The sequence below is a fragment of the Salmo trutta genome, chromosome 37, assembly GCF_901001165.1.
Source record: "Salmo trutta chromosome 37, fSalTru1.1, whole genome shotgun sequence".
Lineage (NCBI taxonomy): Eukaryota > Metazoa > Chordata > Actinopteri > Salmoniformes > Salmonidae > Salmo > Salmo trutta.
This window is the reverse complement of record NC_042993.1, coordinates 8845123-8917211: the sequence shown is the minus strand read 5'-3', so window position 1 is coordinate 8917211 and position 72089 is coordinate 8845123. Positions and strand designations below refer to the sequence as shown.

Below are 72089 nucleotides of genomic sequence, written 5' to 3'. Positions count from 1 at the left end.
GTGACCTTGGCCGTGGCCCCACTCCCCACGGGTGTTTCACGGGGAGTTGGGATATGAAGGAACACATTTCCATTACACACTTGTGTAAAAGGACATATGTAAGCACCCCCCCCCCCCCCAAATTATTATTATTCAGTTAAAAACGTTTTGTTCTCCTCGCCAGATAAGTTAACTCTTCTCTGCCAGACAGTGAATGGTCTTTGGTCTCTGTCGCCTCGGGGTTCATGGCTCTTGAATCACAGAAGTGAGGCATGACTCAGCCATGGATAAACCAGACACGACCTCGGAGATAATCCTCACATCACGCAAGGGGAGACAGGGGAAATAAGCCTAATAAATGTGAGAAAAATATACAATGTAAGCCCCCCCCACCAAAAATGCCCAACAAAAACAAAGCCCTGGCTCACCTAGGGGTGTTGTTGTGTCGTTGTAGGGTCCTCCTCTCGCCTCACATGAAGCCTTTTCAACCTCCATATGTGCACGCATGCAGGCGGACAGGCCTCAAGGACATAGAGAACTTTAGCGGGAGAGTTGCTGTTTTAAAGCAGTTCCACAGTCCCAAGACTCCCGCTGAGAGGCACGCGCTCCGTTTTATCACACTTTCTTTTATTTCTTATGCCCTGAAAGAACAGCTTATCACACCAGAGATAAGGCCAATTATCTGCTCAATAAATGCCAGAACCTGTTACCAGCACTGGCCCAAATGACCTCAGATTCGGATTCAGAAATCTTGAATGTCCTCAGAGAGGCAATTAATTTTGCAGCAGTCATAGAACATATCACATATAAAATGTTTAAATGAAAAGGAAAAAACAACCACAAATAGCAAAGGATATTTCCAAGCCAGTAGGCAGGGTAAGTGCAACTTCATAGTCAAAGTGCAAGTGCTAAGTGTAATTACTCCAACATTTTGATAAGTTGCATAATTGCATTCGGAATGAAAGAGTACTTATCCCTATTTATTTTTTTTCCCTTGGTGGCAGGTAGCCTAGTGGTTAAATGTGCTGGGCCAGTAACTGAAATGTTGCTGGTTCAAATCCCTGAGCCGACTAGGTGAAGAAAAGCAAGGCACGTAACCCTAGTTGCTCTGGATAATAGTGTCTGCTAAATGACTAAGATGTACAAATGTTATCTGTACCTGTGGCCAGAGGGAAGGAGGTGGACTGGGTGGGATGAGTCAACTGCTGTTTTATTGGCGTACTGGAGGCTCTGCCCAGGTAGAGAGATGACAGTTCTTGCTGTTGCTGCCCCATGATTTTTCTGCAAGTCCTGACTATTTTGTCCAATCTATTTTTCTGTGAACCTTTGATATTCCCAAACCAGCAAGTCAATTAGTAGGACAGAATGCTCTCAATTAATGATTTATAAAAGAGAACCATGATGGCTAGATCAACATTAAACAGGGGCAGTTTCTGGTGAGAATTATTATCTCTAGCCCACACAGCTAGATGAGAGGCCCACCTTAGCCTGATAGCCTGTTATAAACAAGAAACAAATGCATATTATGCCTAGTCTGCTGTTAGGCATTTAACACTAAAGTCTGGTCTTTTCAAAGTCAGGCTGAACTGAAAATATGAATCATATCCAATAGATACTGGCCAATGTTATCAGTGCCAATCATGTTATAGCCCTTTCCTGCAGTCAAATGACCAAATCGCCCTCTAGTGGCCTCATGGGTGGAATGTTATTAATATTTTTCATAATTTCATAATTCATCAACTTTACTTAAAAAAAACTGCTGGAAACCCAGTGTTTCTATGTCAAATGGTTTTGTCCAGTCTACTGTGATGTATATAAAGTGTAATATTGGGATGCAAACTCAAAATGTAATACATTTCAACTCTCTCTATATATATCTGACATGTTACAGGTGTCTTCTTTTTTTAAACCCATAACCATATGTGTGAGGTGCAAACTTTTGTTTCAAAGTAGATTTGTTTAAGACTACTAAGAAAAACTGTGTGTAACCCTGATTTAGCCCACTGACGTAAAAGTTTAGCAAGTTACAGCCTACCTAAGAGGGGATATTTAAAAAAAAATACAAATTGGCTATCACTGTCAGTCCATTCAGACATGTCTTCTAGTGCCTGAGGCAATCAGGTCTGTCTCCTGTTGGTGCATCCCGGTTAGTGTTGAACCCAACACAAGTCAACAGATTTTTATTTGATTTATTAACCTTCATTTAACCAGCGGAAACTCATTGAGACCAGGGTCTCGTTTCCAATGGTGCCCTGAGAACCACAGTTCAAGCAACGTGACCAACACATTTAAGAATGATCACTACAAAATGAGTTTCAACATTTCAAATAAGTTATGTTCCATTCAAAAGGGCAGTAGAAACAAATACATACAATCAATCAAAACAAGGGCAGTTTTCATTGGTCACATTTTTGATCAGAGCCCTAAATTCACCTTTTGGGACCAGATAAGGACGTTTTAGAATGAACTGTAGGTCATCCCAGGACGGAGGGTCATAGTAACTGAAAGCAGTCTTCCCTAACTCAGAGGAGACCCGCATAGACCTGTTGAACAGTTAAACTCAAAGGAGAGTGATAGATGGAAAAACACAGACAGGATACCTTAGAGTAATAACCCAGTTATTAGATGTTCTTCCTCAAAGGACGAACATGTTGCCAACGAGGTGTTCGCTACAAAAAAAGGAGTATAAGATTTATCTATTTTCTTCATGTTTAATACGCATCAATTGGCACCTTGTCAATCTCTTTGGTATGTTGGGATCTTTGGCTCCTACCTGGCTATAGGAGTGTACACACCAACACCTTTCAGCCACCATAGTGAGCCATGACACACATGCACACACACTAACACACACAGAGACATAAAGCGTCAGAGTTGTTCAACCCAAAGCAGTGTAGAGTAGCCTCTGGACAGGGAATACACTGGACAAACACAACACAACACAGAACAAAAAACATGTATTCACACTTGCACACTGACTCACAACACACACGGCCAAGAAAGATAAAAGCAGATACAAGATCCCACAGACACTAAACACATGGTCACATACATAGAGACAGTCTGTCAGACAGTCAGACATTCATTTCATTTAAATCACAACCTCCCACTGCCGTCAGGTCTTGGCATAACCAACTGGTTTTATGTCGTTTTTAGATGGTTCTGTGCTATCAGCTTAATACAGCATTAGAGAAAGAGCTCTGTCAATCATTCAGCACATCAACAGAATCTGTAGGCCAGTGACACAATCTACCCCCCCCCCCCCACACACACACACACACACGCACACACACCACATTTCATCTTAGTAAAGACCATCTGTTACACACGCTGCAGCTCAAATCTGTGGAGCGAGATAGAGCAGTTTCCTCCCCTGCTTTGACACACATAGACAGAGCCATCATGAATAACCACTCATACACATCAATCACTGCACATCACCCATCATCTTCTTTCAAATAGAACAGGAGCTTTCCAGTGCTTTTCAGATGAAATATAGGCAGAGGCCTCTCCAAGAGATGGAGACAGAATGCACAAAGGTGTAATGAGTGTACACTAAGTCACACACACATGTACACACCACACACACACACACGCACACACACACACGCACATGCACACACATGCACACACACACACACACGCACGCACACACACGCACACACACACACACAGGAGAGGTGGAGGAGGGGAGGAGAGATGGAGGAGGGGAGGAGGGGTGGAGGAGGATGAGGAGGGGAGGAGGGGTGGTGGAGGATGAGGAGGGGAGGAGGGGTGGAGGAGGATGAGAAGGGGAGGAGGTGGAGGAGGATGAGGAGGGGAGGAGGTGGAGGAGGATGAGGAGGGGAGGAGGGGTGGAGGAGGATGAGGAGGGGAGGAGGTGGAGGAGGATGAGGAGGGGAGGAGGGGTGGAGGAGGATGAGGAGGGGAGGAGGAGTATGAGGAGGGGAGGAGGATGAGGAGGGGAGGAGGGGTGGAGGAGGATGAGGAGGAGAGGAGGAGGAGAGGTAGTGGAGGGAAGAGGAGGGAAGGAGAAGGAGGGGAGGAGGGGTGGACGAGGACAAGGGGAGAAGAGATGGAGGTGGAGGATGAGGAGGAAGAGGAGGAGGGGAGGAGAGGTGGTGGAGGAGGAGGAGGTGTGCTGGTAGGGATTACTGTGGCTGTAGTGGAGCTGAATAGGGAGGGAGGCAGGGGGTCTTTAACTGTCACATTCATGACATCATGAGTGGGGGGTGGCAGGGTTCAGAGGGAGAGAAGGGTTATGCAACGTATTATTCATTTTGATTATGCCCCACATTTGTATTCTTTTGTTGTGAGAGCTTGACAGGCCCCATGGAGAACCTGGCTTTCCCATGCCAACTAAGTCCTGTCTGAGACACTATAACATGGAGACACACACACGCATGCACACACTCTCACACACACATACATACACACATACAGAGCCAAACTAACTCTCCATCACTCTTGAACAAACACAAGCGCACAACACACATACACATACACATATACATTCACACACAGAGCCACATCCATTGCACGCAAACACACACACTCACAAATGTACAAACACAGAAAAACACACAAAAAGCAAACTCCCCATCACTCACAATCACACTAATACAAACACGCACACCGTCTTATATAGGAATAGAGCAATAAAGTAGTTTCTTACCTTCCTCAGCTGAATTAGGCTGGAGAAACAGAGAGAGAGAAAGAAGGACACTCCACATCTCCACTACAGAATGACACTAACTCAGAGAGGGAGGAGGGGGGGAGCATGAAAGACAGAGAAAGAGAGAGAATGAGTGAGAGAGAGGGAGAGCGAGAGTGAGGGGGGGACTGGGAGGAGGAGTCTGTCTGCTCTATTTCAGAGAGAGTTTGTTAAACAAACTGGGGACTGAGAGGAGGAGTCTGTCTGCTCTATTTCAGAGAGAGAGAGAGCGATGGGGAGATGGATGGGGGAAGGAGAACAAATAATTTTCAGAGTGAAGGAAAAAACGACAGCAGCACCAATATTGTGCCAGGCATGAGGTAAACACTCCACGTTCATAACTGTGGAAACGAGAACGACAGAGTGTGGCGGAAAAATCCACAAACGAGTTTGGCTGGTTTGCAGATATCCTTCTCCTCTATGTTATCCTTCTGTGTAAACACACATTAATTCAGGCTGGCACTGGGGCTGGCATTAGACTATGGCATCACTAGCATATCTGAATTCTGTAACAACATGCATTTCTTGGAGCTGTGGTGGGGGAGAGTGCCAATGTTTTTTTTTTTGCATACTTTTCATGAAAATCATCATAATTTAGACACATGCTCTCTCTCTTTCTCTCTCGCTGTCTTTCTCTGTCTGGCTCTCTCTCTGACACACTACACACACACACACACACACAAACCCTCTCATAGGATTGCTTACCAAGACAGTATCTAAACACGCATCTCCCCAAAGACAAGGTGGAGATCATGCCAGCAGAAGCCCTTTGTCCACTAGTGATGCCTGCTGGTCATGACTGGTTACTGCAGCTTGTTGACGCCTGCTGGTCATGACTGGTTACTACAGCTTGTTGACTCCTGCTGGTCAGGACTGGTTACTGCAGCTTGTTGACGCCTGCTGGTCATGACTGGTTACTGCAGCTTGTTGACGCCTGCTGGTCAGGCCTGGTTAATGCAGCTTGTTGACGCCTGCTGGTCATGACTGGTTACTACAGCTTGTTGACGCCTGCTGGTCATGACTGGTTACTGCAGCTTGTTGACGCCTGCTGGTCAGGACTGGTTACTGCAGCTTGTTGACTCCTGCTGGTCAGGACTGGTTACTGCAGCTTGTTGACTCCTGCTGGTCAGGACTGGTTACTGCAGCTTGTTGACGCCTGCTGGTCATGACTGGTTACTGCAGCTTGTTGACGCCTGCTGGTCAGGACTGGTTACTACAGCTTGTTGACGCCTGCTGGTCAGGACTGGTTACTGCAGCTTCTTGACGCCTGCTGGTCATGACTGGTTACTGCAGCTTGTTGACGCCTGCTGGTCAGGACTGGTTACTACAGCTTGTTGACGCCTGCTGGTCAGGACTGGTTACTGCAGCTTGTTGACGCCTGCTGGTCAGGACTGGTTACTACAGCTTGTTGACGCCTGCTGGTCAGGACTGATTACTGCAGCTTGTTGACGCCTGCTGGTCAGGACTGGTTACTACAGCTTGTTGACGCCTGCTGGTCAGGACTGATTACTGCAGCTTGTTGACGCCTGCTGGTCAGGACTGGTTACTACAGCTTGTTGACGCCTGCTGGTCAGGACTGATTACTGCAGCTTGTTGACGCCTGCTGGTCAGGACTGGTTACTACAGCTTGTTGACGCCTGCTGGTCAGGACTGGTTACTACAGCTTGTTGACGCCTGCTGGTCAGGACTGATTACTGCAGCTTGTTGACGCCTGCTGGTCAGGACTGGTTACTACAGCTTGTTGACGCCTGCTGGTCAGGACTGGTTACTACAGCTTGTTGACGCCTGCTGGTCAGGACTGATTACTGCAGCTTGTTGACGCCTGCTGGTCAGGACTGATTACTGCAGCTTGTTGACGCCTGCTGGTCAGGACTGGTTACTACAGCTTGTTGACGCCTGCTGGTCAGGACTGATTACTGCAGCTTGTTGACGCCTGCTGGTCATGACTGGTTACTACAGCTTGTTGATGCCTGCTGGTCATGACTGGTTACTACAGCTTGTTGACGCCTGCTGGTCAGGACTGATTACTGCAGCTTGTTGACGCCTGCTGGTCAGGACTGGTTACTACAGCTTGTTGACGCCTGCTGGTCAGGACTGATTACTGCAGCTTGTTGACGCCTGCTGGTCATGACTGGTTACTACAGCTTGTTGACGCCTGCTGGTCAGGACTGGTTACTACAGCTTGTTGACGCCTGCTGGTCAGGACTGGTTACTGCAGCTTGTTGACGCCTGCTGGTCATGACTGGTTACTGCAGCTTGTTGACGCCTGCTGGTCATGACTGGTTACTACAGCTTGTTGACGCCTGCTGGTCAGGACTGGTTACTACAGCTTGTTGACGCCTGCTGGTCAGGACTGGTTACTGCAGCTTGTTGACGCCTGCTGGTCAGGACTGGTTACTACAGCCTGTTGATGCTCAAATCAAATCAATCAAACGTGATTAGCAGATGTTATTCCGGGTGTAGCTAAATGCTTGTGCTTCTAGCTCCGACAGTGTAGTAATATCTAACAAGTAATATCTAACAAATGACACAACATATACCCAATACACACAAATCTAAGTAGGAATGAATTAAGACTGCATACATATGGATGAGCGATGTCAGAGCGGGACGGAGTAAGATACCGTAGAATAGTATAGAATACAGTATATACACATGAGATGAGAAATGCCAGATGTAAACATTAAGTGACTAAGATACCGTAGAATAGTGTAGAATACAGTATATACATATGAGATGACTAATGCCAGATATGTAAACATTATTAAAGTGACTAGTGTTCCATTCCTTAAAGTGGTTAGTGATTCCAAGTCTATGCCTATAGGCAGCAGCCTCTAATGTGTTAGTGATGGCTGTTTAACAGTCTGATGGCCTTGAGATAGAAGCTGTTTTTCAGTCTCCAGCTTTGTTGCACCTATACTGACCTCGCCTTCTGGATGATAGTGGGGTGAACAGGCAGTAGCTCGGGTGGTTGATGTCCTTGATGATTTTTTTGGCCTTCCTGTGACATCGGGTGCTGTAGGTGTCTTGGAGGATGGGTAGTTTGCCCCCGGGAATGTGTTGGGCAGACCGCACCACCCTCTGGAGAGCCTTGCGGTTGTGGGCGGTGCAGTTGCCGTACCAGGCGGTGATACAGCCCGACAGGATGCTTTCAATTGTGCACCTGACTTTCATGCGACAATTCTCTGCAGTGACTAAACGTTCAGTAGAGTTTCCATTGAAAGGAAAGGGGGATACATAGTCAGATGTACAACTGAATGCATTCAACTGAAATGTGTCTTCCGCATTTAACCCCTCAGAGGGAGGAGAAGTATCTGCTGAACTGTGATCCTCATTAAGGGAGGCAGAGACAGGAAGAAATGTAATCCATCTAACCTAGCCTACAGTAACAGTAGACCTCTGACTAATGCAACGGCTTGGCACTGTTGTAAATGTGTGTACTAAACCAGAACATGCAGACACTGTATCAGGAGAATCAGGAGTATCAGGAGAAAATGACAAGTAATTGAATGAGGACTGGTGATGTGCACTGCACTTACCACATTTGCTGCACTAACTGGGAGTTGAGTGTTGGACTGTACAAGGAATCAGCACTCACCAGTTGGTATGGTCACTAGTGGCTTTATTTCCAGATCAAACGTCAAACATCATTAAGTTGTTACAGTGTTCAGTGAGTTCTACAAGGCAGAGGAGGTTTTGTGTTGTATCGTGGGAAATGTAGTTTCCACCAGGCAGCATTTGTTACCAAGATATAATGTTACATAAACACAGAAGAACCACAGAATAAACCACACAGAATACATACAGTGAGGTTGATATACACACAGATACAAGGAAAGTGCATTTATGTCTTTGAGGAGACACAGCAAAGCCGAATGTTGTTGTTTTATGACGAACATTACAAAGACAGAGCACAAAACGTTCTCGAAAAAAACCTACTGAGAATATCAGACTTCTGATTTTTCAATGGCACAAAAATTCACAGATTCCCTTTAAAATAAAAACATATTTATGGAGCTCAAAGCTTGAGTGACTGTTTATTAGAACATAATAGAACAATAATTATACAGTAGTCATTGACTCATTCATCTATATCTGTTTAGCTCTCTCGCGCTCAGTCGCCTTTGGGGGTTTTGTAGGGGTGTGGGGCGTCTGGTTTTTTATGTACAGTGGACGAGGAGGCTTGTCTTTAACTTTCTAGGTTGTTAAAATGAAAATAATGTTGTAATGATTAATTATTGGGCCAATAAAGGTAATTTTTAAAGAAATAAAATCCTCCTGTACAGTGGAACACTTACATACTAAAAAAATGTATTAATACACAAGAGCGCCCATTGAACCACTGCATTCATAAAATACACATTAACATCATGTTAGCACAATATATATGGCAGAGAATGGTAGAGTACATCACGATAGCTACATTCAGTAGTATGTGCAGAGTGCAAGCAGCAGTGCCAGAAACATTATGAAATGAGTTATGAAAGCTATGAGGAAAGCTATCATAACAGGAATGTATTTTGTAACAGACACATATTAACATACTGTATATGTACTCACCACATTCAAGAAAAGCCAGATTGCCAAAGTGATGATAGGTCAAATGTTGTTTTAGGCCAAAAGGTAGAAAAGTGCTCAGTTATCAATGAGTAACATCACATGAGTAATAATACAACAGAAATGTATTAGTAGATACTGTATGAGACACAGAGAAGATATTTGCCACCATTATGCAATACTAGCTACAATATAGTAGAAATAACTTTCAACCATGTATAACAACAACTAACCTGGTCAAAACCTACACAAGACTCCACAATCACAATACAGTATTACACCACTGAAGTTTCACGATTTTTAGACACTTTTAGCATGTTGTTGTCACAATAAATACTATTACTTTAGTATTAGTATATACTCTCATTTAATGGTAGACATCTTGTTGGAACAACTATTTTCAGGATGTTCCTAACAAATCATATATCGTCTTCTACTGTGATCATATACTTCACACTTGGTAGGTTGTTAAAATGACTAGAAATTCAGTCTTAGAAACGGTCTGATTAAAAAAATAAAGGTTAGATCTAGTCTATGATCAATTATATTCTATGATATATAGAATATATAGAAGTCTTCACACACAAAGCAATCACAGCTCATGTTACACGCGGTTGTCTTTAGTAGATTGTGAGATCTCATTCCAAAAACTGTGTAGCCACTATACATCATACTGAGGTCAATGTAGACTTTCCAAGTACTAGTAGTGGTTGAATGTCATTGTTCCATAGTGGTAGAATGTCATTGTTCCATAGTGGTAGAATGTCATTGTTCCATAGTGGTAGAATGTCATTGTTCCATAGTGGCTGAATGTCATTGTTCAATAGTGGTTGAATGTCATTGTTCCATAGTGGTAGAATGTCATTGTTCCATAGTGGTAGAATGTCATTGTTCCATAGTGGTAGAATGTCATTGTTCCATAGTGGCTGAATGTCATTGTTCCATAGTGCTTGAATGTCATTGTTCCATAGTGGTAGAATGTCATTGTTCCATAGTGGCTGAATGTCATTGTTCCATAGTGGTTGAATGTCATTGTTCCATAGTGGTAGAATGTCATTGTTCCATAGTGGTAGAATGTCATTGTTCCATAGTGCTTGAATGTCATTGTTCCACAGTGGCTGAATGTCATTGTTCCATAGTGCTTGAATGTCATTGTTCCATAGTGGTAGAATGTCATTGTTCCATAGTGGCTGAATGTCATTGTTCCATAGTGGTTGAATGTCATTGTTCCATAGTGGTAGAATGTCATTGTTCCATAGTGGTAGAATGTCATTGTTCCATAGTGGTAGAATGTCATTGTTCCATAGTGGTTGAATGTCATTGTTCCATAGTGGTAGAATGTCATTGTTCCAAAGTGGTTGAATGTCATTGTTCCATAGTGGCTGAATGTCATTGTTCCATAGTGGTTGAATGTCATTGTTCCATAGTGGTTGAATGTCATTGTTCCATAGTGGTTGAATGTCATTGTTCCATAGTGGTAGAATGTCATTGTTCCATAGTGGTTGAATGTCATTGTTCCATAGTGGTTGAATGTCATTGTTCCATAGTGGTTGAATGTCATTGTTCCATAGTGGTTGAATGTCATTGTTCCATAGTGGTTGAATGTCATTGTTCCATAGTGGTTGAATGTCATTGTTCCATAGTGGTTGAATGTCATTGTTCCATAGTGGTTGAATGTCATTGTTCCATAGTGGTTGAATGTCATTGTTCCATAGTGGTTGAATGTCATTGTTCCATAGTGGTTGAATGTCATTGTTCCATAGTGGTTGAATGTCATTGTTCCATAGTGGTAGAATGTCATTGTTCCATAGTGGTTGAATGTCATTGTTCCATAGTGGTAGAATGTCATTGTTCCATAGTGGTTGAATGTCATTGTTCCATAGTGGTTGAATGTCATTGTTCCATAGTGGCTGAATGTCATTGTTCCATAGTGGTTGAATGTCATTGTTCCATAGTGGCTGAATGTCATTGTTCCATAGTGGTTGAATGTCATTGTTCCATAGTGGTTGAATGTCATTGTTCCATAGTGGCTGAATGTCATTGTTCCATAGTGGTTGAATGTCATTGTTCCATAGTGGCTGAATGTCATTGTTCCATAGTGGTTGAATGTCATTGTTCCATAGTGGCTGAATGTCATTGTTCCATAGTGGTTGAATGTCATTGTTCCATAGTGGTTGAATGTCATTGTTCCATAGTGGTTGAATGTCATTGTTCCATAGTGGTAGAATGTCATTGTTCCATAGTGGTTGAATGTCATTGTTCCATAGTGGCTGAATGTCATTGTTCCATAGTGGTTGAATGTCATTGTTCCATAGTGGTTGAATGTCATTGTTCCATAGTGGTTGAATGTCATTGTTCCATAGTGGTTGAATGTCATTGTTCCATAGTGGCTGAATGTCATTGTTCCATAGTGGTAGAATGTCATTGTTCCATAGTGGTTGAATGTCATTGTCCCATAGTGGCTGAATGTCATTGTTCCATAGTGGTTGAATGTCATTGTTCCATAGTGGTTGAATGTCATTGTTCCATAGTGGTTGAATGGCTTTGCTCCATATATTGCCTCTACCCCTATCTGATACATGATTTGGAGTACATCTGAGATTCTTCAAAGTTCCTCCACACATTCTCTCAATCTAATTGTCTTGAAGAAACTGTTAACATGCTGTCTAAGAATTCTACTATCATACTGGCTGAACCCATAATCTATGTTTGATGTACTATTTGGAGACTTGAAGAAATGTTACTACTGAACTCCTCATTAGCATAGCTATGATAGGCCAGCCAGGCATTTGAAGCCTATACTGTATGACGTCTGATGAGGCACACAGAAGCCACAGATATGGGTGAGCCATTAGTGGGCCAGTGTTCTAGCTGACTCAGTGTTCAGGGAGAGACACGTCCGTACTGTTGAGTCTCTGTGACAGTTCAAGGTCAGACTCCAGAGACGTAAAGGCTAGGTTAGGCTAGGTTAGGATACACCAGGCAGAGAGACAGATAGGCTAGGTTAGGGTACACCAGGCAGAGAGACAGATAGGCTAGGTTAGGATACAACAGGCAGAGAGACAGATAGGCTAGGTTAGGATACACCAGGCAGAGAAACAGATAGGCTAGGTTAGGATAGGATACACCAGGCAGAGAGACAGATAGGCTAGGTTAGGATACACCAGGCAGAGAGACAGATAGGCTAGGTTAGGATACACCAGGCAGAGACAGATAGGCTAGGTTAGGATACACCAGGCAGAGAGACAGATAGGCTAGGTTAGGATACACCAGGCAGAGACAGATAGGCTAGGTTAGGATACACCAGGCAGAGAGACAGATAGACCAGGCAGAGAGACAGATAGGCTAGGTTAGGATACACCAGGCAGAGAGACAGATAGGCTAGGTTAGGATACACCAGGCAGAGAGACAGATAGACCAGGCAGAGAGACAGATAGGCTAGGTTAGGATACACCAGGCAGAGAGACAGATAGGCTAGGTTAGGATACACCAGGCAGAGAGACAGATAGGCTAGGTTAGGATACACCAGGCAGAGAGACAGATAGACCAGGCAGAGAGACAGATAGGCTAGGTTAGGATACACCAGGCAGAGAGACAGAGCTAGGTACCAGATAGGCTAGGTTAGGATACACCAGGCAGAGAGACAGATAGGCTAGGTTAGGATACACCAGGCAGAGAGACAGATAGGCTAGGTTAGGATACACCAGGCAGAGAGACAGATAGGCTAGGTTAGGATACACCAGGCAGAGAGACAGATAGGCTAGGTTAGGATACACCAGGCAGAGAGACAGATAGGCTAGGTTAGGATACACCAGGCAGAGAGACAGATAGGCTAGGTTAGGATACACCAGGCAGAGAGACAGATAGGCTAGGTTAGGATACACCAGGCAGAGAGACAGATAGGCTAGGTTAGGATACACCAGGCAGAGAGGACAGATAGGCTAGGTTAGGATACACCCGGGCAGAAGACAGATAGGCTAGGTTAGGATACACCAGGCAGAGAGACAGATGGCTAGGTTAGAATACACAGGCAGAGAGACAGATAGGCTAGGTTAGGATACACCAGGCAGAGAGACAGATAGGCTAGGTTAGAATACACCAGGCAGAGAGACAGATAGGCTAGGTTAGGATACACCAGGCAGAGAGACAGATAGGCTAGGTTAGAATACACCAGGCAGAGAGACAGATAGGCTAGGTTAGGATACACCAGGCAGAGAGACAGATAGGCTAGGTAGGATACACCAGGCAGAGAGACAGATAGGCTAGGTTAGGATACACCAGGCAGAGAGACAGATAGGCTAGGTTAGGGTACACCAGGCAGAGAGACAGATAGGCTAGGTTAGGATACACCAGGCAGAGAGACAGATAGGCTAGGTTAGGATACACCAGGCAGAGAGACAGATAGGCTAGGTTAGGATACACCAGGCAGAGAGACAGATAGGCTAGGTTAGGATACACCAGGCAGAGAGGATTTTTATGTTCCTGGACTGTCCTCCCAAACCCACTGACCTCAATACACATCAACCCAAATCCTATTCCCATTTTAACCCAAGTGAAGGACAATATGGGAAGTTTATTACTGAACATTGGTAAAAGCTAATTACAAATTATCATTAATAACTTACAGTAATAAATACTTTAGGCAGTTTAAATGAAAATGACTGAAGGCACACACACACACACGCGCACCCTCACACACAGTAAACATAAATCCTCTTTGACACGAACTCTCATGATGCCTGCATTATCATCCCCAACCCTATTCCCAACACACACTATACACACACTATACACACACCCCGACACTAAGCTGCTATTTCATATGGAAGCTCCTCTCCATACAGTGCATATCCCTAGTCCTGCACTTTAAAAGTCCAATTCAACCTAAAATGGACAAAAAGTTTTGTTTTGATCTTAAACTCCCTACATTACAGTATCTATGCACAAGGGGCATCTCTACCTGTTCCACTATCTACGGATTTGCTGACGATCACTTCTTTTACTTCTCTTCCGTCGGAAACTCAACCATTGGAACTTTCTCCGTCGTCGGGGAAACGGGCAGGGTGACCATACCCTCTGGGTGAGGAGATTGGGCTCCTGCAGTGCCGGCAAATCCTTTGGCAATGTCGTCAAAGGTCCGCCCCTTGGTCTCCGGGACTTTGAAGTAGGTGAAGACGAAGAAGAATATGAGGAAGATCATGAAGATGATGAAGACGTAAGGACCACACAGCTCCTGTAAAGGAGAGAGAGAGAGAGGAGGTTAGAGAGTAACACAATCTAAGCTGTAAAGTTTGTCTGATGTTTTGGTCTTATAACGGTGCCAATCGCATTCATTCAGCTTTGAGGCCTGCAGATTTATCTTGATACATATACATAGGTGTCTGTAGTGAGAGGGGTAGGATGAGGAAGAAGAACCTACCTCCAGTTTGGGGAAGCCCAGCCCGACCAGGAAGTTGGCGGTCCAGTTGGAGCAGCCTGCGACGGCCATAGCTGCAGGCCGAGGCCCCTGGGAGAACAACTCAGCAACTATGAACCATGGGATAGGACCTGGACCCATCTCAAAACTGGCCACGAAGGCAAACACCGCCACGATGGCCAGGTAGCTCAGAGACGAGTTGGTCTTCTACTCAGAGAGGAGGGAAGGAATGGAGGGATCAAACATGTTAAGCAGTGGAATAAAATCCAGTCAAGGATTTTTATGGTGTGACAAGAATAGTTATTGTCGGGTTCTTGACATTTGAAATGATGGACAGCCGAGATTGAAACTCACCACCAATGAGAGAGAGATGGTCATGAGCAGAGCACTGACAGCCATTCCAGCCAATCCGATGAGGTGCAGGGTCCTTCGTCCCGCCCTCTCCACCAGGAAGAGCTGTGAATCAAACAAGGAAGTGCTTAGAATGTGTCCAACGGTATCACATTTCATATTGTAGTCTGGTCTAAGGTAGTGCACTATCAAACTTTACTATTTCTGTATTATTATACGTGACCAGATATGTGTTAAAATACTTACAGACACCACTGTGAATAGCGTGTTGACCACCCCAGCTCCTATAGTGGCATAGATGGGCTGGGTCACCCCGGCAGTGTCAAATATACCTGTCGAATAGTAGAACACCTGAGGAGGAAGTAGGAGAGAGGGAGAGGTTGTTGATTACATTCATAACCAATATGAGGATATGCATCTAGTTAAATCTAGTTGTTGTTGGCCCATGTTTACTCCTACAGACAGAGAGAGGGCTGTTGTTTCAGTGTGTTCTGTGGCCATCTGGGTTTGAATGATGCTGTATTTATAATTGTTTTATGTAACTTTTATTTAAGAAGGGAGTCATTCTGAGACCACTGTCTATTTAGCAGATGAGCCCTGCATGAACACATCAATAAACAACAGTTTCACTATACATATCTATATACACATCAATAAACAACATTTTCACTATACATATCTATATACACATCAATAAACAACAGTTTCACTATACATATCTATATACACATCAATAAACAACAGTTTCACTATACATATCTATATACACATCAATAAACAACAGTTTCACTATACATATCTATATACACATCAATAAACAACAGTTTCACTATACATATCTATATACACATCAATAAACAACAGTTTCACTATACATATCTATATACACATCAATAAACAACCATTACACTATACATATCTATATACACATCAATAAACAACAGTTTCACTATACATATCTATATACACATCAATAAACAACCATTACACTATACATATCTATATACACATCAATAAACAACAGTTTCACTATACATATCTATATACACATCAATAAACAACAGTTTCACTATACATATCTATATACATATCAATAAACAACAGTTTTACTATACATATCTATATACACATCAATAAACAACAGTTTTACTATACATATCTATATACACATCAATAAACAACAGTTTACATATATATATCTATATACACATCACTAAACAACAGTTTTACTATACATATCTATATACACATCAATAAACAACAGTTTACCTATACATATCTATATACACATCAATAAACAACAGTTTTACTATACATATCTATATACACATCAATAAACAACAGTTTACCTATACATATCTATATACACATCACTAAACAACAGTTTTACTATACATATCTATATACACATCAATAAACAACAGTTTACCTATACATATCTATATACACATCAATAAACAACAGTTTCACTATACATATCTATATACACATCAATAAACAACCATTACACTATACATATCTATATACACATCAATAAACAACAGTTTCACTATACATATCTATATACACATCAATAAACAACATTTTCACTATACATATCTATATACACATCAATAAACAACAGTTTCACTATACATATCTATATACACATCAATAAACAACAGTTTCACTATACATATCTATATACACATCAATAAACAACAGTTTACCTATACATATCTATATACACATCAATAAACAACAGTTTCACTATACATATCTATATACACATCAATAAACAACAGTTTCACTATACATATCTATATACACATCAATAAACAACAGTTTCACTATACATATCTATATACACATCAATAAACAACCATTACACTATACATATCTATATACACATCAATAAAAAACAGTTTACCTATACATATCTATATACACATCAATAAACAACAGTTTCACTATACATATCTATATACACATCAATAAACAACAGTTTCACTATACATATCTATATACACATCAATAAACAACCATTACACTATACATATCTATATACACATCAATAAACAACAGTTTACCTATACATATCTATATACACATCAATAAACAACAGTTTACCTATACATATCTATATACACATCAATAAACAACAGTTTCACTATACATATCTATATACACATCAATAAACAACAGTTTCACTATACATATCTATATACACATCAATAAACAACAGTTTCACTATACATATCTATATACACATCAATAAACAACAGTTTCACTATACATATCTATATACGCATCAATAAACAACAGTTTCACTATACATATCTATATACACATCAATAAACAACAGTTTCACTATACATATCTATATACACATCAATAAACAACCATTACACTATACATTACTATATACACATCAATAAACAACAGTTTCACTATACATATCTATATACACATCAATAAACAACAGTTTCACTATACATATCTATATACACATCAATAAACAACAGTTTCACTATACATATCTATATACGCATCAATAAACAACAGTTTCACTATACATATCTATATACACATCAATAAACAACAGTTTCACTATACATATCTATATACACATCAATAAACAACCATTACACTATACATATCTATATACGCATCAATAAACAACAGTTTCACTATACATATCTATATACACATCAATAAACAACAGTTTCACTATACATATCTATATACACATCAATAAACAACAGTTTCACTATACATATCTATATACACATCAATAAACAACATTTTCACTATACATATCTATATACACATCATTAAACAACAGTTTCACTATACATATCTATATACACATCAATAAACAACAGTTTCACTATACATATCTATATACACATCAATAAACAACCATTACACTATACATATCTATATACACATCAATAAACAACAGTTTACCTATACATATCTATATACACATCAATAAACAACCATTACACTATACATATCTATATACACATCAATAAACAACAGTTTCACTATACATATCTATATACACATCAATAAACAACCATTACACTATACATATCTATATACACATCAATAAACAACAGTTTCACTATACATATCTATATACACATCAATAAACAACAGTTTCACTATACATATCTATATACACATCAATAAACAACAGTTTCACTATACATATCTATATACACATCAATAAACAACAGTTTCACTATACATATCTATATACGCATCAATAAACAACAGTTTCACTATACATATCTATACACATCAATAAACAACAGTTTCACTATACATATCTATATACACATCAATAAACAACCATTACACTATACATTACTATATACACATCAATAAACAACAGTTTCACTATACATATCTATATACACATCAATAAACAACAGTTTCACTATACATATCTATATACACATCAATAAACAACAGTTTCACTATACATATCTATATACGCATCAATAAACAACAGTTTCACTATACATATCTATATACACATCAATAAACAACAGTTTCACTATACATATCTATATACACATCAATAAACAACCATTACACTATACATATCTATATACGCATCAATAAACAACAGTTTCACTATACATATCTATATACACATCAATAAACAACCATTACACTATACATATCTATATACACATCAATAAACAACAGTTTCACTATACATATCTATATACACATCAATAAACAACAGTTTCACTATACATATCTATATACACATCAATAAACAACATTTTCACTATACATATCTATATACACATCATTAAACAACAGTTTCACTATACATATCTATATACACATCAATAAACAACAGTTTCACTATACATATCTATATACACATCAATAAACAACCATTACACTATACATATCTATATACACATCAATAAACAACAGTTTACCTATACATATCTATATACACATCAATAAACAACAGTTTCACTATACATATCTATATACACATCAATAAACAACAGTTTACCTATACATATCTATATACACATCAATAAACAACAGTTTCACTATACATATCTATATACACATCAATAAACAACAGTTTCACTATACATATCTATATACACATCAATAAACAACAGTTTCACTATACATATCTATATACACATCAATAAACAACCATTACACTATACATATCTATATACACATCAATAAACAACCATTACACTATACATATCTATATACACATCAATAAACAACAGTTTCACTATACATATCTATATACACATCAATAAACAACCATTACACTATACATATCTATATACACATCAATAAACAACAGTTTCACTATACATATCTATATACACATCAATAAACAACAGTTTCACTATACATATCTATATACACATCAATAAACAACAGTTTCACTATACATATCTATATACGCATCAATAAACAACCATTACACTATACATATCTATATACACATCAATAAACAACAGTTTCACTATACATATCTATATACACATCAATAAACAACAGTTTCACTATACATATCTATATACACATCAATAAACAACAGTTTCACTATACATATCTATATACACATCAATAAACAACCATTACACTATACATATCTATATACACATCAATAAACAACAGTTTCACTATACATATCTATATACACATCAATAAACAACAGTTTCACTATACATATCTATATACACATCAATAAACAACCATTACACTATACATATCTATATACACATCAATTACAAAATACATGAAAAGCAAACACAAAACACGAAATGCAAAACACAATCATATGAAACAAACACATTGTTCAGTAAAAGGGCCCTCTAACATCCATCTGAATTAGGCCCAGTCTAAAGGTCATTGCGCCATCTCCATTAGATCTTAGGGTGATCATCTCGCTAGCCAATCATGTTATTATGCTACATCCATTCCACTTAATCAAACGCTTCATTCCTCAGCCTCTGGGCTGAAGAGGAGGTGGTGCCTTGACAGTCTCTGTATGTTGGCATCTCTTCACTGAATCATTTAGTTTCAGTATTCTAACGTTGAACTGTGAGAGTTGCAACATTACACGTCCTACTACATATGCCTATACGCAATAACTTTATCTGGAAAGGCTCATTGTGAACTTATTCTTTTGAAATCTGTGGCTATGCTTCTCTTTCCTCATCTAATTTCCTTCATTACTAATTTATAAAAGGGCTGGATAGGTTTCCACCATATTGCTTCCACCTGTCATGTATTGTTAGATCAGGGGTCATGGATTAAGAGAAGGAAAAACTCTCTGTCCTACTTAAAGGCTTTTCCCTGATGTTTTACTTAGTTCGATTATGTAGTATGGAAGAACTCCTGGCCCTAATTATGTTGCATTGTGGGAGTTGTCGTCTACTCACTGCGTTGATGCCAGAGAGCTGCTGGGAGAGCTGCAGGATGATGGCGATGATGATTGGCTGACGGTAGGCTGGCGAGCGGAAGAGTTCTGGAATAGTGACCTTCTTCTCCATGGCCATCTTCATCCCTTCTTCCTTCATCTCCTGGATGTCATCACTTACGTCCTCACAGCCACGCAGACGCACCAGGGCTGGAGGGAGGGCGAGATATTTTTTAAATACTAGGTACTTTCTGATACTAATGAATCCCAAATAAACAACAGAGTAATTGTCATGTAATTACTTTTACACCAAATAGTTTCTAAGTAAACAGTCAAATAAAAAAGTCCCCAAAATGAGTGCTGTGCAATATGATCAGTAACATCTCCTAGGTTTAATATGATCAGTAACATCTCCTTTATTTAATATGATCAGTAACATCTCCTTTATTTAATATGATCAGTAACATCTCCTAGGTTTAATATGATCAGTAACATCTCCTAGGTTTAATATGATCAGTAACATCTCCTTTATTTAATATGATCAGTAACATCTCCTTTATTTAATATGATCAGTAACATCTCCTTTATTTAATATGATCAGTAACATATCCTAGGTTTAATATGGATCAGTAACATCTCCTAGGTTTAATATGATCAGTAACATCTCCTTTATTTAATATGATCAGTAACATCTCCTTTATTTAATATGATCAGTAACATCTCCTAGGTTTAATATGATCAGTAACATCTCCTAGGTTTAATATGGATCAGTAACATCTCCTAGGTTTAATATGATCAGTAACATCTCCTTTATTTAATATGATCAGTAACATCTCCTTTATTTAATATGATCAGTAACATCTCCTTTATTTAATATGATCAGTAACATCTCCTAGGTTTAATATGATCAGTAACATCTCCTAGGTTTAATATGATCAGTAACATCTCCTAGGTTTAATATGATCAGTAACATCTCCTAGGTTTAATATGATCAGTAACATCTCCTAGGTTTAATATGATCAGTAACATCTCCTAGGTTTAATATGATCAGTAACATCTCCTATGTTTAATATGATCAGTAACATCTCCTTTATTTAATATGATCAGTAACATCTCCTAGGTTTAATATGATCAGTAACATCTCCTAGGTTTAATATGATCAGTAACATCTCCTATGTTTATGTCACGCCCTGACCAGGTGAACTCTGCTATTTTGGTCAGGGTGTGGCATTTCTATGCTTTATTTTCTATGTTTTGGTTATAGCCTTTCTTTGTTTTATTTCTATGTTGGGCTCGGGGGTGATTTCCCAATCAGACAGCTGTCGCTTGTGAAGTCTGATTGGGAATCACATTTAAGTTCCTTTTCCCCCACGATGTTTGTGGGTTGTTGCCTCTGTTATTTGAGCACGTAACGTATTGGCAGTTTTTCCTTGATTTTGTGTACATGTTTAATTCTAGTGTGTTAAATAAACATGTATTCGCTCCCAGCTGCGTTTTGGTCCGCTTCCTCGTCTCCCGACGACAAACGTTACAGAACAACCCACCGAACCAGGACCAAGCAGCGGGAGGAAAAGGAGCGCGAGAGATGGGCTCGCGAGGGAAAGGAGTTCTGGACCTGGGAGGAGATCATGTCGGGGAAAGGACCCTGGCGGACGGACTCCCAGGTCGAGGAGGAAAAGCCAGCCGGTAGACGGAGTCGCAGGCGGCGGTCGAGGAGGCCCGGAAAACAGCCCCAAGAAAATTTTGGGGGGGGGCTAATGGGGTGGTCCGGAAGGGCAGAGGAAGAGCCCAGACCACTGCTCTCGTGGGGGATGACGGCGGAGGAAGAGAAGGAGATGAGGCGTTTGATTGAGGACCTGCAGAGGGAAGATCTGGAGGAGGAGCCATGGTATGCTGAGTTGCGCGCTGTGTCGCCAGTGCGCCCGCACAGCCCGGTGCGTCCGGTGGACATGCCCAGCACATGCCGTGCTAGGATGGGCATCCAGCCAGGACGAGTGGCTAAACCGGCTCCACGCTTCAGGTCACCAGTGCGTGTTCACAGTCCTGTCTGGCCCGTTCCTGTTCCCCGCACCAAGCCCACGGTGCGTGTCCCCAGTCCTGTCCGGCCCGTCCCTGCTTCCCGCACCAAGCCATGGTATGCAGAGTTGCGCGCTGTGTCGCCAGTGCGCCCGCACAGCCCAGTGCGTCCGGTGGACATGCCCAGCACATGCCGTGCTAGGATGGGCATCCAGCCAGGACGAGTGGCTAAACCGGCTCCACGCTTCAGGTCACCAGTACGTGTTCACAGTCCTGTCTGGCCCGTCCCTGCTCCCCGCACCAGGTTAGTGGTGCGTGTCCCCAGTCCTGTCCGGCCCGTCCCTGCTCCCCGCACCAGGTTAGTGGTGCGTGTCCCCAGTCCTGTCCGGCCCGTCCCTGCTCCCCGCACCAAGTCAGTGGTGCGTGTCCCCAGTCCGGTCCGGCCCGTCCCTGCTCCCCGCACCAAGTCAGTGGTGCGTGTCCCCAGTCCGGTCCGACCCGTCTCTGCTCCCCGCACCAGGTTAGTGGTGCGTGTCCCCAGTCCTGTCCGGCCCGTCCCTGCTCCCCGCACCAGGTTAGTGGTGCGTGTCCCCAGTCCGGCCCGGCCCGTCCCTGCTCCCCGCACCAGGTTAGTGGTGCGTGTCCCCAGTCCTGTCCGGCCCATCCCTGTTCCCCGCACCAAGCCCACGGTGCGTGTCCACAGTCCTGTCCGGCCCGTCCCTGTTCCCCGCACCAAGCCCACGGTGCGTGTCCACAGTCCTGTCCGGCCCGTCCCTGTTCCCCGCACCAAGCCCACGGTGCGTGTCCACAGTCCTGTCCGGCCCGTTCCTGTTCCCCGCACCAAGCCCACGGTGCGTGTCCACAGTCCGGCACGGCCCGTGTCTGGTCCACCGGTGCCCAATCCTGTTCCGGTCGACGGATGCCGCTCCACAGTGGTCCAGTCCGGGCCAGAGGGGTAGGGCTAGGGTGGAGGCAGGGGGAGAAACACGCCCGGGGCCAGAGCCTCCACCGAGGGTGAGGCGCCCACCCGGGTCCCCCCCCTAATAGACTTTAGTTTGGTGCGCCGGGAGTACGCACCGTTGGAGGGGGGGTACTGTCACGCCCTGACCAGGTGAACTCTGCTATTTTGGTCAGGGTGTGGCATTTCTATGCTTTATTTTCTATGTTTTGGTTATAGCCTTTCTTTGTTTTATTTCTATGTTGGGCTCGGGGGTGATTTCCCAATCAGACAGCTGTCGCTTGTGAAGTCTGATTGGGAATCACATTTAAGTTCCTTTTCCCCCACGATGTTTGTGGGTTGTTGCCTCTGTTATTTGAGCACGTAACGTATTGGCAGTTTTTCCTTGATTTTGTGTACATGTTTAATTCTAGTGTGTTAAATAAACATGTATTCGCTCCCAGCTGCGTTTTGGTCCGCTTCCTCGTCTCCCGACGACAAACGTTACAGTTTAATATGATCAGTAACGTCTCCTTTATTTAATATGATCAGTAACATCTCCTAGGTTTAATATGATCAGTAACATCTCCTAGGTTTAATATGATCAGTAACATCTCCTAGGTTTAATATGATCAGTAACATCTCCTAGGTTTAATATGGATCAGTAACATCTCCTAGGTTTAATATGATCAGTAACATCTCCTTTATTTAATATGATCAGTAACATCTCCTTTATTTAATATGATCAGTAACATCTCCTTTATTTAATATGATCAGTAACATCTCCTAGGTTTAATATGATCAGTAACATCTCCTAGGTTTAATATGGATCAGTAACATCTCCTAGGTTTAATATGATCAGTAACATCTCCTTTATTTAATATGATCAGTAACATCTCCTTTATTTAATATGATCAGTAACATCTCCTAGGTTTAATATGATCAGTAACATCTCCTAGGTTTAATATGATCAGTAACATCTCCTTTATTTAATATGATCAGTAACATCTCCTTTATTTAATATGATCAGTAACATCTCCTAGGTTTAATATGATCAGTAACATCTCCTAGGTTTAATATGATCAGTAACATCTCCTATGTTTAATATGATCAGTAACGTCTCCTTTATTTAATATGATCAGTAACATCTCCTAGGTTTAATATGATCAGTAACATCTCCTAGGTTTAATATGATCAGTAACATCTCCTAGGTTTAATATGATCAGTAACATCTCCTAGGTTTAATATGATCAGTAACATCTCCTAGGTTTAATATGATCAGTAACATATCCTAGGTTTAATATGATCTGTAACATCTCCTTTATTTAATATGATCAGTAACATCTCCTAGGTTTAATATGATCAGTAACATCTCCTAGGTTTAATATGGATCAGTAACATCTCCTAGGTTTAATATGATCAGTAACATCTCCTAGGTTTAATATGATCAGTAACATCTCCTAGGTTTAATATGATCAGTAACATCTCCTATGTTTAATATGATCAGTAACATCTCCTTTATTTAATATGATCAGTAACATCTCCTAGGTTTAATATGAACAGTAACATCTCCTAGGTTTAATATGATCAGTAACATCTCCTATGTTTAATATGATCAGTAACGTCTCCTTTATTTAATATGATCAGTAACATCTCCTAGGTTTAATATGATCAGTAACATCTCCTAGGTTTAATATGATCAGTAACATCTCCTAGGTTTAATATGATCAGTAACATCTCCTAGGTTTAATATGATCAGTAACATCTCCTTTATTTAATATGATCAGTAACATCTCCTAGGTTTAATATGATCAGTAACATCTCCTAGGTTTAATATGATCAGTAACATCTCCTAGGTTTAATATGATCAGTAACATCTCCTAGGTTTAATATGATCAGTAACATCTCCTATGTTTAATATGATCAGTAACATCTCCTAGGTTTAATATGATCAGTAACATCTCCTAGGTTTAATATGATCAGTAACATCGCCTATGTGTAATATGATCAGTAACATCTCCTATGTGTAATATGATCAGTAACATCTCCTATGTGTAACATGATCAGTAGCATCTCCTGTGTGTAATGTGATCAGTAACATGTCTCCTCGCCCTGACCTTTGCGAGCCTCCTCCTCCTGGTTGAGGCTGATGAGGAGGTAGCGGGGGCTCTCTGGGCAGAAGGGCAACATGATGCTCTGCACCACAGCAGGGATGGCCGTCAGGGACAGCAGGAGGGGCCACAGGGAGTCTGACCCCAGCAGAAACTCCAGACCAAAGACCTACAGAGCAGAGAGGGACAACAGGATGTCCAGGGTTAAAGCCTAAGGTAGTAGAAAAGTAATGCTCAAACTAAAACAGATTTAACTGACTTGATTGTACAGAAAAAGGAGATCGGTCAATTACTGTCAGTGAAATGAACAGCATTTAAATCAGTTGACCTCAATAACATTAAGTTCAATTAATTAAAATAAACTCAGTAGAGTTTGAACTAAAATAACCTAAATGAAAGTGAACCAGTGCCTGGTCCTCTCTGTGGTACCTGTGCCACCAGGATGCCAATGACCACTCCCAGCTGGTGGAGGGTGCCGAAGGCCCCCCTGAGGTGCGTGGGGGCCAGCTCTCCCACGTACATGGGCGTCAGTCCCGTACACAGGCCACAGAACACGCCAATGACCAGCCTGCCAATGATGACCATCTCAAAGGACTTACACAGGCTGGACAGACCCATCAGAGTTCCACCCAGAAGGGCCAGCACGTTGGCCAGGAGCATGGACTTACGCCTGGGGAGAGGGAGACAGAGAGAGAGGAGGATAGGAAAGGGGAAAGAAAAGAAAGACAGTAGGAGGAAAAATGTGTGGTGGTTAGAAAGATGGAGGGAAGCCATTTAGTCCAGTGCCCTGCCAGAGACCATGAATAGCCTGCTAAATAAACAGTGATGAAGTGAGGTGAGATGAGGACAGGTTAGGAGGTAAGACCTCAATTAAAATTACAGCCTCAATTAACATTACAGCACCGAATCGACTAAGGGCCCTTGGCTCATCTTTGAGAGCAAATATTTACATGCCCCACACCTCTCATTGTGGTGCTGGGAATAAAATTAAATAAAACACTACAAAGTCATTACAGATACAAAACCACTTCCACACACACATTTACTGTACATCTGCATTTCTTTGTATCATTAGTCCTTAACTCACCTCCCAAACTTGTCCACCATGACCCCCACAGACAAGGACCCAACCATACCCCCCACACTGAAGATGGCCACAGCGAAGCTCCAAACCATGGTGTTAGTCCCAGGGGAGAAGGGGTCTCCATAACGATCCATAGACACATTCTGGAAGAACCGTCGCAGTTTCTGAGAGTGGAGATGACAGACTTAGAACCTTCAGAGGTTAAAGGTTGGGAATATCACTGAGGATTTAGACAAGTGGTCTAAAATCCTAGTCCTGGAGATGTACAGAGGGTGCAGGCATTTGTTCCAGCCCTGTTCCAGCCCTGACTGTTTTAGTCAATACATATGAGTACTGCCACTGACTGCCCACAAGGGGGAGACAAAGTTGAAAACAACAGCACATCCATCCAACTCAGTGTGTGTATGTGTGTGTGTGTGTGTGTGTGTGTGTGTGTGTGTGTGCGTGTGTGTGTGTGTGACACAGCACTAAGTTGATTATAAAAGGAGGTATCAATCCTTTTTGAATAAATAATACATTAATAATGATGACCATTATGACCACTCCCGTATTGCACGCACGCACACACACACACACACACACACACACACACACACACACACACACACACACACACACACACACCTGCTCAGGGGCATTGATGACTCCAGTGTTGTATCCGAACTGCAGGGAGCCGATGACGGCTGTAGTGATGCAGTAGAGGAGGTAACAGGTCACTCCCTTCTTCTTCTGGTGATGGAGGAGATAGAGGGAGGAAGAGAGAGAGGGAGAGGGAAAACAGGGAGAGAAAAGCGGGTGATGGAGGGAGAGGGGTGTAAAAATAATAGAAAGAGAGAGAGAAACAGATAAGAACAAGAAAGTGACAGAGAAAAGGATAGCGCACGCGCGAGAGCGAGCGAGAGAGAGAGAGAGAGAGAGAGAGAGAGAGAGAGAAACAGGAAATTAGATATCCACTGGTCTAATGCATATGGATGGAGATGTAGTGTACAATAATTCTGTCATTGTCATCATAGCCAGTGTCTTGGCCTACAAAGCTCTTGTTGTTCCCAGTGACAGTAGAAAATACACAATGAACCATTCTGTTTGAGATTGTTCTCCCTCTCTTCTGCTTTCTCTCTGAGCATTCACAAGCTGTCACTGTCTACACTGCCACGCTAGCCTAGGTGTTACAAAACAGTGGAAATTGAAGCATCTTTCGCAATCCTGATCGACCCAGAGTCTTGAGGATGAACTGTGAGAAGAATAGAGACTCTATGCTACTATGGATTTATGCTACTTAATTCTACTGTTGAGGCCTATTGTATTGGGTTCGGCTGTTATACCAGTCCAATATGCGTTAATATGCTAATACTAACTACTACTTAAATAAATACCAAGTGAATACATCTGGGATGAAGATTTATTTCTTTTTAGCTGTGGCTTTTTGGTGAATGATAATCAGTTGTCCTTCCAGACATTAAGCATCTCCAATCCAAAATGACATCTAGAATCGGCTTCCTATTTCGCAACAAAGCCTCCTTCACTCATGCTGCCAAACATACCCTTGTAAAACTGACTATCCTACCGATCCTTGACTTCTGCGATGTCATTTATAAAATAGCCTCCAACACTCTACTCAGCAAACTGGATGTAGTCTATCACAGTGCCATCTATTTTGTCACCAAAGCCCCATATACTACCCACCACTGCGACCTGTATGCTCTCATTGGCTGGCCCTCACTACATAATCGTCGCCAAACCCACTGGCTCCAGGTCATCTATACGTTTTTGCTAGGTAAAGCCCTGCCTTATCTCAGCTCACTGGTCACCATAGCAACACCCACCCATAGCACACGCTCCAGCAGGTATATTTCACTGGTCATCCCCAAAGCCAATACTTCCTTTGGCTGCCTTTCCTTCCAGTTCTCTGCTCCCAATGACTGGAACGAATTGCAAAAATCACTTATATCTCCCTCTCTAACTTTAAGCATCAGCTGTCAGAGCAGCTTACCAATCACTGTACCTGTACACAGCCAATCTGTAAATAGCACACCCAACTACCTCATCCCCATATTGTTATTTATCCTCTTGCTCTTTTGCACCCCAGTATCTCTACATGCACATCATCATCTGCACATCTATCACTCCAGTGTTAATGCTAAATTGAAATTATTTCGACTCTATGGCCTATTTATTGCCTTACCTCCCTACTCTTCTACATTTGCACACACTGTACATAGATTTTTCTATTGTGTTATTGACTGTACGTTTGTTTATGTGTAACTCTGTGTTGTTGTTTTTGTCACACTGCTTTGCTTTATCTTGGCCAGGTCGCAGTTGTAAATGAGAACTTGTTCTCAACTGGCCTACCTGGTTAAATAAAGGTGAAATATTATTATTTACTTTTTTAATTTAAAGCTGGGCAACATAGCAGCACCAAGCTGATTGGTTATAATGAACGTCTGCTATGCAGACCAGGGAAAGAAACCCTGTTTGATGTGGTCTCTTTTAAAGGACCAAAACCTACTCATCTGAAATACCACATCTCTTTACAGAGAATGTAGGCTATAGGAAAGTGACATGACAGTATATCAGTTATTATTACACAAAGGTAGGCTACTCTTTATGACACACACTATTACACATTGATGGGCCAAAGACGAGACATTTAAATTTGGTGTCCCAAGGCCATTTATTTAACATAAAAAGATAAAAATGTATAAATATAATATTAAATCACTCAACTCTTACCTTTCTTTTGACCCATAAATATTTGTGCTGAAAACTATTCAATTAAGGGAGTTGTGTCAAAACGTCCTTCAGTGTAACTTTCGGGTTAAAATTCTAATGACAATAGTGTTTTTAAAATTTAGAAATTCATCCTAAAAATATAAATGAACACCCATGGCATAATTGTGTTAGTGTTGCAACAATATATAGGATAATGGGCAACATACTGTATCTAAAAAATATTTAAAAACTTGAATAACTTTTGTCTGGACTTTTGCGATCATTCAATGTCATTCAGTATCACAAAGGTAAAAAGCCATTTTAAAGCATATCACATGATGGTAATCATGTGACAGTGTGTGACATCACAAAGAAGACCTATTGAAGACCCTCTATCAATGTGATGAGGTGAGTAAATCTCTCTGAAATATTTGATGATTTCACCTTTTCACCCTCTAGTAACCTTTGTACCAAAAACGCATGTCCATCAGTACAACACAGAAAACATACTTTTAATGTTACTATTTTATAAAAAGCTATATTAAATATGAAAAGTAAGGATAATGTCATGTCCTGACCAGTAAAAGGAGTTATTTGTTATTGTAGTTTGGTCAGGACGTGGCAGGGGGTCTTTGTTTTATGTGTTTCGGGGTTTGTGGTTAATGTTCTATGTTAGTATATTTCTATGTTTGTTCTAGTTTTTCTATTTCTATGTTTAGTTTATTAGGTTGACCTTCAATTGGAGGCAGCTGCTCCTCGTTGCCTCTAATTGAAGGTCCTATTTAGTAGGGGTGTTTTTTATAGGTTTTTGTGGGTAGTTGTTCCTTGTTGAGTGTTTGTGCACCTGACAGGACTGTTTCGTTTTGTTCTTTTTTTGTATACGTATTTATTTGTTTCTCCTTCTTCAAAATAAAAAGAAGATGAGTATACATATTCCCGCTGCATTTTGGTCAAATCCTTACGACAATCCTGACAGAACTACCCACCAACAAAGGACCAAGCAGCGGGGCAAATCTCTAACAATACGTTCAAAATATTTACTTACCTTTGCTGATCTTCGGCGGAATGCATTCGGATGGGCACCCACTTCCACAAGAAATGTTCATTTGTTCTGCAAAGTCCATCATTTATGTCCAAATACGTCCGTTTTGTTGACCCATCCAGAACACTTTACAATGCCATGTGGCGTGGACGCAAATCCATAGACGAAATGTTCAAAGTTCCATTACCGTTTGTAGAAACACGTCAAACGATGTTTACAATCAATCCTTTAGGGTATTTTTTACGTAAAATTGCGATAATTTTACAACCGGGCAATAGCTATTCATCCCAGAAGAAAAATATAAAAACGATGACGTCACGTGTACGCGCATCATAAGACACCTCTCCTCAGACTGGCCAATGATTGACTGAGCCAAAATGATCTGCCGGGTAACAGATGACGGTGGAAACCTGTTCATAAAGATTGTTGACAGCCAATGGAAGAGTTAGGAGGTGTAACGTAAATCCTATGTCACTGTAGTTTTCCAAGAGATTCTAAACAAAAACTACATTTCTAAATTCTCCCACTTCCTGATTCAATTTTTCTCAGGTTTTTTGCCTGCCATATGAGTTCTGTTATACTCACAGACACCATTCAAACAGTTTTAGAAACTTCAGAGTGATTTCTATTCAAATCTACTAATAATATGCATATTCCATTTTCTGGGCCAGAGTAGTAACCTGTTTAAATTGGGTACGTTTTTCATCCGGCCGTGAAAATACTGCCCCCTAGCCCCTAGAGGTTAAGGGAGCCTGTTTTGGTTTTCTTCGTAAATAAAGAAGATGAGTATTCACATTCCTGCTGTGTTTTGGTCCCATCAGTACGACAAACGTGACAGAACTACCCACCACCAACGGACCAAGCAGCGGAAGAAGGAGCAGCAGAGGGATTTGGAGTCATGGACATGGGAGGAAATTCTGGACGGGGCAGGACCTTGGCACCAGGCTGGGGAGTACCGGCGACCTAAGGAGGAGCTGGAGGCAGCCAAGGCGGAGCGGCATCATTACGAGGCATTATACGCGCAGATTGGCAAGTGTGAGAGGCAGCCCCAATAATTTTTTTTTGGGGGGGGGGCACACGGGAAGAGTGGCTAGGTCAGGTAATAGACCTAAGCCAACTCCCCGTGCTTATTATGGGGAGCAGCGGATCATGAGAGCGCCGGTCTATGCGGAAGTGCGCACGATCTCGCCCATGCGCACGCACAGTCCGGTGCGAGCGATCCCAGCCCCTCGCAAGTGACGTGCTAGAGTGGGCATCCAGCCAGGTAGGAGTATGCCTGCGCAGCACATTTGGCCACCAGTGCGTCTCCTAGGACCAGGCTACCCTGTGCCTGCTCTACGCACGGCAGCCATCAGGCCTCTGCACAGCCCAGTTTGCCCTGTGCCAGCACTCCGCTCGTGCAGGGCTACTGTTACCACCCAGCCAGGACGGGTTGTGCAGGCTGTGCGCTCCAGACCTCCAGTGCTTGTTCATGGCCCGGTGTATTCAGTTCCTGCTGCTCGCACTGGCCTCCAGTGCGTCAGCCCAGTCCAGTACGTCCTGTTCCCGCTCCTCGCACTAGTCTTGGGATGCGTGTCTCCAGTCTGGTACCTCCAGTACCAGCTCCACGCACCAGGCCTCCAGTGCGTCAGCCCAGTCCAGTACGTCCTGCTCCTGCTCCTCGCACTAGCCCTGTGGTGCGTGTAAATAGTCTGGCGCCTCCAAAGCCAGCCCCACGCATCAGGCCTTCAGTGCGCAGTCCCCATCCAGAGCTTCCAACGACAGTACCCCATCTAGAGCTTCCGATGACAGTTCTCTGTCCAGAGCTTCCGACGACAGTTCCCCGTCCAGAGCTTCCGGCGACAGTTCCCCGTCCAGAGCTTCCGGCGATAGTGCCCCGTCTAGAGCTTCCGGCGACAGTTTCCCATCCAGAGCTTCCGGCGACAGTGTCCCGTCTAGAGTTTCCGGAGACAGTTCCCCGTCCAGTGCTTCCGGCGACGTCCTACAGTCCGGAGCCTGCAAAGACGGCCCACAGTCCAGCACCGACAGAGAGGGCCCACAGTCCGGAACCAACAGAGACGGCCCACAGTCCGGAACCTACAGAGACGGCCCACAGTTCGAAACCGGCAGAGACGGCCCACAGTCCGGAACCGGCAGAGACGGCCCACAGTCCGGAGCCTGCAGAGACGGCCCACAGTCCCCACAGTCCGGAGCCTGCAGAGACGGCCCACAGTCCGGAGCCTGCAGAGACGGCCCACAGTCCGGAGCCTGCAGAGACGGCCCACAGTCCGGAGACGGCCCACAATCCGGAGCCTGCAGAGACGGCCCACAGTCCAGAACCGGCGCAGCCAGAGTCGCCCTACAGTCCGGAACCGGCGTAGCCAGAATCGCCCTACAGTCCGGAACCGGCGCAGCCAGAGTCGCCCTCCAGTCCGGAGCTCCCAGAGTCGCCCTCCAGTCCGGAGCTCCCAGAGTCGCCCTCCAGTCCGGAGCTCCCAGAGTCCGGAGCTCCCAGAGTCGCCCTCCAGTCCAAGGTCTCCAGCGACGTGCATCAGCCCGAGGTCTCCAGCGACGCGCCTCAGCCCGAGGTCTCCAGCGACGCGCCTTAGCCCTGAGCTTTCAGCGGGGGTGGACAGGTTAGGGTGGGGACTAAGGCCGGAGCCTGAGCCACCGCCATAGTAGGAGGATTGGGGAGGGGGGGGTGTAGCACAAGAACCGTCGGTGACGGTGGCCACCCTCCCTTCCCTCCCTTTAGTTTGGGATTATTTTTATTTTGTGTTTATTTTGTGTTTTTTGTTTGAGGTGCATCCGGGGTCTGCACCTTTGGGGGGGGGGGGGGGGGGGGGGGGGGGGGTACTGTCACGTCCTGACCAGTAAAAAAGGGTTATTTGTTATTGTAGTTTGGTCAGGACGTGGCAGGGGGTGTTTGTTTTATGTGTTTCAGGGTTTTTTGGTTAATGTTCTATGTTATTATATTTCAATGTTTGTTCTAGTTTTTCTATTTCTATGTTTAGTTTATTGGGTTGACCTTCAATTGGAGACAGCTGTTCCTCGTTGAATCTAATTGAAGGTCCTATTTAGTAGGGGTGTTTTTTCATGGGTTTTTGTGGGTAGTTGTTCCAAGTGTAGCTGTGTGCCTCACAGGACTGTTTTTCGTCGTTGTTTTTGATTAAGTGTTTGTTTTGGTTTTCTTCGTAAATAAAGAAGATGAGCATACACATTCCCGCTGCGCCTTGGTCCCATCATTACGACGAACATGACAGATAATCTTTATAGGTCAAGGTCATTACTTTATATACAGTTGAAGTCGGAAGTTTACATACACCTTAGCCAAATACATTTAAACTCAGTTTTTCACAATTCCTGACATTTAATCCTAGTAAAAATTCCCTGTCTTAGGTCAGTTAGGATCACCACTTTATTTTAAGAATGTGAAATGTCAGAATAATAGTAGAGAGAATGATTTATTTCAGCTCTATTTCTTTCATCACATTCCCAATGGGTCAGAAGTTTACATACACTCAATTAGTATTTCGTAGCATTGCCTTTAAATTGTTTAACTTGGGTCAAAGGTTTTGGGTAGCCTTCCACAAGCTTCCCACAATAAGTTGGTTGAATTTTGGCCCATTCCTCCTGACAGAGCTGGGGTAAATGAGTCAGGTTTGTAGGACTCCTTGCTCACACACGCTTTCTCAGTTCTGCCCACACATTTTCTATAGGATTGAGGTCAGGGCTTTGTGATGGCCACTCCACTACCTTTGTTGTCCTTAAGCCATTTTGCCACAACTTTGGAAGTATGCTTGGGGTCATTGTCCACTTGGAAGACCCATTTGCAACCAAGCTTTAACTTCCTGACTGATGTCTTGAGATGTTGCTTCAATATATTCACATAATTTTCTATCCACATAATTTTCCTACCTCATGATGCCATCTATTTTGTGAAGTGCACCAGCCCCTCCTGCAGCAAAGCACCCCATAACATGATACTGCCACCCCCGTGCTTCACGGTTGGGATGGTGTTCTTTGGCTTGCAAGCCTCCCCCTTTTTCCTCCAAACATAACGATGGTCATTATGGCCAAACAGTTCTATTTTTGTTTCATCAGACCAGAGGACATTTCTCCAAAGTACAATATTTGTCCCCATGTGCAGTTGCAAACTGTAGTCTGGCTTATTTATTGCGGTTTTGGAGCAGTGGCTTCTTCCTTGCTGAGCAACTTTTCAGGTGATGTCGATTTAGGACTCGTTTTACTGTGGATATAGATACTTTTGTACCTGTTTCCTCCACCATCTTTACAAGGTCCTTTGCTGTTGTTCTGGGATTGATTTTTACTTTTCGCACCAAAGTACCTTCATCTCTAGGAGACAGAACGCGTCTCCTTCCTGAGCGGTATGATGACTGCGTGGTCCAATTGTGTTTATACTTCTGTACTATTGTTTGTACAGATGAATGATGTCAATTAGCCTATCAGAAGCTTCTAAAGCCATGACATCATTTTCTGGAATTTTCCAAGCTGTTTAAAGGCACAGTCAACTTAGCGTATGCAAACTTCTGACCCACTGGAATTGTGATACAGTGAATTATAAGTGAAATAATCTGTCTGTCAACAATTGTTGGAAAAATTACTTGTGTCATGCACAAAGTAGATGTCCTAACCGACTTGCCAAAACTATGGTTTGTTAACAAGAAATTTGTGGAGTGGTTGAAAAATGAGTTTTAATGACTCCAACCTAAGTGCATGTAAACTTCTGACTTCAACTGTAGGTGGCCAAGGAACTGCTTGTTAAATATGTTAAAGTATGAAATCCATCCTTCAGTATCACACTTTTGTCCTTCAGCACAACAAAAGTTTCATGTTATACCACAATGTCACCTGTTATTCTGAATGACAGTAGCTTTGTTACCCCATGTTTTCACTAGTTTACAACATTGAATCATTTAATTTAATTCATATATAATTCATATTTACTAGTTGTATTAATACTGAATATTATCATTTTAAACTATTTTACGGCATTTTAAGTTTTTTTCAAGGCACATTATCTTTATACTGTAGATGCCGTTGTCTAATAAGGAGAGGGCTGCACGACACAGACAAAAGATTAACGCAGATCCAGTTGCTAGGGAGAAAAGACTAGCCAGAAGAAAAGCAAGGTATTGTTTTCATGGTTTCATGCTTCTGGCAGCAACAGAATGGGATATGATAGGATATAAAGCTGGGTGGATAACACTTAACATTAAGTTGCACCATTACACTGTAGTTAATGTTTTATTGCACTGCAGTTAAGGGAATACTGATGGATTATATTAGTTAATATAATATTACACACACACACACAATTATGGATTAAGAATGGATTATGAATTTAGTTAATAGCTGCTTCATATTTGGGTCACTTTATGAAAAATGAAGACTGTACAAGTTTGAATTGAAGTAGTTTGATGGGCATTTTATGTTGCTATTTTGTGTAGGCATCTTGAAATTGCATTTGTGTACCTCCATTGAATAGAAATTTACCAGTTACAGTGTAACAATGCATAAATACAACATTAACTATCATGTAATAATCGTGTAATAACGCAACTTAATGCAATGTAAAGCGTTGCCGCGGGCTCAAATTATAGTAAAGTGATTATTATTAACATTAGCAAGGAACTAGTAACAAAACATGTTTGAGAGAGAAAGGGAGAGGGAGTTAATATAACTTTTAAACTTTGATTAAGTGTTATCACTGTATAGCCTACTATTAATAGACTACTAATAACATTTAATGGGTGCGAATCCTATTCTGTTCCAGTGTATTCAGGGTAACAAAATCTTGTCATACCGTATAACACCAGTATTTCATATTAAAATATAATAACTTTGTTTTGTTGACTCAGAGAGACAACAACTAATCTCAAAGGTAAAGATATTTTCATAGATTTTAGAATTTGATTTTAGAATTTGTCCAATGAACATAAAAAAGCCTTTTAGGGAATTTGTAATTGCTGTTTTATTTTTTTGCTACTTTGAAAACATTATACGTCTTTGAACCAGATACTAATATATCAATTTCCAACATAAACACAGCATAAGGCAGTGATGTCAAATATCCAGCGCTTCCACATAACAGACTTTCATTATAACCAATCAATGGGTGTTGTTAAGTCCAGTGATTCTCAACTGGTGGGTCCTGACTGTCACGATTTCGTAAGGATTTGACCAAAATGCAGTGGGAATATGTATACTCATATTCTTTTTATTTTGAAGAAGGAGAAAAATAAATACATATACAAAAAAAGAACAAAACAAAACAGTCCTGTCAGGTGCACAAACACTAAACAAAGAACAACTACCCACAAAAAAAACATAGAAAACACACCCCTCTTAAAAAGGACCTTCAATTAGAAGCAACGAGGAGCAGCTGCTTCCAATTGAAGATCAACCCCATTAACTAAAAATAGAAATAGAAAGACTAGAACGAACATAGAAATATACTAACATAGAACATTAACCACAAACCCCGAAACACATAAAACAAACACCCCTCTTACATAAGAACATAGCCCAACAAACCCCGAAACACTCTAAACAAACACTCCCTGCCACGTCCTGACCAAACTACAATAACAAATAACCCCTTTACTGGTCAGGACGTGACACTGACCCAAATTTGTGTCACGGGAGATTGGGTTGTGGGTGTCTGAGTGGGTTGCGGGTGGTTTTTTTAAATGAAGAAATTCTCCAGTCTGAACTTAAACAACTTAAACCAGATAGAAAGGCTGTAGAAATTATAATGAACTTACATTTGTAAATAATTTAATCTTCTAACCTAACTTTTCTTCAATCACAGTATTATCAATATATAGACTAGCAGCACTATTTTAGTTGATTTTATGGTCTCAAGCCAGTGAGTTTATTAACATTCTTCATCAAGAATTTGTGCAAAATGTAATTAATGACAATGAAAGAGGTGGGAATATTGTTCTCTTGTCATATAATTGCTACATTTACCTTTAATATAGCATAAAAAAAAGTTCTAGATTATATATTGCTGATTCTTTTTCGCGATGCAAATAATGGGTCGCAACTGAGACAACCTGGTTCAATTTGGGTTCCGAGGCAAAATCAGTTGAGAACCCCTGGTTAAGTCTGTATGTCTGCTACAGGAGACACAGTGAGCTTCCTCTCAGGAGAGCAGTATTACATCATATGGTCTCTGTCCACCGCGTCACCAGACTTAATATCTACATATTTCACCAAAATGACACAATAACACGGCATGGCAGTATCAATAACATTATCATACACAGGCTCTGTGAACCTGCACAGGACATTGATAGATTGATATGAGGGAACAGTGAGCATACTGGTAACTGCCAAAATAAAGGAAACACTTGAGTAAATGAGGGTTCTGGGCTGGTGGCTCTGTTTTGCTGTGGTGGTGCATTTTACTGGCATGGTTTAGGTCCACTCAATCCTATAGAGGGCAAGGTAAACACCAATAAATACCCAGCCTTTCTGAGTGATCACCTTCAACCTACGGTGAATCATTTCTATCCTGATGGGAGTGGTCTCTTCCAGGATCACAGTACCCATTTCCATTTGAACACTTACGGGAGGTTCTGGAGAGGTGCCTGAGTTTTTCTCCACCATCAGCAAAACACCAAATTATGGAATTTTTCATGGAAGAATGGTGTCACCTCCAGACACTTGTAGAATCTATGCCAAGGTTCATTGAAACTGTTCTGGCTTGAGGTGACCCAATGCCTTGTTAAGACACTTTATGTTGGTGTTTCCTTTATTTTGGCAGTTCCCTTTATATCACAGTGTGAAAGCAGTGTCACCAAGACAGAGTGCTTTGTGTTGTATTGTCCTGGACTGAACAGTCTGTTCTTGTACTGATATATGTAACTCTGGTTCTTTGACTGGCCAGACTGTTTCTGTCAGGCACTAGAATTGTCATAGTTTAACACAATGGGTACAAATAAAACAATTTGTTTTGAAGATGGAAAACAGTCTTGTTATCAACTCAATTCAAATCAAATTGTATTTGTCACGTGTCGAATACAACCTTACAGTGAAATGCTTACTTACAAGCCCTTAACCAACAATAAAGTGTTAAGAAAGTATTTACTCAAATAAACTGAAGTAAAAAATGTAGAAATAAAACAATAAAAAAATAATAATAATTTAATTAACAAAAAAATAATAATTAAAGAGCAACAATAAAATAACAGTAGAGCGGCTTTATACAGAGGGTACCGGTACAGAGTCAATACGTGAGGGCACAGGTTACTTGAAATAATTGAGGTAGTATGTACATGTAGGTAGAGGTTAATACAAATAGTCCGGATAGCCATTTGATTAGCTGTTCAGCAGTCTTATGGCTTGGGGGTAGAAGCTGTTAAGAAGCCTTTTGGACTTAGACTTGGCGCTCTGGTACCACTTGCCTTGCTGTAGCAGAGAGAACAGTCTATGACTAGGGTGGCTGGAGTCTTAGGCCATTTTTAGGTCCTTCCTCTGATACTGCCTGGCATTGAGGTTCTGGATGGAAGGAAGCTTGGCCCCAGTGATGTACTGGGCCGTACGCACTATCCACTGTAATGCCTTGCGGTCTGAGGCTGAGAAGTTGCCATACCAGGCGGTGATGCAACCAGTCAGAATGCTGTTGATGGTGCAGCTGTAGAACTTCTTGAGGATCTGAGGACCCATGCCAAATCTTTTCAGTCTCCTGAGGGAGAAAAAGCGTTATTGTGCCCTCTTCACGACTGTCTTGGTGTGTTTGGACCATGATAGTTCGTTGGTGATGTGGACACCAAGGAACTTGAAGCTCTCAACATGCTCCACTACAGCCCTGTCGATGAGAATGCTCAGCCCTCCTTTTCCTGTAGTCCACGATCATCTCCTTTGTCTTAATGTTATGAGATATAGGCTATGTGTGTACAGGAATGTAAAATCATAACGGTCCTAATATACAGTACCAGTCAAAAGTTTGGATAAAAGTTTGCATTTTTGCTATTTTCTACATTGTAGAATAATAGTGAATACATCAAAACTATGAAATAACACATATGGAATCAAGTAGTAACCAAAAAAATAAAAAATAATCTATTTTAGATTTTAGATTCTTCAAAATAGCCATCCTTTGCCTTGATGACAGCTTTGCACACTCTTGACATTTTCTCAACCAGCTTCACCTGGAATGCTTTTCCAACAGTCTTAAAGGAGTTTGCCGAGCACGGTCCTACTCATCCCAAACCATCTCAACTGGGTTGAGGTCGGGTGATTGTGGAGGCCAGGTCATCTGATGCAGCACTCCATCACTCTCCTTCTTGGTCAAGTAGCCCTTACACAGCCTGGTGGTGTGTTGGGTCATTGTCCCACTAAGCGCAAACCAGATGCGAATGCGTATCGCTGCAGAAATCTGTGGTAGCCATGCTAGTTAAGTCTGCCTTGAATTCTAAATAAATCACTGACAGTGTCACCTCCATACTTCACGGTTGGAACCACACATGCGGAGATCATTCGTTCACCTACTCTGCGTCTCACAAAGACACAGCGGTTGGAATCAAAAATAAAACATTTGGAGTCATCAGACCCAAGGACAGATTTCCACCGGTCTAATGTCTATTGCTCGTGTTTCTTGGCCCAAGCAAGTCTCTTCTTCTTATTGGTGTCCTTTAGTAGTGGTTTCTTTGCAGCAATTCGACCATGAAGGCCTGATTCACACAGTCTATTTTGAATAGTTGATGTTCAGATGTGTCTGTTACTTGAACTCTGTGAAGCATTTATTTGGGCTGCAATCTGAGGTGCAGTTAACTCTAATGAACTGCAGCAGAGGTAACTCTGGGTCTTCCTTTCCTGTGGCGGTCCTCATGAGAGCCAGTTTCATCATAGCGCTTGATGGTTTTTGTGACTGCACTTGAAGAAACTTTAAAAGTTCTTGAAATTTTTTCCAGATTGACTAACCTTCATATCTTAAAGTAATGATGGACTGTTGTTTCTCTTTGCTTATTTGAGCTGTTCTTACCATAATATGGACTTTTACCAAACAGGGCTATCCTCTGTATACCACCCCTACCTTGTCACAACACAACTGATTGGCTCAAACGCATTAAGAAGGAAAGAAATTCCACAAATTAACTTCGACCAAGGCACAGCTGTTAATTGAAATTCATTCCAGGTGACTGATTATGATTATAGTACAAATAGTACAAATAAAATAGTACAAAATAATACAAATAAATAAAAAAAACTGAATGAGTAGGTGTGTCCAAACTTTTGACTGGTACTGTATGTGTAGGAGGCATAATTAAGAGGCCTAGTTCTGGAACATAATTCAAATCAAAGACCAACTGACACAGAATGACTACATATGGAGGTAACCTGGGCGAACACTAAAAACGCAGATGCCAGTGCCATAAGAATAAAATGCTCTAAGGGTTTCATTACCCAAGTTACACTGATATAAGTGTTATGTTCTGTTCTGTGATAGTACTAATCAGGCATATTGTATTTCTCTAGGAAGGACACTCTGGCCTTGTGACATTACAATACCCAGTCATCTAAAACAATCTGAAAACTGAATGAATAGGCCTACTACAAGTGAAGTAAGATATGTAAAGACGGTAAAACAGGGTCCCCTTCAAAATAATAATCCCCATGAGATTATGTAAATCTTTATAGATTTGTGTAAAACAGATGTTGTGTAAGTCACCAAGTTTAGACTGTCTCCAAAGGTACGGACTGGAGGACAGGCTGGTGAGTGTGTTTGGACTGTCTCCAAAGGTACGGACTGGAGGACAGGCTGGTGAGTGTGTTTGGACTGTCTCCAAAGGTACGGACTGGAGGACAGGCTGGTGAGTGTGTTTGGACTGTCTCCAAAGGTACGGACTGGAGGACAGGCTGGTGAGTGTGTTTGGACTGTCTCCAGAGGTACGGACTGGAGGACAGGCTGGTGAGTGTGTTTGGACTGTCTCCAGAGGTACGGACTGGAGGACAGGCTGGTGAGTGTGTTTGGACTGTCTCCAAAGGTACGGACTGGAGGACAGGCTGGTGAGTGTGTTTGGACTGTCTCCAAAGGTACGGACTGGAGGACAGGCTGGTGAGTGTGTTTGGACTGTCTCCAAAGGTACGGACTGGAGGACAGGCTGGTGAGTGTGTTTGGACTGTCTCCAAAGGTACGGACTGGAGGACAGGCTGGTGAGTGTGTTTGGACTGTCTCCAGAGGTACGGACTGGAGGACAGGCTGGTGAGTGTGTTTGGACTGTCTCGAGAGGTACGGACTGGAGGACAGGCTGGTGAGTGTGTTTGGACTGTCTCCAAAGGTACGGGCTGGAGGACAGGCTGGTGAGTGTGTTTTGACTGTTGCCAGAGGTACAGGTTGGAGGACAGGCTGGTGAGTGTGTTTTGACTGTCTCCTGAGGTACGGACTGGAGGACAGGCTGTTGAGTGTGTTTTGACTGTCTCCAGAGGTACGGACTGGAGGACAGGCTGGTGAGAGTGTTTTGACTATTGATAGAGGTACGGGCTGCAGGACAGGCTGGGGGGTGTTTGACTCTTGTGCTGCTACCATGTTGTGCTGCTGCCATGTTGTGTTGCTACCTTGTGGTTGACATGTTGTGTTTCTACCATGCTGTGTTGTCATGTGTTGCTGCCATGCTGTGTTGTTGTGTTAGGTCTCTCTTTATGTAGTGTTGTGGTGTCTCTCTTGTCGTGATATATGTTTTGTCCTACATTTTTATTTTTAATCCCAGCCCCCGTACCCTGCAGGAGGCCTTATGCCTTTTGGTAGGCCGTCATCATAAATAAGAATTTGTTCTTAACTGACTTTCTAGTTAAATAAAGGTTCAATGAATAAAAATAAATATAAAGGGCCCAACGTGGTAAAAAAATGTAAGTACCTAATCTGCTGTTCTATCGCTGCAATGATGTCTGAGGAAAAAAATACAGTGTTCGTTGTTTCCAGTAACTTCTAAGGTTGTTGTAATAGCCCAAACTGACATGGCAGTTTGACCATTAAGGATTCCAGCTTTAATGTTGAGTGTCACACCCTGATCTGTTTCACCTGTCCTTGTGATTGTCTCCACCCCCTCCAGGTGTCGCTGATTTTCCCCAGTGTATTTATCCCTGTGTTTCCTGTCTCTCGGTGCCAGTTTGTGTTTTATGTTTTTCCAAGTCAACCAGCGGTTTTCCCGTTCTCCTGCTTTTTGCTATTCTCATTTTTCTGGTCCTCCTGGTTTTGACCCTTGCCTGTTTATCGACTTTCTACCTGCCTGCCTGACCATTCTGCCTGCCTTGACCATGAGCCTGTTTGACACTCTGTACCTCCTGGACTCTGATCTGGTTTTGACCTTTTTGCCTGTCCACGACCATTATTTTGCCTACCCCTTTGGATTATTAAACATTGTAAGACTCCAACCATCTGCCTCCTGTGTCTGCATCTGGGTCTCGCCTTGTGTCATGATAGTTGAGTAAGATAGCAAGAAAGAGTGTGTGAGCACATCATTTACTGTACTGAATACCGTCACAGTTCCTAACATGACTAAATAAGGGAGTCGCTGAGTGAGTAAGGAGCACAGTGTGTGACAGTGCAGAATACTACAGTATGTGTGTGTCTAATCAAATGCATTTGTCACATGCGCTGAATACAACAGGAGTAGACCTTATTATGAAATGCTTACTTACAAGCCCTTAACCAACAATGTAGTTTTAAGAAGAAAAAAAAGAGTTAAGAAAATATTTACTAAATAAACTAAATAAAATAAAAGAGCAACAATAAAATAACAATAACAAGGCTATATACAGGGGGTACCGGTACCGAGTCAATGTGGAGGCTATATACAGGGGGTACCGGTACCGAGTCAATGTGGAGGCTATATACAGGGGGTACCGGTACCGAGTCAATGTGGAGGCTATATACAGGGGGTACCGGTACAGAGTCAATGTGGAGGCTATATACAGGGGGTACCGGTACCGAGTCAATGTGGAGGCTATATACAGGGGGTACCGGTACAGAGTCAATGTGGAGGCTATATACAGGGGGTACCGGTACCGAGTCAATGTGGAGGCTATATACAGGGGGTACCGGTACCGAGTCAATGTGGAGGCTATATACAGGGGGTACCGGTACAGAGTCAATGTGGAGGCTATATACAGGGGGTACCGGTACCGAGTCAATGTGGAGGCTATATACAGGGAGTACCGGTACAGAGTCAATGTGGAGGCTATATACAGGGGGTACCGGTACCGAGTCAATGTGGAGGCTATATACAGGGGGTACCGGTACCGAGTCAATGTGGAGGCTATATACAGGGGGTACCGGTACCGAGTCAATGTGGAGGCTATATACAGGGGGTACCGGTACCGAGTCAATGTGGAGGCTATATACAGGGGGTACCGGTACCGAGTCAATGTGGAGGCTATATACAGGGGGTACCGGTACCGAGTCAATGTGGAGGCTATATACAGGGGTACCGGTACCAAGTCAATGTGGAGGCTATATACAGGGGGTACCGGTACCGAGTCAATGTGGAGGCTATATACAGGGGGTACCGGTACCGAGTCAATGTGGAGGCTATATACAGGGGGTACCGGTACCGAGTAAATGTGCGGGGGTATAGGTTAGTCGAGGTAATTTGTACATGTAGGTTGGGGTAAAGTGACTCATCGATAATAAACAGTGAGTAGCATGGTTGAGTGTGTGTATACCATAGATACTGTACTATACTAAAAAGCCTGTAAAGCTTGTTGACAAGCACATGTCTTACACAAACCATATATCAACATGTGCATTTATGTCAATGTGTGCCTGCCTGCTGTGTGTGTGTGCGTGTGTGTTTGTCACATGACCGGAAAAATGATTTCTGATGTATAATGGAGTCCTTCTGTTTCTCATCCTATTATCTGTCCATCTGATTTTCTGTCTCTCTATTCCTCATTTCATCTTTCTGCAAGTGCTGGATTTTCACCCACAGTGGCCAATCCACCATTCATTCTGATCTTAACTCCAACCCTCCAATGTCCACAGACTAACACTTCTTTCCCAGTATAATACCGTTTCGCTATTTCCTTTTGCAATACATCCCTCCATTTTACTGTGATGCCTTACGAGGGTCTTGAACCTCCCTATTTGTTACATTTCTCATTTCCCATCAGTGCTGTTAGTCAATATACACTACATATACAAAGTATGTGGACACCCCTTCAAATTAGTATATTTGGCTATTTTAGCCACACTCGTTGCTGACAGATGTATAAAATCGAGCACACCGCCATGAAATCTCCATAGACAAACATTGGCAGTAGAATGACCTTACTGAAGAGCTCAGTGACATTCAACGTGGCACCGTCATAAGATGCCACCTTTCCAAAAGTCAGTTTGTCAAATTTCTGCCCTACTAGAGCTATCAACTGTAAGTGCTGTTATTGTGAAGTGGAAACGTCTAGGAGCAACAAGGGCTCAGCCGTGAAGTAGTAAGCCACACAAGCTTACAGAACGGGACCGCTGAGTGCTGAAGCTCCTAGCGTGTACAAATTGTCTGTCCTCGGTTGCAACACTCACTACCAAGTTCCAAACTGCCTCTGGAAGCAACGTCAGCACAATAACTGATCGTTGGGAGCTTCATGAAATGGGTTTCCATGGCGGAGCAGCCGCACACGCTTAAGATCACCATGCGCAATGCCAAGTGTCGGCTGGAGTGGTGTAAAGCTCGCAGCCATTGGACTCTGGAGCAGTGGAAACACGTTCTCTGGAGAGATGAATCATGCTTCACCATCTGCCAGTCCAACGGATTAATCTGGGTTTGGCGCATGCCAGGAGAATGCTACCTGCCCGAATGCATAATGCCAAATGTAAAATTTGGTGGAGGAGGAATAATGGTCTGGGGCTGTTTTTCATGGTTCAGGCCCCTTAGTTCCAGAGAAGGGAAATCTTAACGCTACAGCATACAATGACATTCTAGACGATTCTGTGTTTCCAACTTTGTGGCAACAGTTTGGGGAAGGCCCTTTCCTGTTTCAGCATTTCACATCAACGGTTGGTACGAAAGTCTCATTGCCTAACAGCCACAAAGAAGAGAAAGACAACCAACAGTGTGCAACCTGTTTCAAAAGACAAGCCATGTTGTAGATAGACAACCATATGAAGAAGCAACTGGTAACAATAAGCATCCAATACATCTGTAATTTTAGAGTGGTTTAAGAGCGTAATCATGACTAGGTTAGCAGTGTTGTTAGGGGCACTTTATGTAAGTGATAGAGAATAAGGAAAGCCTTGTGTTGCTTAGTCAATGTATGGAGATCTGAGGTCACAGGGTTCATCATGGGGGGTCTGATGGCCAATCTAGGTGTAACAGTGTAGGTTCCGTCCCTCTCTTCGCCCCAACCCGGGCTCGAACCAGGGACCCTTGCACACATCAACGACTGACACCCCACGAAGCATCGTTACCCATCGCACCACAAAAGCCGCGGCCCTTGCAACGCAAGGGGAAACCCTACTTCAGGTCTCAGAGCGAGTGACGTCACCGATTGAAACACTATTAGCGCGAATCACCGCTAACTAACTAGCCATTTCACATCGGTTACATAGGCCTAATGGATAATCACCACATAGCTACTGTTTACAAGGGCTTATAACTCTATCCCTCTGTCACACTATTACTATTGCTATTGCTATTCCCTCTATCATATGGCTCTTTCTACTCCTTTCTCTCACCTCACACATCATTTGCTTTACCCACCTCCCTTATTACATATCACTCTCTCTTCCCTCATTCTGTCTGTCTCTCCTAGTCCTACATGCAGGTACAGGCCAGAGAATAAAACAGACCCGCTCAAGTTCAGACATGCCACCTGTATCTGTAGCATCCGCCAATCCCCTTTCTCCTTCTCTATCCCCCTCTCTCTCTCTTTCCTCTCTTTCCTCTCTCCTCTCCCACTTCCCTTCCACCCCAGCCCCTGTTCTTCTACATGCCAGAGAGGAAAAGTAGTGTTCACCCATCTCCTTCTCATAAATACCATTCTCTGACTGACTCATTAAAGGTAGGGAGACTAAGACAGGGAGGGAAAAGCACAATGCTCTACTCTTCCTCAGGAAACAGTGCTGGTGGATGAGGATTGTTTATGAAATAGTCACCAGAGATAAATTCATGTATAATGTACAAAGAGGTGGTGGAGAAGAGTAGTAGCAGAAATACTGTTGCACAACTGGTGTTATGGTAGAGTAACTAATGTGGTTCAAATGGTGATGTAATTCAATTGCATTGTTATGTTGTGGAAGGAAACATGACAAACTTTAATTGCAACAACAACAAAAAGAAGCAACATGAATAAATGAAAAAAGTCATATGTTGTGGTCAGTAACTCTGTGAGAAGACCAGTACTCGACTTGGGCAGTAGCTCACCAGAGCTGAGTACCAGCACCTCAAAATTAATACTGCTTGAGTTCCTGCACCTTTTATAGAATATTAGCTCAAAAGTATTGTGGAGTTCCTGCACCTAAATATAAATAGTATCAGCACCCAAAATGAGTACCAGCACCTATTTCAGTCCAAGTCAAGCACTGGAGAATAGTAGATGTGAGAAGATGTGAGAAAAGAGAAGATGACAGACCTAATGTGTTGCTTACCTTCCCATCTTCCATATTCTCCATCTTGAATTATGTTTCACTGTCTGACTTCCTCAGGAAAGATCAAATAACTCCAAGTTAAATACTTTGTTTGAGTTTCTCCTTCCAAAACTAGGCTCTCATTTGCAAGGTAAACAATGTAGGCAGTCCAAACAGCAGTTTGCAGAGGAACCACCTGTAGAGAAAAATAAAAACAGAAGCATTTTAATACATTAGAAGTGACGAACTAAAACAGCTGAAACACCTCAAGCCTAGCAGCTGCATAGACAGCAGAGTATATTTTACCTGAGATGCACAAATTCAACCTCTACTGTACAGTAGACTATCTGGTTTGAGCAGCAAAAGACATGATGATAAAACCCTCCCTCTTCTTCTTCCTTCCTCCCTCATCTCACTATCAGTTTAAACTCTAATTTTCAAATGAGAAAAAAATCAACGTTTCCCTAGATTGATATTGACATTATGATGTATTTTAGAAAGTGGTGATGATACAGGTTTCATTTTCATGCATACATCACGTTTCATCCTATTCTATTCTATACCCCACTAATCCTGACAGAGCATCCTCCTGTTAACTACTATTTACTAAAGTCTATAAATAAATCTATGTCTATAAACACATCCCTTCTCATTCTAAATGAACAAATACAAATGTTGGCTAACTTCACAATTGTAAAATGATACAGGCTATTTTACCGTAATTCCTGTTTGGTGCCAAATAGGTTATCGTATCCCCCTTTAGTCCGAACTGAACTGTATGCTTAGAAGAATGTTCAGCACTTGCTCCCCTCCCTCTCTCGTCGCCGATTTATATACGATAGTGGCACAAGTCTGTCCGCACGTTCCCTAGCTTTGCCGACATCCTACGTGCCTGGTCATCTCTGGTCATGCTTGCTCCTACACGTTAAAGCGCATGTAGTTTTTTACCAAATTATTGCGCTCGTGGGGCATTTAAGCCCCGAACAGCACCTGGCAGGCAGTCTGATCCTGTCTGAGAGAACATTCGAGGAGAGTGTAGGCTGGTTGGGAGTTGTAACACTGCTCATTCTCTCAAAATGTCGGCGCCTGTAGAAGACACGTTTTCGAGTTGAGCAGGATGATTATGAGATGGAGTCACATCGGGATGCCACCAGGCCGCTAGCAAAGCCAGGAGGAGAAGAATATTAGGACAGGGACACGGAAAGGTGGGATTTCGAAGGAGGAATGGAGGAGGAAAATGAGGAAGAAGAGGTCGAAGAGAATGAGGAAAGCAGAGGCTGAATTGGAATTTGATAAAGATGAAGATGGTTTCTTCCTAGGTTCTGGCCTTTCTAGGGAGTTTTTCCTAGCCACCGTGCTTCTACACCTGTATTGCTTGCTGTTTGGGGTTTTAGGCTGGGTTTCTGTACAGCACTTTGTGACATTAGCTGATGTAAGAAGGGCTTTATAAATACATTTGATTTGATTTGAAATGGAAGTGAATGAGGGAGATTTAAGTGAGGTGGGAGGTATGGTGAGGATCTCGGAACCTGAGCCTTGCATTGATGGACATGGTTATGATATAGATGAGTTTTGCCCAGTTTTTCTCGCGCTGGTGCTGCAGATGGATATATACTCCAATACAGGACTATTAAAGGCCCAGTGCACAAATTTTGTGGACCAAAAAAAAGTTACATGCCTGTGAGTAGTAGATCTGTGCCAGCACAGAGGAATAGGCCAAGGAGTGATCTATGCTTCAGTAAGGTGGGCTTCTTAGCGTTCATAGCAATGGTTATGAACTGTACCTCAGAAATGGAATGTCAATCACAGAAAATACATGTTGTGTTGGCAGCTGCAGTACTTGTGTGTATGAGATTTGACTTCTGAAGAGTTAGAAAGTGTGTTGAGAGGTGGTGTCCTGTCCTCCCAGACCGTTGGCATGGGGCAGGAGCAGATAGGGTCAAAGTAGTGGAATTGGGATTGGGTAGTCAGAAGGGTGTATTATTATAAAAATGTTGGTATATATCTTTGGGGTATCACAAAGTATAATGGATTTCTACTATAGTCAAGTTGGGGGCATTAATGCAACATGTTAGATGCCTACCGCCGTTAAACCCCACCGAAGAAGATGAAGAAGAAGACATGCAGCACTGTCTCACAGGCTGCATGCCGCCCCCAAGACCAGAACCAATCGCATGCAGGGAACAATGAGTCATCAAAGCCACATTCAAACAGAGCCCGAAAGCTGAATCCTAGAGGAAAAAAGGTAATATATCTAGCATCTTTCAAAATGAAGGCAACTTTATACTGATATATCACTGATATATCAGACTGGTTTGTTGTAGATTAGCAATCTTTTTGTGTTTATTAGCTAGCTTGCTAGTAGGGCTGCTTAGCAAGCTCACTTAGCTAGGTAGTCTTGTTAGCTAGCTAGCAAGCTAGCTAGTTATCTATGCTGATTGTTAGTTTGTATAACTGAAATGTGTATAATTATAAGGGACACATCGTGTTTTGTGGATAATATAAAAATGCACAGTGCGCCCTTCCTGACAGGCTGATCAGATTAGCTTTCTGCCTCAGAGCTTGATCAGATTCAATAGCATCCTCAGAGGCTGATAAGTCAGGAAGCTGTCTTGTAGGCTGTTTCATGAGCAATTCTCCTTGCAGGCATATTAGTGGTCAAGGTGCCTTATAGGCTGATCCATATTATCCAGTGGGTGAGCTCTACTCCTACCAGGCTGATCAGATTCAATAGCAACCTCAGAGACTCAGTCAGGATGTTGCCTTTAAATTGGTTTCATGAGCACATTTTTTGTCTACGGTATCAATATGAATCGGGTCAAGAATGTTACCTGACCTTAATTGTAGTCATTCTTCAATCAATGATTGGGTGCACTACTTTGTTTCACAACATTTTTTGTCTTATGTGATGTTTGACAGTGACATGAAAGGAATAAAGACAAATCAGTTGTCCCACAGTCTGCAGTGTTACTTTGCTGGTTCCATGTGCTACAAGTAAGTTTAATGAAAGTATCTGACAGCCTCCTTTCAAAATTCAGTGCCTCAATGATTAATTGACATATTTACATATGAACATGCTTGCCAGGCTAATTGGTTTACATAGGACTACAGTGATTGCAAGTTGGAAGCAATTGGAACAGTCATTTAGTCCAAAGAAAGGTAGGAATAACAAGAAAAAGTAAGAAGGGTCTAAAATAACAGAAAAGTTATTTTCTCTCTCAGGCAGTACATCATTGGCTAATAAGACAAGATGGAGGAAATCTAGTGATTCATCAGCAAGTAACGCTGTGATAAGAGGAATGGTGTCTCTGAAGCATTGCAGTACAGTAAGTTACGCATCTGATATTGTGTAACATAATATTGTTTCAACTTAATGGTGCACTCCTTAGTCCTAATGGAAACATAAAAGGTAGCCCTGCCACATAATGCTGAAGAATGACGTAGGAAAAATGTTTACTCTCTCAAATTCATAGTCATAGTACCCTCTCATGACCATGCTGAACTCACGAGCTTCCACTCTGGTTCACTTGTGGATTCAAACTGTAGGCAGAACAGTGGAAGCTCTGGAGATTTCAGGATGGTCTCAAGATGCTATAGTCCCCCCCCCCCATATTTCAGTTTTAAAGCAAGTTTGCTGCACATCTACAGATTTTGCCATGGGGCAAAGAGAAAGGTTTTGCAATTTTATAACTCATTTCCTGCAATTCTACTCATTTTGCTATGGGACAGAGAGGAACATTTGCGGTTTTACAGCTAATTTCCTGCAATTCTATACAAAATTCCATAGGATGAAGAGAAATGTCTTGCAGTTTTTTATTTGATATCTGAGTGAGACTAACAAAATCAATGGAGGCCCCCCGGGTGGTAATTCAACCTTGTTAACAAGTTTAGATAGGTGGCCACTAAACTACAGTCGAGGCCAAAAGTTTTGAGAATGACACAAATATGAATTTTCACAAAGTCTGCTGCCTCAGTTTCTATGATGGTAATTTGCATATACTCCAGAATGTTATGAAGAGGAATCAGATGAATTTCAATTCATTGCAAAGTCCCTCTTTGCCATGCAAATGAACTGAATCCCCCCAAAACATTTCCACTGCATTTCAGCCCTGCCACAAAAGGACTAGCTGACATCATGTCAGTGATTCTCTCGTTAACACAGGTGTGAGTGTTGATGAGGACAAGGCTGGAGATCACTCTGTCATGCTGATTGAGTTCAAATAACAGACTGGAAGTTTCAAAAGGAGGGTGGTGCTTGGAATCATTGTTCTTCCTCTGTCAACCATGATTACCTGTGAAACACGTGCCATCATCATTGCTTTGCACAAAAAGGGCTTCACAGGATATTGTTGCCAGTAAGATTGCACCTAAATCAACCATTTATTGGATCATCAAGAACTTCAAGGAGAGCGGTTCAATTGTTGTGAAGAAGGCTTCAGGGTGCCCAAGAAAGTCCAGCAAGCGCCAGGACCATCTCCTAAAGTTGATTCAGCTGCGGGATCGTGGCACCACCAGTACAGAGCTTGCTCAGGAATGGCAGCAGGCAGGTGTGAGTGCATCTGCATGCACAGTGAGGCAAAGACTTTTGGAGGATGGCCTGGTGTCAAGAAGGCCAGCAAAGAAGCCACTTCTCTCCAGGAAAAACATCAGGGACAGACTGATATTCTGCAAAAGGTACAGGGATTGGACTGGTGAGGACTGGGGTAAAGTCATTTTCTCTGATGAACCCCTTTCCAATTGTTTGGGGCATCTGGAAAAAACTTTGTCCGGAGAAGACAAGGTGAGCGCTACCATCAGTCCTGTGTCATGCCAACAGTAAAGCATCCTGAGACCATTCATGTGTGGGGTTGCTTCTCAGCTAAGGGAGTGGGCTCACTCACAATTTTGCCTAAGAACACAGCCATGAATAAAGAATGGCACCAACACATCCTCCGAGAGCAACTTCTCCCAACCATCCAGGAACAGTTTGGTGACGAACAATTCCTTTTCCAGCATGATGGAGCACCTTGCCATAAGGCAACAGTGATAACTAAGTGGCTCGGGGAACAAAACATCGATATTTTGGGTCCATGGCCAGGAAACTCCCCAGACCTTAATCCCATTGAGAACTTGTGGTCAATCCTCAAGAGGCGGGTGGACAAACAAAACCCATAAATTCTGACAAACTCCAAGCATTGATTATGCAAGAATGGGCTGCCATCAGTCAGGATGTGTCCCAGAAGTTAATTGACAGCATGCCAGGGCGGATTGCAGAGGTCTTGGAAAAAGAAGGGTCGACACTGCAAATATTGACTCTTTGCATCAACTTCATGTAATTGTCAATAAAAGCCTTTGACACTTATGAAATGCTTGTAATTATACTTCAGTATTCCATAGTAACATCTGACAAAAATATCTAGACACTGAAGCAGCAAACTTTGTGAAAATTAATATTTGTGTCATTCTCAAAACTTTTGGCTCCGACTGTAACTTAACGATCTAAAAATGTTTAGCTGACATGGGCTATTAACTGAATATCAGGGACTGACATAATGAGAAAACGGCTGATGAACAAACAAATGTCGAAATTGCACGTTGTGTATTCTACTACTCTAACTCGCAACAGTAAGTTGAGATCAGAGGCAGTAGGGATGACCAGGGTTGTTCAATTGATAAGTGTGTGAATTGGACCATTTTCCTGTTCTGCTAACCATTCAAAATGTAACGAGTACTTTTGGGTGTCAGGGAAAATGTATGGAGTAAAAAGTCCATTGTTTTATTTACGAATGTAGTGAAGTAAATGTAAACATTTATTTTTCCATAATATAACTAGTAACGTACATATACCCCCCAAAAATGCCTTAAGTAGGACTTTAAAGTAGAGGTTGGCCGATTTAAGGGGTCGGCCGATTTAAGGGGCGATTTCAAGTTTTCATAACAATCGGTAATCGGCATTTTTGGACACCGATCATGGCCGATTACATTTCACTAAAAGGAGGAGACAGTGGCAGGCTGACTACCTGTTATGCGAGTGCAGCAAGGAGCCAAGGTAAGGTGCTTGCTAGCATTAAACGTATCTTATAAAAAACAATCAATCTTAACATAATCACTAGTTAACTACACATGGTTGATGATATTACTAGTGTATCTAGCTTGTCATGCGTTGCATATAATCGATGCGGTGCCGGTTAATTTATCATTGAATCATAGCCTACTTTGCCAAACGGGTGATTTAACAACCGCATTCGCAAAAAAACACTGTCGTTGCACCAATGTGTACCTAACCATAAACATCAATGCTTTTCTTTAAACCTGAATATTTAGTTAATATTGCCGACTAACATGAATTTCTTTTAACTAGGGAAATTGTGTCACTTCTCTTGTGTTCTGTGCAACAGAGTCAGGGTATATGCAGCAGTTTGGGCTGCCTGGCTCGTTGCGAACTGTGTGAAGACTATTTCTTCCTAACAAAGACAGCCAACTTCGCCAAACGGGGGATGATTTAACAAAAGCGCATTTGCGGAAAAAAGCACAATCGTTTCACGAATGTACCTAACCATAAACATCAATGCCTTTCTTAAAATCAATACACAGAAGTATATTTTTTAAAACCTGCATATTTAGTTAAAAGAAATTCAGGTTTGCAGGCAATTTTAAACTGGGGAAATTGTGTCACTTCTCTTGCGTTCATTGCACGCAGAGTCAGAGTATATGCAGCAGTTTGGGCCCCTAATTTGGCAGAATTTCACGTAATTATGACATAACATTGAAGGTTGTGCAATGTAACAGCAATATTTAGACTTATGGATGCCACCCGTTAGATAAAATACGGAACGGTTCCGTATTTCACTAAAAGAAGAAACATTTGTTTTCAAAATTATTTGACCATATTAATGACCTAAGGCTCGTATTTCTGTGTGTTATTATATTATAATTAAGTCTATGATTTGATAGAGCAGTCTGACTGAGCTGTGGTAGGCGGCAGCAGCAGGCTCATAAGCATTCATTCAAACAGCACTTTACTGCATTTGCCAGCAGCTCTTCGCAATGCTTCAAGCATTGCGCTGTTTATGACTTCAAGCCTATCAACTCCCAAGATTAGGCTGGCAATACTAAAGTACCTATTAGAACATCCAATAGTCAAAGGTATATGAAATACAAATGGTATAGAGAGAAATAGTCCTATAATAACTACAACCTAAAACTTATTACCTGGGAATATTGAAGACTCATGTTAAAAGGAACCACCAGCTTTCATATGTTCTCATGTTCTGAGCAAGGAACTTAAACGTTAGTTTTCTTACATGGCACATATTGCACTTTTACTTTCTTCTCCAACAATTTGTTTTTGCATTATGTAAACCAAATTGAACATGTTTCATTATTTATTTGAGACTAAATAGATTTTATTCATGTATTATATTAATTTAAAATAAGTGTTCATTGTTCATTCAGTATTGTTGTAAATGTCATTATTACAAATATATATATATATATAAAAATTGTCCGATTAATCGGTTTCGACTTTTTTTGGTCCTCCAATAATCGGTATCGGTATCTGCGGCAAGGTGCCCTCCTATCCCCTCCTATCCCCAGCAAGGTGCCCTCCTATCCCCTAACACCACTTACTGTATGTCTGTTGTGCTTCTCTCCAGGATTATGTCCCAAACCCAGACCACCCTGCGGACTTCCTGCCTTAGCTGTGGGGACATGAGTTCTCTTACCAAGACAACAAAGGATTCCCCCTGTTTACATTTGCCTCCTGGTGAAATGGGTTACACGTTAACTCTTATTTAAGCACTGCTATTTGTTGTTTTGCTATTATATTCCAACACACAGGTTCTGCTCCCGGCGTATGTTCTGATAGAAGCACTGTGGAGTCAATGTTCAATTAGACCAGTGACAATAAATGCACTGTTGAAGATGATGGCTTGTCTCGTCTTACTTTGTTCCTTATTAAGGACACGACAGACCAACACTAACGTCGACCTTGCACAGCGGTTACACAGCCTCAGACCATAGAATATTGTGATTAAAAAGAAAAAATCCCAATGATTCTAAATGTTGAATGGCCACCGTTCGTTGACACCCAGCAGGTGATCTAGTGCGCACGGCTGACGTTAGTGTTGGTCTGTTTTGTAATTTACACACTTGAGTCTTACCAGTTACAGTTAGGGGTGTTCCACATTACGTCCTTCAGTAGTGACTTCATATGCAGTACATCGAGCTCCAAAAGTATTGGGACAGTGACAGAATTGTTATTGTTTTGACTCCGTACTGCAGCACTTTTGGATTTCAAATGATACAGCTTTCATTTGAGGGTATTTTCATTCATATTAGGTGAACCGTTTAGAAATTACAGAACTTTTGCACATATTCACCCCATTTTAGGGGACCAAAAGTATTGGGACAAATGCATTCGGAAAGTACTCAGACCCCTTGACTTTTTCCACATTTTGTTACGTTACAGCCTTATTCTATAATGGATTAAATATTTTTTACACACAATCCCCATAACGACAAAGCGAAAAATGTAAAAAAATGTCAATTATAAAACAGAAATATCTTATTTACATAAGTATTCAGACCCTTTGCTATGAGACTCAAAATTGAGCTCAGGTGCCTACTGTTTCCTTTGATCACCCTTGAGATGTTTCTACAACTATATTGGAGTCCATCTGTGGTAAATTCAATTGATTGGACATGATTTGGAAAGGCACACACCTGTCTATATAAGGTCCTAAGCCATGAGGTAGAAGGAATTTTTTGTAGAGCTCCGAGACAGGATTGTGTTGAGGCAAAGATCTGGGGAAGGGTACCAAAAACTTTCTGCAGCATTGAAAGTTCCCAAGAACACATCATTCTTAAATGGAAGAAGTTTGTAACCACCAAGAATCTTCCTAGATCTGGCCTCCTGGCCAAACTGAGCAATCGGGGGAGAAGAGCCTTGGTCAGGGAGGTGACCAAGAACCCGATGGTCACTCTGACAGAGCTCCAGAGTTCCTCTGTGGAGATGGGAGAACCTTCCAGAAGGACAACCATATCTGAAGCACTCCACCAATCAGGCCTTTATGGTAGCACTGAGCACTGCACTGAGACTGCACTTGTGAAGGTGGTAAATGACCTTTTAATGACGTCAGACCGAGGCTCTGCATCTGTCCTCGTGCTCCTAGATCTTAGTGCCGCTTTTGATACCATCGATCACCACATTCTTTTGGAGAGATTGGAAACCCAAATTGGTCTACATCGACAAGTTCTGGCCTGGTTTAGATCTTATCTGTCGGAAAGATATCAGTTTGTCTCTGTGAATGGTTTGTCCTCTGACAAATCAATTGTACATTTCGGTGTTCCTCAAGGTTCCGTTTTAGGACCACTATTGTTTTCACTATATATTTTACCTCTTGGGGATGTCATTCGAAAACAGAATGTTAAATTTCACTGCTATGCGGATGACACACAGCTGTACATTTCAATGAAACATGGTGAAGCTCCAAAATTGCCCTCGCTAGAAGCCTGTGTTTCAGACATAAGGAAGTGGATGGCTGCAAACTTTCTACTTTTAAACTCGGACAAAACAGAGATGCTTGTTCTAGGTCCCAAGAAACAAAGAGATCTTCTGTTCAATCTGACAATTAATCTGGATGGTTGTACAGTCGTCTCAAATAAAACTGTGAAGGACCTCGGTGTTACTCTGGACCCTGATCTCTCTTTTGAAGAACATATCAAGACTGTTTCAAGGACAGCTTTTTTCCATCTACGTAACATTGCAAAAATCAGAAACTTTCTGTCCAAAAATGACGCAGAAAAATTAATCCATGCTTTTGTTACTTCTAGGCTGGACTACTGCAATGCTCTACTTTCCGGCTACCCGGATAAAGCACTAAACAAACTTCAGTTAGTGCTAAATACGGCTGCTAGAATCCTGACTAGAACCAAAAAATGTGATCATATTACTCCAGTGCTAGCCTCCCTACACTGGCTTCCTGTTAAGGCAAGGGCTGATTTCAAGGTTTTACTGCTAACCTACAAAGCATTACATGGGCTTGCTCCTACCTATCTTTCCGATTTGGTCCTGCCGTACATACCTACACGTACGCTACGGTCACAAGACGCAGGCCTCCTAATTGTCCCTAGAATTTCTAAGCAAACGGCTGGAGGTAGGGCTTTCTCCTATAGAGCTCCATTTTTATGGAATAGTCTGCCTACCCATGTGAGAGACGCAGACTCAGTCTCAACCTTTAAGTCTTTACTGAAGACTTATCTCTTCAGTAGGTCCTATGATTAAGTGTAGTCTGGCCCAGGAGTGTGAAGGTGAACGGAAAGGCTGGAGCAACGAACCGCCCTTGCTGTCTCTGCCTTGCCGGTTCCCCTCTTTCCACTGGGATTCTCTGCCTCTAACCCTTTTACAGGGGCTGAGTCACTGACTTACTGGTGTTCTTCCATGCCGTCCATGGGAGGGGTGCGTCACTTGAGTGGGTTGAGTCACTGACGTGGTCTTCCTGTCTGGGTTGGCGCCCCCCCCCTTGGGTTGTGCCATGGCGGAGATTTTTGTGGGCTATACTCGGCCTTGTCTTCGGACGGTAAGTTGGTGGTTGTAGACATCCCTCTAGTGGTGTGGGGGCTGTGCTTTGGCAAAGTGGGTGGGGTTATATCCTGCCTGTTTGGCCGTGTCCGGGGGTATCATCGGATGGGGCCACAGTGTCTTCTGATCCCTCCTGTCTCAGCCTCCAGTATTTATGCTGCAGTAGTTTATGTGCCGGGGGGCTAGGGTCAGTCTGTTTCATCTGGAGTATTCTCTTGTCTTATCCGGTGTCCTGTGTGAATTTAAATATGCTCTCTCTAATTCTCTCTTTCTCTCTTTCTTTCTTTCTCTCGGAGGACCTGAGCCCTAGGACCATGCCTCGGGACTACCTGGCATGATGACTCCTTGCTGTCCCCAGTCCACCTGGCCATGCTGCTGCTCCAGTTTCAAATGTTCTGCCTGCGGCTACGGAACCCTGACCTGTTCACCGGACGTGCTTGTTGCACCCTCGACAACTACAATGATTATTATTATTTGACCATGCTGGTCATTTATGAACATTTTAACATCTTGACCATGTTCTGTTATAATATCCACCCGGCACAGCCAGAAGAGGACTGGCCACCACTCATAGCCTGGTTCCTCTCTAGGTTTCTTCCTAGGTTTTTGGCCTTTCTAGGGAGTTTTTCCTAGGGAGTTTTTCCTAGCCACCGTGCCTCTTTCACATGCATTGCTTGCTGTTTGGGGTTTTAGGCTGGGTTTCTGTACAGCACTTTGAGATTTCAGCTGATATACGAAGGGCTATATAAATAAATTTGATTTGATTTGATTTATGGTAGAGTGGCCAGACAGAAGCCACTCCTCAGTAAAACACACATGACAACCCACTTGGAGTTTGCCAAAAGGAACCTAAAGGACTCTCAGACCTTGAGAAGAAAGACCATGTCACGTCTGGAGGAAACCTGGCACCATCCCTACGGTGAAGAATGGTGGCGGCAGAATCATGCTGTGGGGATGTTTTTCAGTGGCAGGGACTGGGAGACTAGTCAGGATTGAGGGAAAGATGAACGGAGCAAAGTACAGAGAGATCCTTGATCAAAACCTGTTCCATAGCGCTCAGGACCACAAACTGGGGACAAAGGTTCACCTTTCAACAGGACAACGACCCTAAGCACACAGCCAAGACAACGCAGGAGTGTCTTCGGGACAAGTGTTTGAATGTCCTTGAGTGGCCCAGCCAGAGCCCGGACTTGAACCAGATCGAACATCTCTGGAAAGACCTGAATGTACTGTAGCTGTGCAGCGACGCTCCCCATCCAACCTGACAGAGTTTGAGAGGATCTGCAGAGAAGAATGGGAGAAACTTACCAAATACAGGTGTGCCAAGCTTGTAGCGTCATACCCAAGAAGACTAAAGGCTGTAATCGCTGCCAAAGGGGCTTCAACGCAGTACTGAATAAAGGGTCTGAATACTTATTTAAATGTGACATTTCAGTTTTGTGTTTTTAATAAGTTTGCAAAATTTTCAAAAAACTTGTTTTTGCTTTGTCATTATGGGGTATTGTGTGTCAATTGATGAGGGGGAAAAAACTATTTAGTCAATTTTAGAATAAGACTGTAACGTAACAAAATGAGGAAAAGTCAATGGGTGCGAATGTACTGTATGAGCATGTGTATTAAAGCAGTCAAAGGTTTAGTGTTTGGTCCCATATTCCTAGCACGCAATGATTATATCAAGCTTGTGACTCTACAAACTTGTTGGATGCATTTGCTGTTTGTTTGGTTGTGTTTCAGATTATTTTGTGCCCAATAGAAATGAATGCTAAATAACGTATTGTGACATTTTGGAGTCACTTTTATTGTAAAGAAGAATATAATATGTTTCTAAACCCTTCTACATTAATGTGGATGCTACTATGACTATGGATAGTCGTGAATTAATCGTGAATAATGATGAGTGAGCGTTACAGACGCACACATATCATACCCCCAAGACATGCTAACCCTACATTTTTTGGGTGGTATAATAATTATGCCTATGTAACTTTCTCACTCATCATTATTCAGGATTCATTCAGGACTATCCGTAAAGAAATTGCCCACGCCCATGATAATCGAGAATTTCAATAAGCATTTCTCTACGGCTGGCCATGCCTTCCTCCTGGCTACTCCAACCCCGGCCAACAGCTCCGCCCCCCCTGCAGCTACTCACCCGAGCCTCCCCAGTTTCTCCTTCACCCAAATCCAGATAGTAGATGTTCTGAAAGAGCTGCAAAACCTGGACCCGTACAAATCAGCTGGGCTAGACAATCTGGACCCTCTCTTTCTAAAACTATCCGCTGCCATTGTTGCAACCCCTATTACCAACCTGTTCAACCTCTCTTTAGTATTGTCTGAGATCCCCAAAGATTGGAAAGCTGCCGCGGTCATCCCCCTCTTCAAAGGGGGTGACACTCTAGACCCAAACTGCTATAGACCTATATCCATCCTGCCCTGACTCTCTAAAGTCTTCGAAAGCCAAGTTAATAAACAGATCGCTGTCCATTTCGAATCCCACCGTACCTTCTCCACTGTGCAATCCGGTTTCCGAGCCAGTCACGGGTGCACCTCAGCCACGCTCAAGGTACTAAACGATATCATAACCGCCATCGATAAAAGACAGTACTGTGCAGCCGTCTTCATCGACCTGGCCAAGGCTTTCGACTCTGTCAATCACTGTATTCTAATCGGCAGACTCAACAGCCTTGGTTCCTCTAATGACTGCCTCGCCTGGTTCACCAACTGCTTTGCAGACAGAGTTCAGTGTGTCAAATCGGAGGGCCTGTTGTCCGGACCTCTGGCAGTCTCTATGGAGGTACCAGAGGGTTCAATTCTCGGGCCGACTCTTTTCTCTGTATATATCAATGATGTCGCTCTTGCTGCAGGTGATTCCCTGATCCACCTCTACGCAGACGACACCATTCTGTATACTTCTGGCCCTTCCTTGGACACTGTGCTAACTAACCTCCAAACGAGCTTCAATGCCATACAACACTCCTTCCGTGGCCTCCAACTGCTCTTAAATGCTTGTAAAACTCAATGCATGCTTTTCAACTGTTCGCTGCCCGCACCCACCCGCTCGACTAGCATCACCACCCTGGACGGTTCTGACCTAGAATATGTGGATAACTATAAATACCTAGGTGTCTGGCTAGACTGTAAACTCTCCTTCCAGACTCACATTAATAAACATCTCCAATCCAAAATCAAATCTAGAATCGGCTTTCTATTTCGCAACAAAGCCTCCTTCTCTCACTTACCCTAGTAAAACTGACTATCCTACCGATCCTCAACTTCGGCGATGTCATCTACAAAATAGCTCCCAATATTCTACTCAGCAAACTGGATGCAGTCTATCACAGTGCCATCCGTTTTGTTACCAAATCACCTTATACCACCCACCACTGCAACCTGTATGCTCTAGTCGGCTGGCCCTCGCTACATATTCATCGCCAGACCCACTGGCTCCAGGTCATCTATAAGTCTATGCTAGTGAAGCTCCATCTTATCTCAGTTCACTGGTCACGATAACAACACCCACCCGTAGCACACGTTCCAGCAGGTATATCTCACTGATCATCAACAAAGCCAACACCTAATTTGGCCACCTTTCCTTACAGTTCTCTGCTGCCAGTGACTGGAACGAATTGCAAAAATCGCTGAAGCTGGAGACTTATATTGCCCTCACCAACTTTAAACATCAGCTATCTTAGCAGCTAACCGATTGCTGCAGCTGTACATAGTCCAACTGTAAATAGCCCACCCAATCTACCTACCTCATCCCCATAGTGTTTTTATTTACTTTTCTGCTCTTTTGCACACCAGTATCTCTTCTTGCACATCATCATCTGCTCATTTATCAATCCAATGTTAATCTGCTAAATTGTAATTCTTTGCTACTATGGCCTACTTATTGCCTACCTCCTCATGCCTTTTGCACACACTGTATATAGACTTTTTTTTCTACTGTGTCATTGACTTGTTTATTGTGTTATTGGCTTGTTTATTGTTTATTCCATGTTATTCCATGTGTAACTCTGTGTTGTTGTCTGTGTCACACTGCTTTGCTTAATCTTGGCCAGGTCGCAGTTGTAAATGAGAACTTGTTCTCAACTAGCCTACCTGGTTAAATAAAGGTGGAATAAAATAAAACATTAAATAATAAAGGCAGAACTAGTAAAGGCCCAGTGCACTACTTTTGTGGAAAATGTTTTTCTTATTCTGAATTCTCAGCGGGTGATGCAGTACCCTCAGCACCCCTACTTCCTGCAGCTATGCTGCTATAGTCCATGTGCTCTGAGCAGATATTTAGTGCATGATAATCATGAATGAGATGAGGCCCCTTTAGGATCATCTGGTATGTAAGACTGATTACTATCTGACTATCAGACAGTATGGTTTATCAAAACAAGTACAAAAATATTTACAAAGCACAAATTAATTAGGGCATATTAAGTGAAACACAACATGCAGAATGCCGATAGAAATACTGTAAGAATGTACAATGTGGACTAGTCATCTATTATTCAAGAGGGTGGCATCGTATATTATTCTATGCATTACATTTCTATCTGCAACATTCTGAAAGATGCTCTTAAAAGAGCATATCCCCTAGAGTAGACATTGAGCTTGTTCTAGAGGGCTGACTTGAGATGGGCTTTTCATGGTTTCATATGCAAAACACCTCAACTCCCAAACAACTGGGCATGACCTGATAAAGACATCTGAGCGGTGCCTATCTCAGAAGGACCTTCATCAACAAGCAGATTGACATGTTAGTCTTCCGGGTTCAGGATCAGTCTTGGTTGCCATGGCATCCTTCTACTACATAAACAAGCTGGCAATGAGTATGTACACCTGAAATGGCACTCTATTCCCACTACCAATGGCCAGGACTAGCATTGCACTATGCAGGGAATGTGTTATTTAAAGACACACACACCCTTTCTTTATGTTATACTTTTGTTAAATGATATAAACAGGGAAATCTATATTTTTTGAAGTGTGTTGTGATAAAAAAAGGTTGGCAGATTAATTCCAAACTAACCGAACATGGTTTACATCTTAATCTGTTATGCGGAGTGGAACAGGGGAACCCAAGAGCAGACTCAGATGAGGTATTGATTGAAACACGGGGAAGATGGAGCGCAGGTCAGGGGAAGCTCGGGCGGGTTGCTGGAAACCAGGTACGGCGGCTGAGGCTGGAGCGAGAGGGGTTGAGACAGGGTGAGCAGGTCCGGAGGGGAATCCAAGGGAGTAGTAGAGTGGGGAATCCAGGACAGAGTAGCAAGATGACGAGATGTGGGACTGGAGACAGGGACCAGAGTCAGAGCGGACAGAACTGTAGTGGAAAACAGCATCAGGCAAGGAAAACAGGCACAACAGGATAACAGGATCTGAATAGTAACAAATGGCTAGAAACATTGACTGAGCAGAGATTACGATCTGGCAGTGTGGAAGAGGCATGACTGAGTATTTGTAGAGGTCTTGATTATGGAACATGTTGCAGCTGGTGGGGATCTGTTCTGACTCCAGCACACCTGTCTCCACACATACACACACACACACACACACACACACACACACACACACACACACACACACACACACACACACACACACAGAGAGAGAGGAGACACCGGATGAGCACTAGAGGGCGTGGCAGGAGCAGATGTGACATAATCATCAGATTTCCTCATCAACATCATCACTAAATCAACATTTGACTGGACTGGATCAAATAAAATGAACCCAGTCCCTCTTTTAGGAAATGAAAACGAAATCTAATTTTGCAAGAGCTGTAAATAGATTGGATTCCTGTCGGACTCCTTTAGATTTCCGGAACCCCAGGCTCAGTGAAGTAGAGGAGCTCTAGCTTTTGGTATGGAGTGACTGAAGGGACAAAATGCATACAGTTACACCCAGGCAGAGAGAAATGGGACACACAGATCATACACAGCTAAACCTAAATAACACTAAGGTGTCTTTTCATTAAAGACCCTAAAGAGGAATTAAGAATGACACAATATGCAAGAGTTTACTACGGCAGAGAGGAGGGAAGGGGTTAATTGAGTCAACATGGAACCATAAATGGCAGCATCATGATTTATGAGCCTCTGAGGCTGCTATTAAATCTGATCAGCCTGGCAGGAATAAAGCTCACCCACTGGATCATATGTATCAGCCCATAAGGCACTTGTACTGCTAATATGTCTCCATTACTCATGAAACAGCCTACAAATCAGCATCCTGATTTATCAGCCTCTGAGGCTGCTATTAAATCTGATAAAGCGCTGAGGCTGAAAGCTAATCTGATGAGTGTCCTGCGGTTCCGGATTTTCACACAAAATGCTGCTAGTTTTGTCCCAATGCAATGTGTAAATTTCGTGTGTAGACTGTGTCTTGCTTGTGCTATGGCAATATCTGTAACAGACAGATAGCCTTAATATACACTGCTCAAAAAAATAAAATAAAGGGAACACTTAAACAACACAATGTAACTCCAAGTCAATCACACTTCTGTGAAATCAAACTGTCCACTTAGGAAGCAACACTGATTGACAATACATTTCACATGCTGTTGTGCAAATGGAATAGACAACAGGTGGAAAGTATAGGCAATTACCAAGACACCCCCAATAAAGGAGTCATTCTGCAGGTGGGGACCACAGACCACTTCTCCGTCCCTATGCTTCCTGGCTGATGTTTTGGTCACTTTTGAATGCTGGCGGTGCTTTCACTCTAGTGGTAGCATGAGACGGAGTCTACAACCCACACAAGTGGCTTAGGTAGTGCAGCTCATCCAGGATAGCACATCAATGCGAGCTGTGGCAAGAAGGTTTGATGTGTCTGTCAGCGTAGTGTCCAGAGCATGGAGGCGCTACCAGGAGACAGGCCAGTACATCAGGAGACGTGGAGGAGTCCGTAGGAGGGCAACAACCCAGCAGCAGGACCGCTACCTCCGCCTTTGTGCAAGGAGGAGCAGGAGAAGCACTGCCAGAGCCCTGCAAAATGACCTCCAGCAGGCAACAAATGTGCATGTGTCTGCTCAAACGGTCAGAAACAGACTCCATGAGGGTGGTATGAGGGCCCGACGTCCACAGGTGGGGGTTGTGCTGACAGCCCAACACCGTGCAGGACGTTTGGCATTTGCCAGAGAACACCAAGATTGGCAAATTCGCCACTGGCGCCCTGTGCTCTTCACAGATGAAAGCAGGTTCACACTGAGCACGTGACAGACGTGACAGAGTCTGGAGATGCCGTGGAGAACGTTCTGCTGCCTGCAACATCCTCCAGCATGACCGGTTTGGCGGTGGGTCAGTCATGGTGTGGGGTGGCATTTCTTTTGGGGTCCGCACAGCCCTCCATGTGCTCGCCAGAGGTAGCCTGACTGCCATTAGGTACCGAGATGAGATCCTCAGAACCCTTGTGAGATCATATGCTGGTGCGGTTGGCCCTGGGTTCCTCCTAATGCAAGACAATGCTAGACCTCATGTGGCTGGAGTGTGTCAGCAGTTTTTGCAAGAGGAAGGCATTGATGCTATGGACTGGCCCGCCTGTTCCCCAGACCTGAATCCAATTGAGCAGATCTGGGACATCATGTCTCGCTCCATCCACCAATGCCACGTTGCACCACAGACTGTCCAGGAGTTGGTGGATGCTTTAGTCCAGGTCTGGGAGGAGATCCCTCAGGAGACCATCCGCCACCTCATCAGGAGCATGCCCAGGCATTGTAGGGAGGTCATACAGGCACGTGGAGGCCACACACACTACTGAGCCTCATTTTGACTTGTTTTAAGGACATTACATCAAAGTTGGATCAACCTGTAGTGTGGTTTTCCACTTTAATTTTGAGTGTGACTCCAAATCCAGACCTCCATGGGTTGATAAATTGGATTTCCATTGATTCTTTTTGTGTAATTTTGTTGTCAGCACATTCAACTATGTAAAGAAAAAAGTATTTAATAAGATTATTTCTTTCATTCAGATCTAGGATGTGTTGTTTAAGTGTTCCCTTTATTTTTTTGAGCAGTATATATATACAGTACCAGTCAAAAGTTTGGACACACCTACTCATTCAAGGGTTTTCTTTATTTTTACTATTTTCTACATTGTAGAGGGCACGACAAACCTTTTCCCCCTTAGGAGACTGAAAAGATTTGGCATGGGTCCCCAGATTCTCAAACATTTCTACAGTTGCACCATCGAGAGCATCCTGACCAGTTGCATCACCGCCTTGTATGGCAACTGCTCGGCATCTGACCGTAAGGCGCTCAGAGGGTAGTGCGTACGGCCCAGTACATCATTGGGGCCAAGCTTCCTGCAAACCAGGACGTATATATTAGGCGTGTCAGAGTAAAGCCCATAAAATTGAATTGTCAGACTCCAGTCACCCAAGTCATAGACTGTTTTCTCTGCTACTGCACGGAAAGCGGTACCGGAGCGCCAAGTCTAGAACCAAACGCCTCCTTAACAGCTTCTACCCCCAAGCCATAGGACTGATGAACAATTAATCAAATGGCCACCGGACTATTATATTGACCCCCCCTCCATTTGTTTTGTACACTGCTGCTACTCGCTGTTTATTATCTATGCATAGTCACTTCACCCCTACCTACAGAGGCATGCGAAAGTATTCACCCCCCTTGGCATTTTTCCTATTTTGTTGCCTTACAACCTGGAATTAAAATAGATTTTTGGGGGGTTTGTATCATTTGATTTACACAACATGCCTACCACTTTGAAGATGCAGAATATTTTTTCTTGTGAAACAAACAAGAAATATGACAAAAAAAAACTGAAAACTTGAGCGTACAAAAATATTCACCCCAAAGTCAATACTTTGTAGAGCAACCTTTTGCAGCAATTACAGCTACAAGTCTCTTGGGGTATGTCTCTATAAGCTTGGAACATCTAGCCACTGGGAGTTTTGCCCATACTTCAAGGTAAAACTGCTCCAGCTCCTTCAAGTTGGATGGGTTCCGCTGGTGTACAGCAATCTTTAAGTCATACGACAGATTCTCAATTGGATTGAGGTCTGGGATTTGCTAGAACATTCCAAGACATTTAAATGTTTCCCCTTAAACCACTCGAGTGTTGCTTTAGCAATATGCTTAGGGTCATTGTCCTGCTGGAAGGTGAACCTTCGTCCCAGTTTCAAATCTCTGGAAGACTGAAACAGGTTTCCCTCAAGAATTTCCCTGTATTTAGCGACATCCATCATTCCTACAATTCTAACAAGTTTCCCAGTCCCTGCAGATGAAAAACATCCCCACAGCATGATGCTGCCACCACCATGCTTCACTGTGGGGATGGTGTTCTCAGAGTGATGAGAGGTGTTGGGTTTGCGCCAGACATAGCGTTTTCCTTGATGGCCAAAAAGTTCAATTTTAGTCTCATCTGACCAGAGTACCTTTTTCCATATGTTTGAAGAGTCTCCCACATGCCTTTTGGCGAACACCAAACGTGTTTGCTAATTTTTTTCTTTAAGCAATGGCTTTTTTTCTGGCCACTCATCCATAAAGCCCAGCTCTGTGGAGTGTACGGCTTAAAGTGGTCCTATGGACAGTTACTCCATCTCCTCTGTAGAGCTTTGCAGCTCCTTCATGTTTATCTTTGGTCTCTTTGTTGCCTCTCTGATTAATGCCCTCCTTGCCTGGTCCGTGAGTTTTGGTGGGCGGCCCTCTCTTGGCAGGTTTGTTGTGGTGCCATATTTTTTCAATTTTTTAATAATGGATTTAATGGTGCTCCGTGGGATGTTCAAAGTTTCAGATATTTTTTTATAATCCATCCCTAATCTGTACTTCTCCACAACTTTGTCCCTGACCTGTTTGGAGAGCTCCTTGGTCTTCATGGTGCCGCTTGCTTGGTGGTGCCCTTTGCTTAGTAAAGTTGCAGACTCTGGGGCCTTTCAGAACAGGTGTATATATAATGAGATCATGTGACAGATCATGTGACACTTAGATTGCACACAGGTGGACTTTATTTAACTAATTATGTGACTTCTGAAGGTAATTGGTTGCACCAGATATGATTTAGGGGCTTCATAGCAAAGGGGGTGAATACATATGCACGCACCACTTTTCCGTTTTTTATTTTTTAGAATTTTTTTAAAACAAGTAATTTTTTTCATTTCACTTCACCAATTTGGACTATTTTGTGTATGTCCATGTTAAGGGACTTTTCTATTCCAATCATGCATTTAATCTTTAACCAATTCCCCTAGGTTTGTAAGACCCTGGGTTCACTAATAATTGGGCAAAGTCTCAGATTTTATAAAAAAGGTTCAACGAACTTCATTCATGAGGGCTCTCAAGTCAAAAATGAGGACTCAGTCCTTTTATAATACACAAATACATTCCTATCTTTAGACCACTCCCTTCTCAAACAACCAGCACTTTTCCACTAACCACAAAGAACCATAAAAGTTGTCTCATTCTTCAAGGCTTTCACCTCCCCTCCCCCGTTGGGACCCTCTTGATTTGAAACCCTCTAATGATTTTATATTATCTACTCTACAACCTCACTCTGTTTACATCCCTACTAAAGAATATAACATCATAGTATTACAATACTAACAGATCTACCCACATCCTGGTTTTATCTTCTCCTAATTATCAAACATTTCACCCTATCCTACAATTTCAGAGTGGAACACTTAAGTCATTATTCTAACACATACAAATTATTCTAACAGTCCATTACATGAAATCCAAATAAAAATCTATTTAAATTGCAGGTTGTAATGCAACAAAATAGGAAAAACGGCAAGGGGGATGAATACTTTTGCAAGGCGCTGTACATGTTCAAATTACTTCTAACCTGTACTCCCGCACACTCACTCGGTACCGGTACCCCCTGCATATAGCCTCATTATTGTTATGCTATTGTGTTACTTTTTATAATTTTTTACTTTAGTTTATTTGGTAAATATTTTCTTAACTCTTCTTGAACTGCACTGTTGGTTAAGGTCTTGTAAGTAAGCATTTCACGGTAAGGTCTACACTTGTTGTATTCGGCGCTTGTGACAAATAATGTTTGATTTTTTGAGAATAAGAGACTTGCTTGGGCCAAGAAACACAAGCAATGGACACTAGACTGATGGAAATCTGTAATTTGGTCTGAAGAGTCCAAATTTGAGATTATTGGTTCCAACCGCTGTGTCTTTGTGAGACACAGAGTCGGTGAACGGATGATCTCTGCATGTGTGGTTCCCACTGTGAAGCATGGAGGAGGAGGTGTGATTCTGTGGGGGTGCTTTGCTGGTGACACTGTCAGTGATTTATTTAGAATTCAAGGCACACTTAACCAGTATGGCTACCACAGATTTCTGCAGTGATACACCATCCCGTCTTGTTTGCGTTTAGTGGGACTAACATTTGTTTTCAACAGGACAATGACCCAAAACACACCTCCAGGCTGTGTAAGGGCTATTTGACCAAGGAGAGGGATGGAATGCTGCATCAGATGACCTGGCCTCCACAACCACCCGACCTCAACCCAATTGAGATGGTTTGGGATGAGTTGGACCGCAGAGTGAAGGAAAAACAGCCAACAAGTGCTCAGCATATGTTGGAACTCCTTCAAGAGTGTTGGAAAAGCATTCCAGGTGAAGCTGGATGAGAGAATGCCAAGAGTGTGCAAAGCTGTCATCAAGGCAAAGGGTGGCTACTTTGAAGAATCTCAAATCTCAAATATATTTTGATTTGTTTAATGCTTTTTTGGTTACTACATGATTCCATATGTGTTATTTCATAGTTTTGATGTATTCACTATTATTGTACAATGTAAAAAATAATAAAGTAAAGAAAAACCCTTGAATCAGTAGGTGGGTCCAAACTTTTGAATGGTACTGTATGTTTTTGGAATGTTCGTTCAAATCATCCCATATTTTTTATTTCAGCTGTTCAGAAATATGAGGCAGAGACAGATGCTAGCTATATTACCTTTTTCCCTCTCGGCATCAGCTTTCTGGCGCTGTTTTGAATGTGACTCGATGGTTCATTGTTCCTTGCATGCGATTGCTCTGGTGTTGGGCAGACCCATTGCCAGGATAAGGGGGTAGTTGAAATCATCAAGAGGGCAACATTTTGGGGGGCTCTTGCATTGAAATGATATTGAATTGTGCTTATATCACGCTATACCACAATAAACAAAGTTAAAATTACGAGACTGAGATCATTGAGTGCTTTTGAAGTGACAGTGAGGTTGGCGCAAAATCTGTAGTCTATCTCAGCGAACAGAACAAAACAGAGGTACGAAGTAGTAGGCATAGTAAACTAAATATCAGATCAATAAAGGCATGACCTAATCTACTAAACAAAAATATAAACGCAACATGTAAGGTGTTAGTCCCATGTTTCATGAGCTGAAATAAAAGGTCTCAGAAATTTTCCAAATGCACAAAATACTTACTTTTCTCAACTTTTGATCACAAATTTGTTTACATCCCTGTAAGTGAGCATTTCTCCTTTGCCAAGATAATCCATCAACCTGGCAGGTGTGGCATATCAAAAAAGCTGATTGAACAGCATTATCATTATACAGGTGCACCTTGTGTTGGGGACAATAAAAGGCCACTCTAAAATGTGCAGTTTTGTCACACAACACAATGCTGGCAAATTTTGAGAGAGCGTGCAACTGGCATGCTGACAGCAGGAATGTCCACCAGAGCTGTTGCCAGATAATTTAATATTAATTTCTCTACTGTGTCGTTTTTGAGAATTTGGCAGTACGTCCGACCGGCCTCACAACCGCAGACCACGTGTACCCACGTCAGCCCAGGACCTCCATATCCGACTTCTTCCCCTGCATTATCATCTGAGACCAGCCACCTGGACAGCTGATGATACTGAGGAGTATTTCTGTCATAAAATAAAGCCCTTTTGTAACTCATTCTCATTCTGATTGGCTGGACCTGACTTCCCAGTGGTTGGGCCTGGCTCCAAAGTGGGTGAGCCTATGCCCTCCCAGGCCGACCCATGGCAGTGCCCCTGCCCAGTCATGTGAAATCCATGGATTAGAGCCTAATGAATTGATTTCAGTTGACTGATTTCCTTATATGAACTGGAACTCGACTTTTCTGAACACTTGCAGCCTCATTGATGCTCTGTGGAACTTCCTGAGTAATCGATCATTCCATTCTCTCCAAAACATTTTGTAAGATCCCCCTCAAATATGAGTTGGATTAGTTAAGCTTTCATTCGGTGTAGCATGCTTCTTCTCTGCTGACTGAACACGTTTCTCTAAGTGGAAAATGAGTTCTCGCACTTAGCTTCCTCAGTGACAATCCCAATAATAAGCCCTATGATTTCATTTAGAATAATGTGTGATGTGTATGTGGCATTGTGGGGTGTGGTGCTAAACACCTTGGCAAGTCCCTTGTCTTTTCAGAGTATATTCCATCATAGACAGAAAAAGTCCACTGCCCCCCTCCCCTCTTGACTCTATTGCGTCCAATGTCCCCCTCAGTGGTTGCTGGTTTGAAACAAGGAACTCAATAAATGTCCACAATCGCCGACACTTACATGTGATTTCTTGCCAGCTGCACATCATTAACAAGTGTTGACACCTGAGTACCCATACCCAAACTAGTTTTTCTTTCTACAGTACAGTGCATTTCAAATGCTCTTCGCGTTATGCATGCCAAGCGAATCCATTAGTATCAATAGCATGCTTCCAGTTAGAATACCCAGATTTGGTGAAGGCCTTGTCTGCATTAACATTGGACCCAACACAGAACTTTCGACATGGGATTTTTTTTTTTTTTGCATCTGCAGTAACCAAGTATTCCAGACACTCTCTTCCTATGAACCAGTTGCTATTAAACAAATGTTTTTGGACAGAACACCTACAGCTAGGGTAGGATTCTAGGCTAACCTGAGCTGGCTCCTCTGTTCCAAGATCGTCAGGAACAGTCAGAGGTGGAATGGGCTGCGGAGCCATTATCCTGGCGGAACTTGTGAAAGAGGGGGAAGGCTCTGCACGCGGAGCTAGCTGGAGCTCGGCAGCATCATCGCTGCTGGGCTTGGCGGCGGCCTCTGTGGTTTGATGCTGCTGCTGCTCATTGCTCTCCTTCGGCTTTGTTTGGATACTTTGGCGGAGCCAATGTTTGATATCCATCGTGGCAGTGGGAGATTAGCTGGTTTGAGCTAGCTAAATAGGCTACGGCTAATAACACTAACACTTTTTACAGATAGCTAAGAAGCTAACTAAACTATGTATTGGTGTGAGGCAGAGTTGAGTGACGCAGCTTCAATGGTAAACTTGTCCCCACCCATATAAATCAAAATAAAATATTACAGGAGGAGGCGCATCACGTTATTCACTTAGCCTACCACAGATGAGAAGCGTTTTTTTCCGGTATGGTCTTGGCGGCATTCAGCCTGGGAGACGAGCTGCCGGTTAGGCGCTGTTCAGGGCTTAAATGCCAGACGAGCCATCAGCTCTGAGTCGATGTGTTTAGTAAATACTGAAATGTGTGGACCAGTGGCGCAACAATATTTTTGTTTTTTGCGCTTGACTGAATCTGGGGGACGACGTGCTCGGGAATGCGTGCGGATCGCGAGATTGAGCACAAACAGCCCCGGTGAATGGAAGCTTTGTGCTGCCCACCGCAAGCCCGAGAACAAAAGACTATGGCCACTGAGTTCGGACA

General features: G+C 42.5%; 1 protein-coding gene and 1 long non-coding RNA gene across 4 annotated transcripts; one reads left to right on the top strand and one right to left on the bottom strand.

The window, feature by feature from the left end:
• Window positions 1-13803: 13803 nt before the first annotated feature.
• LOC115176691 (solute carrier family 2, facilitated glucose transporter member 1) lies at window positions 13804-47837 on the bottom strand. 3 transcript variants are annotated; one of them, XM_029736889.1, is made up of 11 exons: window positions 47611-47837; window positions 46915-47089; window positions 27197-27301; window positions 26576-26736; window positions 25918-26158; window positions 25495-25657; window positions 20447-20634; window positions 15264-15368; window positions 15021-15122; window positions 14670-14873; window positions 13804-14483 (listed from the first exon to the last, which is right to left on the bottom strand). In XM_029736889.1, the coding sequence occupies exons 2-11, from the start codon at window positions 46936-46938 to the stop codon at window positions 14250-14252; spliced, it is 1527 nt and encodes a 508-aa protein (XP_029592749.1). In that variant the 5' UTR covers window positions 46939-47089; window positions 47611-47837; the 3' UTR covers window positions 13804-14249. The 3 variants fall into 3 exon arrangements, with proteins under 3 accessions (XP_029592749.1, XP_029592750.1, XP_029592748.1); XM_029736890.1 differs by having other exon boundaries at window positions 14250-14483; window positions 27197-27298; XM_029736888.1 differs by lacking the exon at window positions 47611-47837 and adding an exon at window positions 47200-47286 and having other exon boundaries at window positions 14250-14483.
• Window positions 47838-48307: 470 nt separating this feature from the next.
• Window positions 48308-50523, top strand: LOC115176692 (uncharacterized). The gene is made up of 3 exons (XR_003872265.1): window positions 48308-49138; window positions 49813-49887; window positions 50116-50523. It is a non-coding gene; the product is annotated as an uncharacterized LOC115176692 (long non-coding RNA).
• Window positions 50524-72089: the final 21566 nt, after the last annotated feature.

Bases quoted from the DNA above. Each gene is read 5' to 3' on its own strand.
- LOC115176691 (XM_029736889.1), bottom strand. From the start codon at position 46,938: ATGGAGAATATGGAAGATGGGAAG. The intron at 20,635-25,494 runs GTCAGGGCGAGG...CCCTCCCTCCAG, and splicing joins GGAGGAGGAGGCTCGCAAAG to CCCTGGTGCGTCTGCGTGGC. The intron at 15,123-15,263 runs GTAAGTATTTTA...TTTGATTCACAG, and splicing joins CGCTATTCACAGTGGTGTCT to CTCTTCCTGGTGGAGAGGGC.